The 67,649-nt window shown below is 32.8% G+C and overlaps 4 protein-coding genes across 6 annotated transcripts; 2 read left to right on the top strand and 2 right to left on the bottom strand.

Moving 5' to 3' along the window:
- The first annotated feature begins 16,344 nt into the window (after positions 1 to 16,344).
- LOC101218013 (calcium-dependent protein kinase 11) lies at positions 16,345 to 28,294 on the top strand. Of its 2 annotated transcripts, none has more exons than XM_004149364.3 (7): positions 16,345 to 17,238; positions 18,103 to 18,246; positions 18,344 to 18,496; positions 18,609 to 18,724; positions 26,257 to 26,424; positions 27,118 to 27,342; positions 27,846 to 28,294. In XM_004149364.3, exons 1-7 carry the CDS (start codon positions 16,683 to 16,685, stop codon positions 27,987 to 27,989), a joined length of 1,506 nt encoding a protein of 501 aa, XP_004149412.2. In that variant the 5' UTR covers positions 16,345 to 16,682; the 3' UTR covers positions 27,990 to 28,294. The 2 variants fall into 2 exon arrangements, with proteins under 2 accessions (XP_004149412.2, XP_031744697.1); XM_031888837.1 differs by lacking the exon at positions 16,345 to 17,238 and adding an exon at positions 17,268 to 18,029.
- Positions 28,295 to 35,786: 7,492 nt separating this feature from the next.
- Positions 35,787 to 40,191, top strand: LOC101218252 (50S ribosomal protein L21, chloroplastic). The gene is made up of 5 exons (XM_004149365.3): positions 35,787 to 36,157; positions 36,305 to 36,385; positions 39,360 to 39,461; positions 39,604 to 39,678; positions 39,890 to 40,191. Exons 1-5 carry the CDS (start codon positions 35,867 to 35,869, stop codon positions 39,959 to 39,961), a joined length of 621 nt encoding a protein of 206 aa, XP_004149413.1. The 5' UTR covers positions 35,787 to 35,866; the 3' UTR covers positions 39,962 to 40,191.
- Positions 40,192 to 41,375: 1,184 nt separating this feature from the next.
- LOC101218491 (uncharacterized membrane protein At4g09580) lies at positions 41,376 to 45,218 on the bottom strand. Of its 2 annotated transcripts, XR_004218380.1 has the most exons (5): positions 44,472 to 45,217; positions 43,462 to 43,732; positions 43,194 to 43,364; positions 42,347 to 42,542; positions 41,376 to 41,739 (listed from the first exon to the last, which is right to left on the bottom strand). XR_004218380.1 is itself a non-coding variant. In XM_031889149.1 (4 exons), the coding sequence occupies exons 1-4, from the start codon at positions 44,708 to 44,710 to the stop codon at positions 42,411 to 42,413; spliced, it is 813 nt and encodes a 270-aa protein (XP_031745009.1). In that variant the 5' UTR covers positions 44,711 to 45,218; the 3' UTR covers positions 42,090 to 42,410. The 2 variants fall into 2 exon arrangements, 1 of the variants encoding a protein (XP_031745009.1); XM_031889149.1 differs by lacking the exon at positions 41,376 to 41,739 and having other exon boundaries at positions 42,090 to 42,542; positions 44,472 to 45,218.
- An 8,257-nt stretch (positions 45,219 to 53,475) lies between these two features.
- On the bottom strand, positions 53,476 to 57,547 carry LOC101220623 (NAC domain-containing protein 30). The gene is made up of 4 exons (XM_004149375.3): positions 57,314 to 57,547; positions 56,014 to 56,203; positions 54,889 to 55,160; positions 53,476 to 54,240 (listed from the first exon to the last, which is right to left on the bottom strand). Exons 2-4 carry the CDS (start codon positions 56,174 to 56,176, stop codon positions 53,749 to 53,751), a joined length of 927 nt encoding a protein of 308 aa, XP_004149423.1. The 5' UTR covers positions 56,177 to 56,203; positions 57,314 to 57,547; the 3' UTR covers positions 53,476 to 53,748.
- Between the last annotated feature and the right edge of the window lie 10,102 nt (positions 57,548 to 67,649).

Here is a 67,649-nt window from a genome sequence, read left to right as displayed (position 1 = left end):
AGTTTTGTTGAATGATTTAGAGTGTATTTGGATTGTATTTTCAAGTCAATTAAAATAAGAAATAAGTTGTTTTGAAAAAGATTCATGTATTTGGCAACCACCTAAAATGAATTTTGAAAACACGAGTTTATAAAACAATTTGGCTTACAACAAACACTTGAAAGTAATTTATAGAAAAATAAATTTTGAGTGTTTAATGGTTAATGTCCCTAATTTGTATGACATTTTGATCACCATAACTTGACTATCCTTGCCAACTAACCTTCGACCAGTGTCTCCACCAACTATTATTGGCCAACACATATCCGACAAGCATCACGTGTAAACCTCTTACCACCCTTTTTCACATGATTGTCAACAACCAATTTTTTTCTACAGGTTTTCCTAGAACCACTTTTGGCCAATCTCCAATGATTTCTTTCTGACAATCGTCGTTGGCCAAACTTTGGGTGACCGCTTTCTAACAATCGTTGCAAAACAACTATCGACCACTGTTGACTATTGTCTAACATTGGTAACAATTTTTTGCTAATGTTTTTCGTCAACCACTGACAGTCAAATTTTATCTATTATTTTTTCGGCAACCATTGTCAGCCAACCTCTAACAATTTCTTTTCGACAACCACCACCAACCAACTTCCAATAAACTTTTTTCTTTTTTATGTTCGCTACATGGAAACTTTCGACAACCATTTTTCAATAACAATTGCCTACATCCTTTTGTTATCGTTTTTTTACAACCACTTTTTGACAACCACTGTCGACTAACTTTCTACTATATTTTTTTTATCGTTTTTTATAATTTTCACTGACACACCATTGATAGCTGGCGAACATCATCGTCAAACCTCTAATCATCGTTTTTGGGATTCTATTTTTTATCAACGGTTGATGGTCATTTTTCTTGTTTAGTTTTTTTTATAATCGCAACGGGTCAAACCTCCGACACCTACTATATTCAATCGTTATTAGGTGATTATTATTGGTCAACTTTCATTGAACACTATTCGATGATCGTTGTCGATCAACTTTCTCTGGTCTTTTTTGTGACTGTTACTGACCAACTTACCGCTTTTTTGTAATAGTTGATGGCCAACTATCGATGACCATTTTTTGGTGATCGTTATCAAGTAAATTTTGTCAACTATTGTTTGATGACCATTACTGACCAACTTCATTAACTATTTTTAGTGATTGGTGCTTGTCGACCTTCGTCGATCGTTTTCTTTAATGAACATTGTTAGCTTACTTTCATTGATCGTTGTCAGTCAACTTTAGTCTATCATTGTTTGGTGATCGTTCTTCAGTGACTATTTTCGACCAACTTTTATCGATTGTTTACGATGATGGTTGTTAGCCAATTTTTGTAGATCATTTTTTGTTAGCTGTTGTTGGTCAACTACCGAAGATCATGTTTTGGTGATCGCTGTCAAGCAAACTTTGTCGATTGTTATTCGGTGACTGATGTCGGCCAACTTTTGTCGACTATTTTTAATCACCGTTGTGGCCAACTTTTGTCAATCATTTTTTTATAACAGTTGAACTACAGAAGACCATTTTTTGGTGTCCGTTTTCGACCAACTTGTGTCAATTGTTGTTTGATGACCATTATCAGTTAACTTTTAGCACTCATTGTTTGTTGACTCTTTTCAATCATTTTTCGATGACCATTGGTGGTCAACTTTGTCAATAATCTTTTAGTGACCATTGTCAGTCAATTGCTAACAACTATTTTTTGGTGACTGTCGTGGATTGACTTCCGGAGACTACTGTCACCAACATTGAGTTATCGTTTTACATTGACCATTATTAACTATCTCTAACCACCATTCTCGATGATCGTTAGCCACACTACAAGAAACTAACTCTTTTCGGACGCACAGACACGGCGCCGAAAACAAAAACAACGTCGCAAAAAGCTATCGAGACACCGCAAACGACGTCGGCAGACACATCGGTAAAAGTCCGTCGGGGATACTTTCTGCGACGCCGCTCGCTGCCACGTCGTCAAGTATTTCCCCCGCACACGATCCCAATATGTAGCAGACGGATTTTGAGCCACCGACGTTGCGAAAGTTTGTGGCGATGCAGACGTCGCGAAAAGTTTTGACGGCGCAGACGTCGTGGAATATTTGGACGGCGCAGACGTTGTGAAAGGCTTCAGCGGCGCAAACATCGCGGAAGGCTTATGCTATGTCGACATCGCATAAGCCTTCCGCGACGTCTGCGTCGGAAAAGGTTTTTATTTTTTTATTTTTATATTATTATTGGTTTACTTGATATAAAATTTGTAGTAAAGTGACAGAAATAAAAGTATTATTCATTACGAAATCAAATGATAAGTTAAATATGTTCGATACAAGAAATTAATTACATAATTAAAAAAATTACATAAAATTAATAAAAACTTAATATCTAATGCTCTCGTGTAGTGGACGCCAAACCTACAAATAACATGAAAGTATTGTTAGAATATCACATATGGAAAGTTAAACAAATTAAATATTGAAAAGTGCGTACCCAAGTGATCACGGGCCTCTCTATGCACGACTCATCTCCTCGATCATCTTCTTCATCTCTTCCATTTGTCGTGCTTGGTCCGCAATTGGTCGATCTCGCTCCTTGTCCCTCAGGCATTATTCTTCGAGAATTCAGTTAGTGTTGTCAAATCTCACTTTAAGGTCGCTAACCTCTACTATGTGTGTCTGGTAGTGATAGATACTGGAGGAAGAAGATGAAGCTGCAATTCTAGACCTGGGTTTTGGGCCCCAATGAAGACCTTTTGAGTAGCCCGATCGTCTATCCAAAACTGTCTCGCATATCTCGTCCTGAGTTAGTGGTTTATAACCCTCTGGGATGGGCTGAGACTAAGATCCACCATCTGATTCAGCACAACAGAAGCTTGTAATAAGTTTGAGAGATTGTTAGAATTAAAAACATAGAATAATTAAAGTATAACCAAACATAAACTTTTCTAAAACTTACGAAAGCATCCTCTGCAGCTAGTGAAATGAACTTGCCACTACTATTGGCGTGAGTTTCTTTCAATAACTCAACACAATGTACAAGGCGACCTTGCAGTTCAGCGAGCTCTACTTGTCTCTGAACAAACGACTTTGTGCCGCTCCTACGGTTGTAAGTTTTTTGCGCCCTAACAACCTCACACATACTTGATTGCTCCTATACATTCCAAAAATGACAATGATGAAAACGTTATTATTGTAACATAAAGGTTTATAAATAATTACCTGAAACTGTCGAGTGATGTAGTGATCACATAGAAAGTGTCAATCTTCCACCCAATTGATCCATCTCGGAGGGTGGGTTTGCTCGTGCTTGTTCAGGGTCACTAAATTTCTTAAAATGGCAATGATTACTTGACCTGAATTCCTTCCACACAGTGAGCATTTGATGCTCAACAAATCGATTCAGTATTGGATCGTTAAGATCAAAGACAAAAAATTGCTACAAAAGAAATATATTTCAAGTCAGTAAAGCTTTAATAAGGAAATAGAAGCATACATAAATGTTTATGAATTTACAGACTTACCGTTAGGCCGCCCTTGACGACCTCAATGCACTTCGGTAGCACATCTACTCACTTTAGGACCTGAATAGGAAACGTGTCTCGTGTCAGTACACCGATCGTGCAATTGAAACGATGGGCGTGTGGTGAGACAGACCCATCCCCTCCAGGGGGGATGGAAATGGAAATTCTCCCATTTTGTTGTGCGTATTGTTCGACATATATGTTTCTAGAATGTCGTCGTACTCTCCTCGCAATGGGAGTCGAATGAGAGGGGTTTACTGTGAAAATGATATTATATACAACAAGCATAACTTAAAGACATGACAAACATGATATTATTACGAACCTAAAGTGTCGTCTACGGACGACGAACCACCCGCGTTATCCAATGCTAGACTTCATATCTACATACATAAAAATCAACAAAACATTAAACAAATAAACATGAGTATCACAACATAATTAATGTATAGAAAAATGATTAAATATGTGTATACGTCAAAGAAACATAGTTATTCATCATCGCACAACTCGCTTTGATGTGATAATTGTTTGTCATCTTCATCGTTTATGAAATTTTCCACGACATTACAAACATTTGGTCTTTCCACTATTGTAGGATCAACTCCAGTCCTACACAGAGTGTCATCCTCAATGATGTGTTCGTCCACTCGATGTTCAACGATGATTTTCATTACATTAAGTTGATCATTCTCGATATCTTCCATATCTGGCACGTCCTATACACGTTTATTTTTCACCACTTGAACAATTTTCCAATTGATACCATTTTTAGGATACTTAAGGTAGAACACCTGATGTGCTTGGGTTGCAAGAATCACGGGTTCCTCAACGAACCAAAAATAGGACTTGTTTATTGATTTGTAGTCTAGTTGTTCATGTGTTCTATGATTTTTATTTTTGTTTGTGTCAAACCATCGACACTTGAATAACCAAGCACGTGGTCCAAATGGATATTGAACGTTCAACACTTCGTCCAAACACCATAAAAATTATTGTTCGCACTGCCTCCACTCCCTTTCCCGATTACCATGACTCCACTGTTTTGTGTTGTGCGTCGGAAATCACGCTCCAACGTGTGAAATCGTACGCCACCAACAATGCATCCACTGTAACAGCAAACATCTAGTGATGGTCCCATTGTGAGTGAAAACAAATCTTCAGAAATGTTTGAATTGTTACGAATTTCTACCATAACTTGGTTTAGCATAAAAGTACTTATATATGTATAAAATATGTATAGGGTAGAAATGCTCAAAGTCATTCACTCGAAATACCTGAGCTTTGAACCAATCAACAAATGAACGTTGGTGTCGTTTAAACAGTTCAGAAAAGCTTTCACCTCGACAACATATCAGAAGCAAGTGTTTCCTAAAGTACACAATTGTGAGTTTGTGTGTCGGCGAAGTATAGAACCCTAAAATATGTATAGAAATTTGTATCTCCGGTTTTCAGCTATTTCATGTACATGGCTGAGGATGTACCAATGAAAGAGTCGTTTCTCGTCTTGCGATAAACTTCGTAAACATGACGCTCCTAATGGTCGTACTTTCCGAACGAATACTTCATACTCACCAATGACCTCATCTTCTTCAATGCTATTATCATTTCGATCATCTCTAGTGAATTGAGTCTCAATCCCCTTCAGATAGTGTGAACAAAAAGTACTTGATTCGTTCATAAGATATTCTTCTGCAATAGACCCCTCAGGACGTGCTTTGTTATGAACATATTGTTTTAGTATGCGGAGACTCCTTTCAACGGGATACATCCAACTTTAATAAACCGGACCAGTAACTTTCATCTCATATGGCAAGTGAACTGCAAGGTGTACCATGATGCTGAAAAAAGCAGGTGGAAATATTCTTTCCAATTTGCACAATATAATTATAATATCTGACTACAATCTATGCAAATCACTTATTTTTATCGTCATGGCGCACAAATCAAGAAAAAAACTGCACAGTTCAGTAATTGCAGTGTACACATTTTTTGGTAAGAATGTCCTAACACTGATTGGAAGAAGTACATGACAATCGTGCGTTTTGAGACAAACAATCGTTGTAATCTAGGCACCAACGGAAATAACGCAACACCTTTTGTGGAATTTTATTTCGTGATCTATTGGAATTAATCTTATATCGAGACTCACCACAAGTCGGACAATGTTGCAAGTCCTTGAACTCCTTTTAGAACAATACACAGTCATACTTACAAGCATGGATAGTCTCGTACCCTAAGCCCAAATCACGTAATTTTTGTTTGGCTTCATAGAACAAACTAGGGATGTTAGTACTACATATTGGAAATGCACGTTTTATTAACTCCAACATCATATCGAAGGACTTGTTGGTCCAACCATTAAGAATCTTGACATGCATCATTTTAGCCAAAAAATTTAGTGACGAAAATTTAGAACACCCGGGGTATAGGTCACAACTTGCTTGATTTAGTAACTCCTTAAATACGTTATTTGTTCTGTCTTCTTCTAACTCTAAACCTTCCTCCCTCTCTTCTACTTCTTCAATACCAACTTGTAAGTCATGCAACATATTTAACATTTAATTTTCTTCAATAATCGGGTTACTGCTAGTTCCTTCATCAACTATTGGGTTACTGCTAGTTCCTTCATCAACTATTGAGTTACTGCTAGTCCCTTCATCAACTATTTGGTAACTATTACCTGTTTCTTCATTAACTGTTTATATACCTTTATTCAAGGTTAAGGGTTGTCCATGATACACCCAGTTGATATAGGAGGAGGCTATTCTAGTGGTTAATAGATGTTGTTGTTGGGATTTATGTCCTAAAACTCGTAGATTGTAAATATAATCCATTGACCGTTATTAATAAAGTATTATTATTGTAATAATTGTTATTGATTAAATTATTAGTTTTTTCTTAATAACCCAAATTCATTAAACTAACATCCTAAGTTGTTTAATGAGTCTTGAACAGTATGTAAAGACATATAGGGATCAATATTCAAAATCAGCTTAAAGGGTTTATAGTATAGGGTTAAGGCTGGATACCTTATCTTGGTAACACTATTGATACGACTCACTTTGTATTTGATACAAACGCAATGATCCAACGCGTTCGTGTAGTTGACATGCGAGTGATTGTATCCTATGCAATGAGTTTGCATAAGACCAGATCGCGAATTAGTAACCACTAGATGTAACTCCATTAACTAGTTAGGTTTCTATTTCACTAGGATGACCTAGGTAACATAGTCTTAATCTTGAGTGTGTTATGAACTCCTGTTTGCGAGAGATTGTCATTTGATTTGTACGGGTGAGAGTTGCCAGATCACTGACCAATAAGCTTATCATTTTGGGGACCAGACCGAGTGGGGAGCTGGAAACATAATTACGCAAGATGGAATTCACTCCTTCCTTACTTTAGAGTAAGTAGATGAGTGTTCCCTTAAATGGTGTCTCCAGGTCTTGAACAAATGGCCCTACCCTCTCCATGGCATGATACGTGTTTCTGTTTATTGGTAGGACCATAAACATGTTGTTCATTGGAGGAGCACTAATATTTAAGGATTAGAGGTAATTCAGGGGTAAAACGGTAAATTGACCCAGCTAGTGTTACAAACACTCATGAAGGACTAACTTACTGTTATTGGTCTATATCCGTGGACATAGAAATATATCTACAGTGAGAAGAGTTCAGCTGTAAGTCTTTAGTGGAGTGTACACATAGTTAACGAATATTGATTAATGTGGTTAATAAGTTTAGCCAATTAATCTCAGATCGTTGTAGTTTCTGATTTGTAGGTCTATTAGATCCCCTTCCTAGCTCGTAAAGGGTAATGAGATTTATTTATATTAGTTGTAATTTGAAATGTTCAAATTTACTTAGAGAATTAGTTTAATGTATAGTGATACATTATAATATAAAGTTTGTGAAACTTTATTATAAATTTAATTTTGTATATGATTCAAAATTAATTTATGAGAGATAAAATATTTGAATAAGTTCAAATATTAATGTGAATTGGATTCATATTAAAATTTTTGGTTATGAGAGAAACTTATATTTGAATATGATTCAAAATTAATTTAAGTTAAATATTTTATATTTAACTTAGCTATTAACTATTAATTAATTGTAGAATTGATTAATAATTTAATTTGATTTAATTAAATTTATAAAATGATATTGCAGATATATTAATTAAATATGATTTAATTAATTATATTAATATAAATGTATAAAATATTGGAGAGATATTTATTCAAATAAGATTTGAATGAAATATAATTTAATTAATTAGTAGATTTGATATTAAGAATCTGATGATTCTCTCCTACTCCTTTTCCTACTCCAAGAAGGAAAGAGAGCTATAAATATCTAGAAGAAAACAGTTTTCTTAAGCCAAGTTCATTAAGAGAAAAGCCAAAACTTTTTCTCTCTACAAAAAGAGTTTCTCTCAAATATCTCTAAACTTCTTTTCTTATCCCAATTGGTTCCCACGAACCAATCTCATCCCAGAGGATAGGAAGGTGTCCGACGGGTGGTGTCTCAATTTGGAGATTGAGTTATAGATTCAGAGACATCATCGAAAGTAAGTTCTCATGTCTTATCTTTAAAAGCACATGTTTAGAATTTATTTAGATTTTTTATTCTAAAATTTTGCCAATGTATCGGTATTTTAAGATTTCCAAATTAAATTGAGTAATTGTTATTTAATTCTTCAGCTGCCATAGGGTTTTTATCCCTTCAATTGGTATCAGAGTCATCTCAACTTTTAATTGGGAATTTTAAAATTTGCATTGGTTTAGATGAAATTTATTTTTGCATTATAAATGTGGTTTGCAAAATAAATGTTTTCGATTTTGGCAGTTTAGATTACAGTTTTTGATTAATTTGATTAATGTAAGGGCCCGTTGTTTTGAGCATTTTAATTTTGTAATGGAGTTTGTAAGTTTGTGTTGTTCGATGAGATTCAATGACGAGTTGCTAGGACGTAACGAAAACCGGAACAAACGTATATAAAGTTTCACGTTCTTTAGGTGAGAGGGTGATGAAACTGGTGCAATGGCTAATGAACTACTATGTTTCATGGAGGTTGGTGGGTTCAACTCCATATTCACGCGAATTTCTCCGATTTTTTTCATTTTTTTTATTTTTATTTTATTAAATAAATATAATATAATTAATTCTTAAAGGTTCGGTCTATTTTGCTATTTAATCTATTATTATATTTGATTAAATTAATTATGTGCATAATATATGTCATATAATTTAAAATCCCATTATAGGATTATAATTATCATGCATCATTCTTAAATATAAAAGTTATATTTTAGTTGCATGATTTTTTAAGCATGTTCATGCATTTTTATATATTATAAATGTTATAATATTTAGTATTAATGCATGATTTTGAATTTCATTCGTTATTTAAAGTATTTTGATATTTTAAATGTATGAAATTGGATAAGGATGACGCATGACATTACTTAGTTAAATATAAATTTGTTATATTTAAATTAATGTCTTATGGATGCTTGGTTGATTTATTTTTTTAATATAAATATTATATTAACTAAGATAAAAATCAAATTTCCATTGAACATATTACATCCATAGATTAATATAAGTGCTATATTAATATAATATTTTGCATGTTGTATGGTTTATTTTTTAAAAAATTTGTTTTAATTAGTTAAACCATAGTATACATATTATAGGACTAATTAAGTAATTTTATAATAGTTATAAAATTTGATAATTAGAAACCGTCAATCTATAATAAAGAGTTGCATGCAAACATAGGATCTTATGATTAATTTGTTTTAATTTTAAATTATTTAAAATTAAATAGATTTAAGATCACCATTAATTCTAATAGTACTAGAATTATATTTTTAATTTAATGAAACTAAATAGGACAAATAGGATAAGGTTATAAGGGAACTCCACCGGTAACGTTCTGTCTAAGGTTAGAAGTACTTAAGTTGACGGTTTACGGAACACTTCTTACCTGGGAACTGATTCGGAGTCGGCGTTGAACTTATCTTATTCCTATTAGCATAAGATGCCACTAGGTAAATTAAATTGTTTAATATACCTAGAAACCCTAAGAATGGATAGGATTTAAGGTTATAAGGGAACTCCAACGATAAAGTTCTGTATAAGGCTGGGGGTACTTAAGTTGACGGTTTACAGAACACCTTCTACCTGGGAACTGACCCGAAACCGACGTTGAATTAGCCTTGTTCCTATTAAGAATGAGATGTCACTAGGTAAATTAAATATTTTAGTGCATCTAGAAACTTTATAGTAAAGTTTTATTATAAGAGTTATAATAAGAATAAACTTAGATAGATTCATTTTGCCGGAGTTTAGGTAAGTACAACAAACCCTAAATTAATAGAACATTTTAGTGGGAGAAAATTGTATATATGATATATCAAATTTTAGCTCTCACGTCTCTAAGAGTTCACACGTGAGATTCATACTCGGCTTTGTGTCGCCCTAGGAGCGGCCTCCCTTCGGAGTGTGTTTGTATGGGTCAATAACAAGGTGAATAGGGGAAATGTTCATAGTAAGTGGGAGAAGGACGCGTGTCAATGTATCCTACGGTCTCCTCCATTAGGTTGCACCGTGAGATTTATATGATCCGCCTGCGTATCGTTTTAGCGCGACCATCCTTCGGAGGGTCTGATTGTAGGAGTCGAAACAATGCAAACTCCAGAAATGGATAGGGTTTCTTAGGTTAATCTTTAATAGTTGTCTTTCCCTTCGGTAGCTTGTAGAAGCGTACCTCTGAGATCTGAAAATGGTAGGGTCACACTTACAAGATGAATTAAGTTAGTTAATGAATCCTTGACCGAACAACGGTAGCTAAGAACTATAGGAATATGAGTTATTCTGGTATTAGTTATTAACTGAGATTGTCTCAACTCAGGAGAGTAGCTGATCACCCTTCGGTGGCTATTGCTCTAAACTTTTGAAGTATCGTTGCAAAAACTAAATCATTTGTTTGATTAGGGTTCTTTAATTACTTTTTTTTGCTGAATTGATTGTATTATTTTAATGGGTTAAAACAAAGATAACTAATACGGCCAATTGATTGTTTCAACATGTCTTCTTCAATTATTCAGTTGCTTAAAAATGAAAATTGGTCAGTAAAAATTATGCGACGTGGAAGTAAAACCTAAATAAGATTCTGGTTAATAATGATCTATGCTTTGTCTTAATGGAGGAATGTCCTCCTTTCCCTACTCGAAATGCATCTTAGAATGTCAGAGATTCATATAACCATTGGATAAAGGCCAATTACAAGGCCTACGTCTATCTCTTGTTCAGTATGTTTGACATACTAAGCAAGAAACACGAGACCATGGTCATTGCACGTTAAATCATGGACTCCCTCCAAGAGATGTTTAAGAAGAATAAAAAAGAAAAGAAAAGAAGGTAAATATGATTTACTTGTCTTAGAAACATGTTTACTAGTCATGTTTGTTCTTCTTTAAAGGAAACTAGTTCCTTTGAGCAACTCGAGGAGGGTGAGACGACTCTCAAGGTTGGAACGGGAGATGTCATTTCAGCTCGTGCAGTGGGAGATGTTAAGTTGTCTTTCAGAAATAGATTCTTGTTTTCTGGAAAACTTGAACATAGTTCCTAAGATTAAGAGGAACTTAATTTTTATTTCTTTACTTACTGAACAAATGTACTCGGTTGTTTTTTTCTTCTTCTTTAAATGAAGCGTTCATTTTAAAGAATAATGTACATATTTGTTCGGTTAAGCTTAAAAACAACTTGTATGTATTAAGACCTAATGAAGCAAAAGCGTTTTTAAAACATGAGATGTTTAAAACTACTAATACTAAAAAAAAAAAAAGGCAAATAATTTCTCCAAATAACAATACATTTCTTTGGCATTTAAGATTAGGTGACATTAATCTCGATAAAATTGGAAGATTGGTAAAGAATGAACTTCTAAATGAGTTAGAAGATGATTCGTCACCATAATGTGAATCTTAATAAAAAAAAAAAGGACTAAAAGACCTTTTAATGGAAAATGTTATAAAGCCGAAGAGCCCCTAGAACCTATACATTTAGACCTTTGTGGTTCGATAAATGTAAAAGCTAGAGGAGGTTTTGAATACTTCATCTTTTTTATAGATGATTATTCAAGGTACTATTATTTATACTTAATGGGGTATAAGTCTGAAGCTCTTGAAAAGTTCAAGTAGTATAAGGCTGAAGTTAAAAACTTATTAAGTAAAAAGATTAAAATACTTCGATATGATCGATGTAGAAAGTGCATGGACTTGAGATTCTAGAACTATGGAATTTAATCTCAACTCTCAGCACATGACACACCTCAACAAAATGGTGTATCAAAAGGAGAAATAGAACCTTGTTAGACATGGTTCAGTGATGAGCTACGCTCAATTGCCTAACTCATTTTGGGGTATGCAGTAGAGACTGCAATTCATATTTGATTTGTTGATTACCCTAAAGAAACGAGATGTGGTATATTCTTTGATCCAAAATAAAATAGAGTGTTTGTATCGACAAATGTTACTTTCTTGGAGGAAGACCACACGAGAGATCATTAACCACAAAGCAAATTAGTATTAAGTGAAGCTACTAATGAATCAACAAGGGTTGTTGATGAAGTTGGTCCCTCATCAAGAGTTCACGAAACCAACACATCATGTCAGTCCCATCCTTCTCAATTGTTGAGAATGCCTCAACGCAGTGGGAGAGTTGTATTACAACCTAACCGTTACTTGGGTTTAACTGAAACTCAGGTTGTCATACCAGATGATAGCGTTGAGTGTCGTTGTATCCGTATAGCTAATACTTTTAGCGATGCAGAGCCATTCGTTGCTAGGAGTGTCGTTGTATCCGTATAGCTAAAAGTTTTAGCGATGCAACAATTACACGCTGCAAAAGATGTACTTTTAGTGACGTTTGCGTGCTTTTAGTAACATAACTGTCACTATTTATTTTTTATAGCGACGTATAGCACTCGCCACTAAAGGTGATGTTTTAGTGACAAATAATGTTGTTGCTAAAGGTAAATTTGTGACCATTACAAATATATTTTGCGACGTATTGAAATGTGCCACTAAAAATTCTTACAATTTTTATTTTTAATAAAATCAATGTCTTTAACGACATTATTGAAAACACCAATAAAAAAATAACATCAAATTTACGTTACAAAATGTCAAATATAATAATTGAGTTTCGACCATTATTATATTGAAGAAAAAGGAAGAACAAGCTATGCTCATACAAGAGAACCCACATGTGCACTGCTATTAATGAATTCAAAAACCAAAATTAATTCCAAATTTACAGTCTTGAACTGTATAAACCTATTATGTAAGGAGAAAGACCTCTTCGATCTCTATTGGAAGCTTCAACAATTGGAAGCTTCAACAACCATAGAAGGAAAATAAACGCTTGTAGTATTAATCATATATCAACTAAAACTATTAACGAGATAAGAATGTAGACGTTTGGCCAAAAAAAGAGTTGATAAGACTAACATATGGTTTATGAGTTACAAAGAACAAGACAAATTGTGATAAAAAAAAAGTGACAATCATATCTCATTATATGTTAAAAGTTCAGAATTCAACAATGAAATTTGATTCTCAAATATGGATGGAAGACAATACAGACTACGAAAACTACATCATCCAACAATGTAAATTGAAGCATTTCAAATCATTACCATAGATATATGCAAATGAGAAGCTTCTTCAGAAGCCAAAGTACTGAACTTTATTGTAAGACAATAAGTACCAAATCATATTCCAAAGTCAAAAACTACTCTAATCTTATGGAATATAAGATCCTGCCAGCCCCTCTTCGTGTTCTCTACCATAGTTGTGTTCTCATATCTAATTCAAACTGAGTGATGAATAATGGTTAGAAAACAACTCCACAGTGGTTAACAAATACCAATCATTAGCAAATTGATTTCTTGTAAATAAACTAAGGTTTTCAACTATTAGGCAATCAGATAGTAGATTTAGAATAATTTGCATACACACCAAAACTAATGGACGTCCACTTCTAATTTGAACTTTTATTTATCCTTAAACATTTATGTGTGGAGTAATAGTTACTATGTAAGAATATGATAGCTTAGTTCATGAGAGAAAAATGCGATCTAAATTTCTCTTCTAACTCCCAAGCATCTAAGGAAAAATTTAGCTAACTTGCATTCATCTCCATAAAACACTATGATATATATAACGTAATTCTACTTACACCTAATTTAATGAGTCATCTCATAAGGATAAAGAACACTAACATAAAAGAAAAAAAGAAATAAAAAACTAAAGTAATACATACTTCACGAGAGTGGTTGATCAGATGAGCAATGCTCCCGGCCCTTGTAGCATCAATTACTCTTTCATCATCAATTCTATACACATAAGTTCCAGCACCTTGAAATAACTAGAACACATTAACTTTTCTCGGTCCAATTCCATTACAGTGGAAGGGAAAATCTACTAGAGGATACATAGAGGGATGCTCCTAAATTTACCAAATTCAAAAAACCCACAATTCACTTATGTCTAGAAAACCATTTTATTTAAGCAACCAAACTTTTATTTAAAAAAAAAAAAGATCAAGAGGCAAACAAAACCATATACTCAAATCACCAAAGAAAAAGAAACAGAGTGAATGATAGACAGGTCGGTGTCACTTCTTTCATAAGCAATAGTTCTTTGACGTCACCCTCGTAATGGTTCAATTATTGTGCCATGTAATTATCAATAATTTACCAAAGATAAAAACAAGTTCAACACTTGAGTGAAATGCCCATACTTACCCATAGCAACTTGCTTAATTGAAAATGACATTATAAATTAGGGAGCTAATATAAGACAATCTAAACATTATAAATTTGTGGCTCGTCAACCATTGGACAGTTTCTTTAATACTTTGGTAGACAATGAACCACTTAAATGGACATTTAATGTATTGAATTTTGTCAAAAGATTCCAACACATAAGAAATCTATTATTCAAAAGAAACAACATAAAAATTCAAACTAAATTATAGTTAGAAACTAAAAACATAATGGTATTTAACTAAAAGAAAAGCAATATATTACTGGGACAAACACATAAACAACTAACAAACAATGAGATATATTACCAGAACTACTTGATCGGTTATCATGAACTAATAATCGTGTATCATTTCCTACATGATTGTGTATAATGATCATTTAAAAGAGAATAACACACACACATGTGATCGATGTTGATACTACCTACACGATCATATATCATTTCCTACACGATTGAGTATCATGATCGTTTAGAAAAAGAATTACACACGTGTGTGTGACCGGTGTTGATATTACCCACATGATTGTGTATCATTTTCTACACAATCGCGTATCATGATCGTTTAGAAGAAAAATTACATGTGTGGAGAAATTTTTGTATTACCCTTTGTGGGTCGGTGTGTTTTTTCGTTTCCAAAATTGTTCTATATAGTGTAAATATTTTGTCAGTTTGTTATATTTTTTAAAAAATCTCTAAAAGTTTCCATCCAAAACTAACTAGAAGAGTATTTTTTAAACTCTTTTTAAAAGTTCAAGAATAATTTTGAAACTTGAAAGACAATTTTGACACAAATGGTAAAATTAGGCGTATTTTAATTTAATAAAAATTGTCAAAAATAATAAAATGGACAAAATATTTACGTAGACCGGAAGTTTGTCTTTTTAGTAGTTTTTGAATCAAGTCTTCCATCATTTATTTATTTGTATAATTTAGCCCTTTAAAAATGAAAACTTTTTTTCTTAAATAATGTTATTTTAAAAAGTAAGGTAAAAAATAGGTACGACGAAAAGTAATAACAAAAATAGGGTAGTGAAGTCGTGGATGAGTTGGCCGTGTGGACTCCACACATTTTTCTTTTTCTTTTTATATATATTAAATATCCCAACCCAAACTTCAATCATAAAAATATATTTCTCTTCTTAAATTAACATCACCTTTTGGTTATTTCCTTATTAACAAATTTTTTATTCTTCTTTTATTTCTTTTATATATATATATATATATATATTTATATTAAATATCTCGATCTTTAAATTTCATTTATTTTATTAAATTCACTCTTCCTATTTTAATAATCCATTTAGTTAGTTTTACACCAATCGAGATTATGTATAAAAATAGAATTGAGTATGAATTTTTTTTGCAAAATACACGTGGATTGCAAACTCTTTAAAGAAAACAGGAAAACATGTATAATTTTGATTGATAAATAATCAAACTAACATATATATATATATATATATATATATAATCAAATTAAAATTGGAAAGTTAACAAGGAAAAATATTTTTAGAATTAAAATTTGGAAATTGAAATATGTAATATATAATGAAAAAATGTGGGGTTCAGGTCGCCAATTCATTTCATTGAATGAAATCGTGGACCCGTCCATAACTTCGATTGCCAACTCAGAAAGTCGTGGACGAACAACAATAGTAGAAGGAATTTAGGAATTGAGTGACCTATTTTTGTCCATACTTTTTCTACTGCCTTATTCCATTTTACATTTATTTTCAAAATAAGATTATTTAAAAAAAATCTTAAAAACGATATGAAAAGATTCCAAAATATTCCTATGGAAAATAAAATACATAGAAAAAAAAAAAAGAGAAGGAAAAGAGATAATGAAAGAAGATATAAAAAAAATGATGAAGAAAAGAAGGAAGGGGCAAAAGTGGGGTCCAAAATCCCAATTATTCTCAAACGTAGGCTGACAGTAGGAGATGGATTTCCCCTCCATGACCCACTTCAATGACTTAACTCATTTCTAATTCTACCCACCAAACTCAAACAAAAATCCCTTTCAATCCCATTTCTCCATTCCCCTTCCTCCATTGAAATTCCCCAGGGAAAGAAATATGCCTTCTCAATCCATCTAGTTTCGACGATTTAATGCTTTTAGGACAATCCTTGAAGTTACCAGCGACGATGGCGACCCAAATTTCCGACACCCAGAATCAATAAACCGGACCAACAACTACTGTAGCCAAGAAAAACCATTCTCTTCTCTTTTCTTTTCAATCATCAGAACCAAATTTGATTCCATTTCTCATCTGGGTTTGATGGAGAAGCCGATCAAAGCATCGCAATCCTCTTCCACGAAGGTCGCCTCTTCGGTTTTGCCGTACCAGACCCCTAGGCTCAGAGATCATTACCTTCTTGGGAAGAAACTTGGGCAGGGCCAATTTGGTACAACGTACCTTTGTACTCATCGAGCCACAGGGGACCTTTATGCTTGCAAATCAATCCCCAAACGGAAGCTCCTGTGTAAAGAGGATTATGAGGATGTTTGGAGGGAGATTCAGATCATGCACCATTTGTCCGAACATCCCAATGTTGTTCAAATCAAGGGGACGTATGAGGATTCTGTTTTTGTGCACTTGGTGATGGAGCTTTGTGCTGGTGGGGAGCTTTTTGATAGGATTTTGCTCAAGGGTCATTACAGCGAGAGAGAAGCGGCCAAGCTAATCAAGACCATTGTTGGAGTGGTGGAGACTTGCCACTCTCTTGGGGTTATGCATAGGGATCTCAAGCCTGAGAACTTTTTGTTTGACAACCCTGGTGAAGACGCTAAGCTGAAGGCCACAGATTTTGGGCTCTCTGTTTTTTATCAGCCAGGTCTGTATTTTGCTTTTGTTCCCTAATTTGTGTTCTCTGTCTTCTCATTGCCATGGCATTTGGCATTTGTGTTCTTTTTTCTTCTTCTTTTAGTCTCATGTCTAATTTGTCGTATTGGTGAACTGGACTCTGCTTAAATATCTTTGGAGATTTTTACTTGATGTGGGTCATTAAAGAAAAGGAGAAAAGAATATATGCCACAAACCCATTATTTGTACATGCTTTTTGGGTGTTACTTGCTGCAGAATATACCAGTCGTTTAGGTACCTTTATGGAAGCATAAGCGTGTAATCAAGAAGAGATGCGTATCAACTAAGGCAGCCTTTAAGCTTTAGCCTATGTTTTTGGCTTCCTTTCTTTTTCATTTTTGTCAGAATTTTTAGTGTCTAATATGTAGGCATCCCACAGCATATAAAAACCTTCCATGGAGGTTCATGTTTCTAAATATATTATTTTTGGCTATTAGGAAATGATGATGTAATAATGGCCGAGTCTCTTTTTTTTAACTCATGCATAAACACTTCAATCTTCGTTGCTATTGCTAGTTTGTTCATTCGTTTTTCTATTTGTATATCAATCTGGAATTAGTTTGATCCCATGAAATTCTTCAAATAGACAGCTTTCTACTGTTGGTTTTTCAATAACATTCTTTCAATTATTAACTGCTAACTGGTGGATAATGGTACTATTTTGGGTGCCTTTTCCTGACATAGGCTTTTGTGCAAGTTGATATTTTTAATTTGGACTGTTCTGTTCAAGCTATATGCCTCTCCTTCTTTCTTCGGTTAAAGGTATGCTTTCTTATAAAAATATATATATTTTTAACTGCTACTTAGCTTTCTGTTTATGTATTTTTCTTTCTAGGAAACTCTTTCTGTGATGTAGTTGGTAGCCCATATTATGTTGCTCCCGAAGTTCTCCGGAAGCACTATGGGCATGAGGTTGATGTATGGAGTGCAGGTGTTATCCTCTACATCTTATTAAGTGGTGTTCCACCTTTTTGGGCAGGTACTTGAGTACAAATTTGAACCTAAAATTGTTTGTTATGAATTTTTTCTTATATTATCTCTAAGCTCTTTATCTTTCCATCATGTTTCTCAAACAGAAACTGATTCAGGGATCTTCAGACAGATTTTATACGGGAAGCTAGATTTCAACTCTGAACCATGGCCCAGCATTTCAGATAGTGCTAAAGATTTAATTAGGAAAATGCTCACAAGGGATCCAAAGGAGAGAATCTCTGCTCATGAAGTTCTTTGTGAGTGATTTTAGACCCTTCTGTAGTAAAAATGCTGTTTCAACTCTAACAACGTTGCACTTTTGTGTAATTGCTTCTGACTAACATGGCTCAAATTTTTTTGGCTGTTAAGGTCACCCATGGATTGTAGATGACACAGTTGCCCCTGACAAGCCTATAGACTCTGCAGTTTTGTCTCGGCTAAAGCAGTTCTCAGCTATGAATAAGCTGAAGAAAATGGCTCTACGTGTAAGATTCAATCCTTGTAGGTTTTCTTTTTCCTATATTATCTGATAATCTATTTTTTACTGGTGTTGGTGTGGTATGAATTCATTTAGGGGTCTGTCTCAGACCCTCACTGCTTTTGGACGAATCATGCTAAGATAATGACATCAATCTTTAGGATTAGGATATAAACAATTGAGATAGATAATACCATCAAATAAGAATACATAGAGTAGGGTAGAAAGTTGAAGAGATGAAGAAATGAAATACTATGCATTACCAGTCTCTTCTATCTCCTCCCTTCTCATTCCAAACTGTTTGTTCCTACCTCATCTATCTCAATTAATCCGATCAGTTCTCTGAGATTTTGATCCGTCTTTCAGTTCTTATTGTTTCATCATTGATTTTACATTCTTCCATCTTGTTTATATTTCTTTTACGATAATTTTGATGACTTTTAGAAGAGATGTGGAAGAAGTTGTTGTGTCAGAAATATGTACTTCAACATTTGGTTGGAAGCAGATCAATTTTTTTGTCGAAAATATGAACAATCAGGCTATTCCTTTCTTTGTCCTCCATTTGTGATGGTTTGAGTGCTCTTTTGGCAAATTATTTCAGCTTCCAGTTAACAGGCATTTCTTCAAGTAAGATAGAGACAATGATAGCACAACTTGTCTGTCAACATGAATGTCCTCCTGTGGTTAAGTGTGTTGTTTGGCCCCCATTCGGAAGGACGAAGTTGGTTCAATTCTTTGTTGGTTTTGCAAAAATGGATGGCCCATCTTTTGGAAAGTGCTGAAAGATTTCCTCAAACGATATGAAGAAATGTACTAGTCTTCAATTCAATTACCGAAGCAATCTACGATAAAATCTTGTTCTCTAAGGTGTAGCATTCTCTGTATGGGGAGGTGGAGGAGCTTGACCATAGTCTTTGGCTAGGCATAAGGGAGTGATGATTGATGAGTTCCTTTTCTACCCCCTTTTTGTGCGAAGAGTCATTTTTTTTGTGGCAGGCCAAGATTTTTGTTTTGTGGACTCTTAGGGTTGAGAGGATCATAGAGTTTTTAGAACAATTTAGCGTTCTCCAAGCGATATTTGGTTCCTTATTTGATTTAGTGCTTCCTTGTATGTCTCAATAATGAAGATTTTTCTTTCTTAAATTACTTATTTGGTACTTTGGTCTTATTTTTCTTGATTGGAGACCCCCTTTTTATAGTTTGTTTCTCTTTTTGTGGGCATTTCTTTTTGTTCTCCTTACGTTCTTTCATTTGTCTCAATGAAATTTGATCATTCCTTGAAAAAAATTCCTCTTTGTTGACTGTGGGTAAGGGAAAGCCTCTTATAAGAAGTTGCACGTAGTGGTTGTGAAAAAAGAATCTGTGAGGTACCTGAACCTTCAGCTTCCAGGGATTTCTTCTGTAGAAAACTTAAATGGATCATTAGTTTAGGTAAGAAAGGATAAATAAGTGGTGAAATTGAGTTTCAGTATGTTTTTGGTTTTTATCCAGGTTATTTTCTCACAATAGTTGTAAATGGATCACTGGGACCGTAGCTCTAATCACTGGGACTCAATATCATGATTTACATTTTAGATATGTTTTGGTTTACAGAGAAGTGATTGGAATTCTGTGATTTCCTCATCTTTTAGCAAACGACGGGAAATAATTGACCATGATGCCAATGAAAAGTCCCAGTGATCAGCAACTGAGCCATTGGGGAATATGGCAATTTTAAAAAGTGAAGGGAAGGAGGAATTAAAAGGAATCTCACTCTCCCATGGATCTAGCTAAAAGGCTATCCATCTACCGTTTCCCAATCTAAAAGTTGCTAAAGCATCTATTTTCAGCCATGATCTGGAAATGCTGACCCAAGGGCTTCTCAAACATTTTCCTTCTTTGCCTGCAGTGTGCCATTTAAAAAAATCTTTGCCATGTATGCTTCTTACCACTTTACACCATAGAGAATCTTCTTCCTCCAAGTATCTCCAGCCCCATTTAGCTAATAGGGCCAAATTTCTTGCTTTGGAGCCTCCTAAACCGAGACCACCATCCACCAAATCTCTGGGGACTGTTTCCCATATAACAAGGTGATTAATTTTGCTGCCTTTGTGCTCCTCCCAAAAGAAATTCCTAAGAATTCTTTCAAGTTTTGAAACGAGTCCTTCAAGCATTAGACAAGTAGACATATAGTAGGCGGGAAGGTTGGAGAGAACCGACTTACATAAGGTAGCTCTTCCCCTTCTTGATAGATTGAATCATTTCCATTTATCTAGCTTTGTGTGGATTTTATTGATTGCCGGTTGCCAAAAAGAAATTTGTCTAGGGTATCCTCCCAATGGTAGACCAAGGTAGATAAACGGGAGATGATCTACCTTGCATTTTAAAATGGCAGCCATGGACAGCAACTCACTTTCAGCTACATTGATCCCACATAAAGCCAACTTGACCCAATTAACTTTTTGACTGGAACACAATTCAAAAAGCTCTAATGTCTGCCTCAGATTGTCCATCATACTGCTGTCATAATTGCAGAAAAGAAGAGTATCATCCGCGAATTGAAAACTGCACATGTATCTTGTCCTTGCCCACCACGAAATCTTCATATAGACCATTATGATGCAGAGTTCAACTAGGGCACCGAGTACTTCGCTTACCAGTAGAAAGAGGAAAGGTGATGGGGGGTTGCTTTGCCTGTTTCCCCTTGAAGCAAGCACTCTTCCTCTTGGCCCACCATTAATGAAAACCGAGTATCGCAGATTTTTAACACAGCCCATCATCCGCTCAATCCACTTGTGGTCAAGCTTTTTGCTTTTCAAAATTGTCTCCAGGAAGTCCCATTTGACCAGGTCAAAGGCTTCTTTTCATATCAAGTTTAAGGATCCAACTTTTTTCTTCTTAGCTCGATGATCCTCAACAGCTTCATTAGCAGCAACAAGGATGGGATCTAAAATTTGCCTACCTTCTATAAATGTGTTTTGCAAAGGAGCGAATGATGCAAGGCATTACCTTTTTGAGTCTTTCTGCCAGCACCTTGGCAACAACCTTGTAAGTCAAGGTTGTGAGGCTAATTGGTCTGAAGTCTTTTACAGTCCCACATGATTAGCATTCCTCCCAAAGTTCCAAAAGACTCGAAAAAATCCCATCCGTCTTTTGAACTCCACAGTGATTTTATGAAAAGTGCATCAAATTCTTCTTTCTTAGATTCTTGTATAAGGATCACATCCAGAATGTGTATTTTCAAGAATCTTTCAAGGCCCAATCTCTTGTTAACGTTTTTCGAGCCTCTCATGTTCCATGATATAATTTTCATTGTTCCACTGCCAAGATATTTAAACTAAAGCCTCTTCTCGAACTTAGGCCAATATCAAATTGCACTTGCCAACAATAAATTTCAAGTGTGCGGGAATTTCACAAAGCTGATTCTGTGGTGATGGTTTGGAACAGTGTGTTTTCATTGATCAAATCAAACAGAGCATTGAGATCAGTGTGAAGGGCTTCCTTCAAGTGCTGATTCTCTTTTTGATTTGACTTTAAAATTGCCACTTTTTCCATCCTTGCGACAACTGCATAGATTGACACTTGCTTAAAGAGGAAAGATAATTTCACTATTTTCTAAAATATTTTTCGTCTTTATTTTACTGCCATTGCCGCCTTAAACTTTGTTTCCTCACACTATTTCAATCAATATTGCTCCAAAATATATTATTCAAAATTTTAATTCTATGTTCTGTTTACCATGCTATACTAACTTCTAATTGAGAACATTTATGTTTTCTCCTTTATTTTTCAATTTCTTCCTTGGTTTTGTCTAAACAACTTCTTTTTTGGGTATTCTTTCTCAATGTTTCTAATTATTGAGGTTTTTTTTTGTTCTAATTTAAAGTGTAGATGTGATTTTACCACATGAATGCTCTGAAACTAGGAATATTAATTTGTTTAATACATATTTTCAATGATTTTTATTGTATTTAAAATGATGCTTACGTCTCAAACTACCTCAAGGTTTACATAAAGCCTCAAAGCTGCATTTAGGCTCTAGGAATATTAATTGTCCCTTCACAAGAAAAGCTTGGAACACGCTGTTTGGTATTTTCGACTTGGAGTTTTGCCTTCCTAGCAAGATTGATAGATGGATGATTGAAGGTCTTAATATTAGAGGTTACAGCCCTAAAGGAAACATCTTATGGAAATGTGCGTCGCGTTCCCTTTTGTGGAGCATTTGGAAAGAAAGGAATAGCAGAATTTTTGAAGATAGATTTAATTCTTTTGATTCTTTTTGGACTGTGGTTCAACACACAGCCTCTTGGTGGAGTACGAATTACACCAAACACTTTTGTAATTATAGCCTTTCTATGATTTTCAACAATTGGAAGGCCATTATGTCCTAGCTCTTTAGCTTCTTCCGGGGAGGGCCCTCTTGTCCCTCGCCCTTAGGATGTTCTGTTTTGTTATATGAATATACTTGTCTCTTATCAAAAAAAAAAAAGCTGCATTTAGGCTTCTTAAAACTTGGGTTTGAAGTTGTTTCTTTGAGAGACATGTCTTAGGTTTGTCAGTAAGTAAAGGTTATAGAAAGGCGATCAAGAAGTTTCTTCTCCGCTTGCCTTTAAGTGAGAGGTTCAATTTTTGTTGGAAATCGGAGTTTGTATTATTTTGTAGGATCTTTGAGGGGAGAGGAATAATAGAATCTTTAGAGGGAGGAGGGAGGAGGAAGGAGGGAGGGAGAAATTTTGAAGTTGTGTTAGACCTTATTAAATTCCATTTTTCTTTGGGCTTCTATAACAAAGTTATTTTGTAGTCTAAGGAGCTTCCATCTTTTGCCCCTTTGGTATGTTGTGTGGTGGGTGAGGGAAAGGAAACTTATTTTTGGGAAGAATAGTGAGTGGGAGATAGATCCCTCTGCCCTTTGTTTCCTCTTTTTTTATCATACAATTTCCCGTCTAAATTCCTTGTCTGGTCGGGGAGCTCTTGCTCTTTTTCATTTAGGTTTTGTTGTTTGTTATCTGATAGGGAAACAACGAATTTGGTCTACCTTGTCTTTACTTGGGGAGTTTAATTTTATGTATGGGAGGAGGGACTAGAGGGTGCAGAGTCCCAATCAGTCTTTTTGCTCTTTGGAGAACTAGGTCCCTAGGAAAGTTGAGTTTTTACCTGGCAAGTTTAACTTATTAGATTGACTTGTGAGGAGGTTGCCCTTGTTAGTTGAACAATTCATTTGTATTCTCTGCTGAAAGGCGGAGGAAAATTGGATCATATTTCTTTTCTTGAAGACGTGAGTTTGTGGAGTTTCGTTTGGAGTTACTTTTTTAAGACATGGATTTATGCTAGCTTGGCAGAGACGAGGACAAAGGTTAATTTGAACCTTCCTCAGAAATTTCTCTCTCAAGTCAAGGGAGCCTGATCTTGGAGAACCCATTTCCTCTCTTGGTTGAATCTTCTCAAGATATTCCAGATGACTTCCAAACGATTTTCCAGAATGACTTCAAACTGAATGAAAACGAAAACGACTATCAGATTGTCCTGATTGAATCTTCTCCTCCTGTCATTGAAAATAACGAAACTATGGAATTAGAAAGTGAAACGGAATTGGGACCACCTATTTCGTCTCAGAAGTCGTTCCCTCTTAATAAAGAGACGGTAGAGGCTTTGCTTGACTATAACCTCAGTATCCGGGCAATTTTGCGTAAAGGTGTAGGGAAGAAGGGAGGGGCCTCAAGTAAGAAGCTTATCAGAGAAGTGAAAGCCTTACACAATAGTTGGGAGAAAGAAGCGTTAATCAGGAGGAAATATAGGTAACAGGGCAATGATGCCTCCCCAAAAGAGCTCTGGTGAAAGATCTATTGGTGAATACAATCCAGACATTGTCATCCTGCAAGAATCGAAGCTCAGTGAAGTTGATAGGAAGATTGTGAAATCGATTCTTGAGGCCTGGTGGTGTATTATCAATCTGCCCTTTTTGGGCTCTGGACTAACCCTTACTCCTGCAAAACCTCCATTATTGGGATAAATTTGAACATCGAGGAAGTGGAAGTCCTAACCTCCAGATTTGGCTGTAAAGCAGAATCTCTCTCTTTTGTTTATCTCGCCTTTCCGGTTGGTGGGAAAGACATGGCTAAGGAAGCTTGGAAGAGAAATTCATAATGAAGATTGACAAGTGGAGAGGTTTATCACTTCAAAAGGAGGTAGATTGGCAATTACCCCGTCGGTGCTCAATAGTCTCCCTTTCTATTTTTCCCCCGTACTGAAAGCCACGATTAAAATCATCAACAGGCTGGAGAAAATTGTTAGATATTTTATTTGGAATGGTGGAAATTATAATCCGACTTTGCACCTCGTTAGTTGGAATCAAACTTCTCTCCATCTATGGTGGCCCAGGCATTGGCTCTTTTCACCAAAAAATGAGGCTCTTCTTTTGAAATGGCTCTAGAGATTCTGTCATGAGGAGAATGCCCCTTGGAGACAGTGAGGATAATCTTGTAAGCTAACTAAGAAAGGTAGGAATTCGAGACTGTGGGCTGGAATCCTAAAGTACAAAGACCAATTCCTTCAATTTACTGCTTTTGTGCTGGCGTGTGGCAATACTTCTAAATTTTGGGAGGATAGATGGTGTGACTCTGTCTCTTGCTCAAAAATTCCCGAAAATTTACTCCATCTCCCTCAAAAAGGAAGCTAAAATTGCTGATTGCTGGTGTAATATAAACCAATCTGGGACCTGGGGCTTGAAGAAATATCTTTGATAAAGAAATGGAAGACCTGGGCGAGCTTCATGAAATCCGGACACCCCAAAGGAATAGGAACAGACTTAAATGGAAGATTGATTCCTCCAGGGAACTTTTCTACCAAAACTGCTTTTTAATAATCACGAAACATCCCCCTATCTCTATTTTTCCTTTGGTCAATACTGTCTGGAAACAAAAAATTTCCAAAATAGCCAAATTCTACCTTCGGTCCTTTGCTTATAGGAGCTAAAATACCCAGGACATGCTTCAGATAAAGTAAACATAGCTCGTTATCCCCCTCCATTTGTTGCCTCTGCTCGTAAGTTGAAGAATCTCTAGACCACCTTTTTCTTCACTGTGAATTTGCTTATAAGGGTTGGTTGAACCTTTTCAACTCTTTTAGGTGGAATTGAACTGCTGCTTATCTTACAAAGTGGATGACTGGATTCTTCAAGGCCTCAACAGTAATGCTTTTAGGAAAAGAAAAAAAAGGAATTCTGTGGCAGTGTGCCTCCTGATCTCTTCTATGGTGTATTTGGAAGGAAAGAAACAGCAGAAATTTCAAGGATAAAATTGCCTCTTTCGACTCTTTTTGGGCTCTTGTTAAGAATAGAGCCTTATAGGGGGGGTTCTCTCAATTCCTTGCCTTTAGGCTGTATTTCTCTTTTTCTCTAATTGGAATATATTTCTCTGTTTCTCATAAAAAAAAAAAAGCAAGTTAACCATATAGTACCTAGGCCTCTTATTTTAATCTCTCATCAAATTTGTTGTCTAGTATGACATTTTTCTCTTGGCAATGTGCATTTGTCTCTAATTTTAGTCCATGTGGTTGGTGCAGGTCATAGCAGAAAGACTGTCTGAAGAAGAAATTGGTGGTTTGAAGGAATTATTTAAAATGATTGACACTGATAACAGTGGGTCCATAACATTTGAAGAGCTTAAAGCGGGGTTGAAAAAAGTGGGCTCTGAACTCATGGAATCTGATATCAAGTCTCTTATGGATGCGGTACATAACTTGTCCTAAACCTTTGTAGAAATATTAAACATCATGTTTGAGCAGTTTGGTTTTGATTTTATATGTTTTGGTTAAATTGCTTTACTTTTGAACTTTATGTTTATATTTGTTTAGGCCTGATTATGAGAATGTATGATTTCCTTATTTTAATTTTCATAAATCCCTGTTCTTATTATATATCTGATATGACATGCTGACTAGGCTAACAATTGATAACTTGGTACAATGTGGCATGAAGGAGTGGACAATCGGTTAGACTAAGAATGGGTGGGCGGGCAAAGGATGTTCAATGGAATAGATGTGCAAAATGCATATTAAACATTATCTCCCCCAACTTTTCCTTTTTTATTCCAGCTAGAATACTCATTTTTTTCAAGTTCATACCACATTATGCCAAATCATGGCATACTTGTCCATGTAAACATTTAAGTTGTGGCGTTTGAGGATGGAGACTATGTAAACATTTAAATTGTGGCGTTTGAGGAGGGAGACTGATCATAATCTAAATAAAAATATTTAGGGACAATCTGCAATATTTGAAATTCGGAGACTAGTTTTATAATGTGAGCATTACTTTTAATAATGATCTCTGCAGATTCTAATTGAGGCATTTTTTCCCTTTTCTTTCATTATCATTCCTAATTTAGATAACGTGCATTATCTTGCTGCCTCATCTTTGAATAGGCCGATATAGACAACAGTGGAACCATAGACTATGGTGAATTTCTTGCAGCTACGTTGCACCTAAATAAGATAGAGCGAGAGGATAATTTAGTTGCCGCCTTCTCCTATTTTGACAAAGATGGTAGTGGATATATCACTATTGATGAGCTTCAACAGGCTTGCAAAGATTTCGGTTTGGGTGATGTACATTTGGATGAGATAATCAAAGAAATTGATCAAGATAATGTAAGCCTTTCTTATTCACTGAATATCTTCATATTGGTGATATGCTTACAATTTTGATTCCCTAAGTTTTTCTTTATTCTTTAGTATACCTTTGTGCTATTTATTCAACCGTATTTTCTGCTTACCATAATGCATAATTGTCTTGTGAAAATAAAAGATAATGTACGTCTTTGTGTTAGCCAATTCAAATGCTCTCAAACAATTTAGGTTCATAATTGTCTTGGAGCTGGTTTTTTGTGCCTTCATAGGATTAGCGATGGTAGCCTAATGCAGGGGCTGGTTTATAATCTTATATATTTCTGTAAAAAGGATATCAATGTTGATATTATATCTTTTTCTGCATCCATACTCTAATCATATTTGCTTGCCCGATGGGGTAAAATCTATTTGTTTTCCTTTGTAGATAAATGACATCTGTTCTCCTAAAATTACTACAAAAGAAAAACGTTCTCCAAGCTCGAATGTTCACTTTTCTGTTCTATTCTATATCTTCTTCCTTGTAGGATGGTCGTATTGACTACGAGGAATTTGCTGCAATGATGAGGAAAGGGGATGGAGGAGTCGGGAGAAGTAGAACTATGAGAAGCAACTTGAACTTCAATTTGGCTGATGCTTTTGCAATAAAAGACAAACCTTTAGAAAACTAACAGGGGATGATGCTGTCTAGGTTTTGTAATTTGTATAGTTGGCTAACTGTTAAAAGTGCAGAAAAATATTCCACAGCTTCATGACTAAGAGGTTTTCGATTTTGATTTTTGCTTTTGAAATATGCCTTTTTCTATTCTTGAAATTCTTAAATGCTGAGGGCTTTGAATTTTTCCAGACATGGCATGTGAGTTTCAAGAATGTTTATTCATTTTTAAGTTAAAATGAGGTTCCAAGAAGTCATGCCATAAATCTCTGTAGAATAAAGAGATCTAGTTGTTTTTTTGAAAAAAAAATTCTTACATCATTATTTATTTGTTATTTTTTCTGGTTTGAAAAAAGAATGCAAGATGAATACTGTTGTTATAGGAAAGCAATGTGTAAGCTGGTTTCTTAGTGGACATTTGGGTTTGATTTGTATTCAAGATTTTTGTGGAAGGGGGAAAGTTGTGTTTTTGGTGTGCTGGTTGAGATTGTTTAGTTTTTAATGCTTTTATCCTACCAACTTGCAATATCTAATATAGTAGCTAAGTTACTTCTAAATTAGACTTTTGGTTTGTAACATCTACATAAACTATTATTTTTTAGATTTGACTTTGCAAAGCATTTGATGCCTTTTCTCACTAACTCTCTAAAAAAGTTACTATTTGATTCATATTTGATCACATTTACCTACTGCTTCTTTACTCTACACTGTGTAGCTCATTTTTCTAAAATCAAAATTCACAACAGTTGTTTTAAAAGCTGGATATCAAAAGAAGTTTAAGTTAGTTTGCTTTGGGAACGAGCTTCGATGCTTAGCAAATATCACTGACTTCAAACTTAACCTATTGGTTCTCTCTAATGCTTCAATGGTAAACTCTAGTTCCTGAATGATGACAAGTATGTTTTAATCCTCTTGTTCGTTGCAATTATATAATCATTTTATTTATTTTTAATGTTGACCTACAAAACCAAAATTATGTTGAATAACAAATTTACGCTTTTCATTTTTAAGTTTGTGTCAATTTAATACGTAACCTTTCACATTTTGTGTTTAGTGACATATGAAAAATGCTTACAAATTTATCGATCTATTTAAATTATAAGTCTAATGAAACTTTAAATTTTTTTAAATATGTAGTACATTTAAATTTTGGGTTCGTAAAATTTTAATTTATTTTACTATTTTTAAAGATGTTACTAATAATTAAGAAAGTTACAATCGATATAATAAATTAGGTTGTTAATAATTAAGAAAAAATTATTTAAGATTTTTTAAAATATTAAAAAATTATTTAAGATTTATAGATATAATTTATTTTTAAATAATTAAGTGAAGGTTAAAATTGTCCAAAAATACCATGATTTTCTAGTTTAAATAATAATTGAAAAACTAGAACATATGTGAAATATCATGAATAATTTGACCCGAATACTGGTTGGATCTAGGGGTCAGATCCATGGACCATAACCAAACCCAATCTCACAATAGCCCACTTGAGAATTCTATAAAGAAAAATTTAGAGAAATAAACTAATCTCCGCTACAAAATTTCATAAATGTCTTAAATTATCAATTATTTTATTAATAAGATTTAGCAAATTTTATGGATAAATTTGACCTTATCATTAATTTAAAATAAAAGATATATACGAATATTGATATATTTATTTATTTATTATGGATATTAAAACTTACATATTCATACTATTAATTATTTAATATTTTTCTTGTTATTTAATTTATTTGTTTGCATTTATTAGTGATTCTATCTGATCATGGTATATATGGCATACAATTAGAAAAATTGTATTTTGAATTTAATTAACAAATATATTATCTACAATATTTCAACTAAACTCTCTCTTCGTCTATTTTTTCTTCTTCCTGTCAAATCTTGTATTTTTTGTCGTTCATTTTTTCCAGTGAGTTCCTTCTATATTCTGCTCAGTTATCATTCTATATAATATATATATATATATATATATATATATATATATTTGTTATTGAAATGAGTCTTTCATATCAATGGTTATTTTTTGGTATTAAATACACACTAGAATGTATTTTTTAAATTATTATTACAATGGATTTTTAGGTATTTCAATTGATTTTTTCTTACATTAGTATAGATTAATTTTGTTCATTTTGAGAGGAATATAGTTTCAATTTATAACGATTATATTACATCTAATTTGTAATATTTTCATATATTTAAAGATCTCATTTCATAATTTTTTACCATAGACAAAGTTGGTTTCGATTTACATATGTTTGTTCATTATATATCAGAGCATATTGTATATAATACGTTATAGTGATATATATATATATATATATATATATATATATATATATATATATATATATATATATATATATATTTCATATATGACCAACATTGCAGTATATTTTAGTTCATGAACAAACGTCGTTTCAAAAAGTTATACAATAGTTCATAAAAATTATGTTTTCTAAATCAACTATGTATATTGTTCATAATTTTCGATGAATTATGGCTGAATATATTATATCCATGGAACAATATTATTCTTGTATTTAAAGTTTGTATCTAAATTAATGCATTATATTTTTCATATTATTTGTTAAAGTCAATCTGAAACTACACATTCAATATATGTTAGTGTAAGGTCCTAATCGCGTACCACCAACACTTGCGACAAAGACCCTGCGACGAGGGAGTATGCGTAGTACACGACCTAACCCTAAAAAAGGAAGTTTGATTAACAAGAATCATTGCGGAGAAATCACTCATGTAAGAGTGTATTGCGTGAGAAAGAGCGCAAAAGAAGGAAAAATGTGACGCGAAGAGAAGTACATGTATAAGTTATATCGCGCAGGTGTAAGCAATGTGATAAGAACAAGTAACGAGAAGAAGCCTATATTGGGTGTCAAGCGTTAGACGTTTGACACAGTGGTGCGAGAAGAAGCACTTATGCCTATGAAGCTTTAGATGTTTTTTTAACAAGACTCGACGACCCTAAGAAGAGAAAGAAAAAGGCTTGCACCTTCCCAAGGAGATAAAGAGGGTCGAACAGTTTAAAGAAGTTTGACTTCCTAAGAATATAAGGTGCGCATCTTAGTGAAAAGTCAAATCATCGACTGATGTTGGATCATGTGTCAGGTATGGATTGATTGCATGACGCGACAAAATGGCAATGAGACGCATGTAAAGCGTGGAAGTGACCTTTAGACAAGAAGACTATTATAAATAGAGCTTAAAATCAAGGAAAAAGGGGTCAGAGAAGAATGGAGGAAGAGAGTAAGAATTTATGAGGAAAAGGACAAAAAGAAGTTCAGATTGTGGAATGACAAGATGAGAGAACCGCTAGGGAGAAGAAAACTTCAAAAATAGAGAAGGAAGCGATTGAGATTAAGTGTATATATGTTGTTAGGTGTTGAGGTCATGCAAAGTATTATTCTAAGGATGTATAACCAAGCTAAGGAAGAAAGATTGAGTGTCTCTATAGTCTTACATGACGCGTTAACTATGGAAATTTCTATTATGCCTGAGAAGCCAGTTGGTAAATACATCGCTCCTTAGGGCGTATGACTCAGCTTAGAAAGGAAGCGAGTGCAATACCCAAGTAGACAAAGCTAAGCCAGAGAGCTAGAGAGCTGAGTTAGGGAACTGGTAACCCCAAGTGTGGTCCACTAAGAGAGGTGGTTAGACAATTAAGGCAAAGGGCTAAGGTGCACCTCTACACCTCTAGGCACCTGCCACAACGAGCAATGTTTAGTGGAGAGGAGAGAAAAGGGTTACGAGAACTGCCCTCAAGTTGGGATGTTGATGACTCGAGGAGAAGGGGTTAAAGAAAGGGATCTTAAACCCTTGAAAACCTAAACCGGAAGAGTTTCACCTCGATGGCAAAAGAGAACAAAACGCATTGCTACATGATGAGGTTGTTAGGTGTCGAGACCATGTGAAGACTAGTCTTGAGATTGCATAACCCATATAAGGTGGGGAGACAGTGATGTTTGATAATTTCATACGCATGAGAGTCGTGTCATCTTACCTTATGCCTAAGGAGCCGTTTGGAAGGCATATTGCTCTTGAATGCGGAATACTCAGTCCTGAGGAAAGGCGAGTATCACAATGCGATTGGCAAGACCCAGCCCAAGAGGTGAGAGAGTCAAAGGACTAAGTCTGAGAAAGGAAACCTTAAATGCTATCTTCAAGGTGGGTCGTTGGACGTTCGAGGTAATGAAAGAAGTGGAGTCTTCACGCCTTGAAGTACCCAGCCTCAAGAAGTAGTGCATGGGGAGATGGAAAGGAATAATGTGCATTGCTACATGATGAGGTCAGTAGAACATATGTCGAGGTCAGAGTAAAGGGGCAGTTGTTAAGCGGGGATAACCTTAATGCAATGCGCTAAGAAGGGTAAGTATTAAAAGTTAAAATTTTTCGTTGAGCTAAGAAAGTTTAAGTCTGAGGCAAAGATCTCGCAAAAGGAAAAGTTAAGTAGGATGTTTCGCTTGCTAGGTATTTAATGTGTTACCTCGTGAGAAGAACGCAATAAAGGCCTCGACAACATGCCTCTACTTAGTCATTGGAAGTGACTTTAGAGTGGGGTGTGACAGTTATCATATGAAAAACTTGATATATAGAGTATGTGAAACGAATATATTCAACTAACTTTATTACATGGTATATTATTGGATTAGAATAATTGGGTCTTCAAAATATAATAGGTTTTATATAGAACACATTATTACAATTGTTTATTATATATATAATATGAAATATATAAGCGAAATAATTAAATATACACGTGTATATATGAGAAAGTACGTAAAATATATATCTTTAACTTTACGTAACTTGCTAAAAATCTATAAATATTATAATTATATTTGATATAAATATTAAACATATTTTGAAATTAATAACTAAACAAAATAAGTGTATATATAGATATAACAATTTTACAATATATTATCTTATATATCAAATTATATATGAAATATATATTTTCACTTTTCAGTATGTTTAGCAACACAGAAAATAAATAATGGTATATTTTTTAAAAACTATAGGATTTGTAGAGTAAAAAAATAAAAATGAAAAAATGTACATATATTTGTACAAAACTCGAGCAACATAAGATAGGAATGAAAAAAAATATATATATGTAAAAGAACCATATAACAATGACCATACAAAAAATAAAAATTAATAAAATTTACATGGGTAAGAAAAAATAAACAAAATATTTATAATTTAAAAAATAAATATGTATTATTTTCATTTTTTAAATAAATTGAATCTCATTGTTCGCACGAAATTTTTGGAGAAATTTGATTGAGTTGAACTTGAGTTGGTGCTGTATTTTTGTTGATTTGATGCGATGTGATTCAATCTATAGAATTTGATCATCTAATTCTCTCTCGGTTGAACTTCTATGCTTGATTTGAAGGAAATGAAGCACGTGATGTTCTTGAAGTTGGTTGAACGCCTACGCTTGATTTAAAGAAGCGAAAAACATGATGTTCTTGAAGTTGTAGGCTTGAAAGAAAGTTTGTATCTTCAAAGAAGCTTCAATCTTCGAGGATAGTCGACTTCAGATGTTAAAAAATCTTCTAGCTCTGGGGAGAATTCTCTCACACCTTTCGGAGTAAAAAAATTTCAACCCTTACAAATGAGATAAACTCCTCTTTTTGTAGAGTTCTCTAGTGAGTTTTATGGGTTTGAGTCTAATTGTTTTATGACCAGACCCATGTGCTCAACCACATGGATTTAGGTCATATTTAGTCTTTGGGCTAAATTAAGTTTATTTCTTAGCTCAATTGAATTTAACTCTAAATAAATAATATTTAATTTGATCAAAATAATTAACTTGATCCAATGGTCATAATGAAAACATGTGACATAATTAGAATTAATCAATTTATATTTTTTATTTTAATTTGGAACACATGTCAATTTTTTTAATTAGTCCAAAATTTAATTATTTATATTTTTTATCATTAATTTAGTAAATGATGCGACAATTTGTGATTGGTCTCAAAATTTCCTATTCAACGCTTATGCCATTAAAAAAGACATGTATTATCTTACTCTAAATGCTCCAAACTAAGGGTTGGGCTAAATTATTTTTTTTAAAATTTTTACAAAGGAAAATTTAGGAGCCCAATTTTGATCCTAAACCACTCTTAACCCTTTCCAAAGATCCCAAGAGTCCAAATTGATAAAATAGAAAAATAGAAAAATATGAAGAAAAAAAAATTGGTGCCACAATGTTTTAAATGCCCATAATCTTGCGAAAAAACTACCATATCAAATAAAATTATCCCACAAACCACAAATACCCCACAATTGACTCAAACTCCCAAAAAACGATGATTACATCTATCTCCTAATTTTCCCTATCAATACAATCAAATTAGTTAAAACCTATCAAAATTCTAATTTTCTCTCAAAAGTCAAAATTCATCTCCATCAAACCTCCAAATTCAAAACAGAATTTGGGTAGTTGTTTCATATTTTCTTCAACTCATGCACAAAACAACATTATCATACTTTACAAACCCTTCAAATCTTTCACACCTTTCAAACCCTTCAAGCATTCAAACGTTCACCGAAAAATATTCTTCAAACCCTTAAAACTCTTCAAATCCAAAACAATTCTAGCTTCATCCCCTCCAAAAACGATTCCAACTTCGTCCTTTTTAAACTCTTCATACATTCGACACCAGGTAGGGAAGTATTCAGGTTTTTCTTCTCGAGGAGGAGCTTCTTCATCAAAATAATTTTAGTTTCGTCCTCTGCATAAAAAAAAAATGTTTGTTTTCCTTATTCTTCTTTCGTTCGCTTGAGTTCTTGATGCTTGATAACACCCCTAAAAAACAACAATTAGAATAATAAAAGCAAATAACATGAATAATGATATTTCAAAATATTATAAAAGAATACATATTTTTTAATGACAGATATAAATAACATACATTTTAAAATAATGAACGTATTTTACATATACATTTTCATATATATTATTTATTTATTTATTTTAAATAAATATAACTACCGTCAAAATATACATTCTAAAATAAAAAATATTAACGAACTTATTCTGCATACCAAGTATGCACCAAATTTTCGAAATCAAATGTAAAATAGATCTTATGTTTTTATTTAACAATATAATTCTAAATTATTATTAAAAAATATATTATGTATTATTTAATTATAAATTACCAAAATTGTTAATAAATGGTTTATGATATAATAAACAAAGAATGCGGAAGATATATTTGTCATTATAGGGAAAACTTGTGGCAATCTTACCTAGAAACAAAATCCCAGATTTAGTTAGGAAGGTCTTTCTCAAATGCACTATATGGATCCATTAAAACACACTGTACTTTAAATTGAGGAGCATATTCGAGATTAATATAATTAAACCATGTCCATCACACAAGAAAAGGAGAATCTTCGGACGCACAAAATCATTGGAAGATATACTCAAAATTGTCGGAAAAAGATCTCTTGATGCATAATGTGCGTAAGGACGAAAATTGAAAGTCAGACAAAATGAGTCGAGAGAGCACGAAACAAAGTGTCGGGAGGTTTTAAAAAGTTCTACCGTCTTTATAGATTTTTGATTTTGTTAGGGAAGTTAACCAAAAATTGTTTAGGATGCAACGGAGACAAAAAAAGAAGTTAAGGCAGCTTATATATATATATATATATATACACAAAGATTAAATTAAAGGCAGAAAAGTTAAGTCCTAATAATATTAAGTTTATGGAGGGTACAATAGTCTTTTTGAAAGTGGAAATGGATAGGATAGGCCTGAAGTTCAAAAACAGCAAAGGCATCGCTAAAACAGAAAACAACACACACAAACAACACAAGACCTTCAACAGGTCTCTCTAATGGCCTCTCTTACTCTTTCCCTCTGCGCCAATTTCTCCCTTCAATGCCGACTCTCCACCAACCATAATCTACCTCTATCCACCCCATTTCCCTCTTCTAATTCCAACCATCATTTCCCCCTTTCCACTTCACCATCTTCCCTCAAGCTCTCTTCTTCCCGCCCTTCGTTCTCCTTCCTCCTCAACTCCTCCGACTCTGAAACCGCCCTAATCGACTCTGACCCTGCGGATTCTCAAACCCTTGAAATCCCCTCACCACCCAACCGCGAGGAAATCTTTGCGGTTGTTATGGTTAGTCTTTAATTTCACTGCTTTCCTTCTGTATTTGGCTAAAATGCTGGACTTCCGCATTGCAGCCTCACCCTTTATAATATGCTTAATTTCATTGCTCCCTCTATGTGTGTGTGTGTGTGTATATGTGAATTTGTTTCCAAACAGATTGGATCCCGCCAATATATAGTCTTTCCAGGGCGTTATATCCATACCCAGAGGCTGAAAGGGGCTGACGTCAATGATAAGGTGGGTTTTCTTATTATTCCATTCGTTTTATATTTTGATTATTTGAGTTGCTTGCTGTATTATTTTGTACTTTTGGAGATCGGAGTATGCGTGCTTTGTTTGAATTTTAAGGTAGCACTAACATATTGTTCTCAACAGTGACTTGCATTGTTGTTTACTTTATGTACTTGGCAACTTCCTTCTGAGTAGTTACCTAAGAAGTTAGAAAGTGATAGAGTTTTAGAAATTTTGATTGGGATACTTTACAGTTTAGATATTATTTGAGTAAAACTGCCATCGTCTATTGTCATGTTTACTCTTGAGTTTCCATTTTTCATTTTGGTATTAATTCGGTTGGCGGTCTTCCTAAGTTAGAGACATTAGACAATATTAATATAATTTATTTTAGAAAACTGCGTTTGGAATTTAAAAGAGAATAATGATTAGAGTCTGAAAACAAGAGATGTAGAGCAACTCTGTTATGGTATCTTTCTACTTTCTACTAATTACTTGTTCCATTATGGACATGTCTCCATCACAAAGGTCACCCACTGTTGGATAAATTTTGGTCTTTTATGGTCCTAAGCTTGCTTTTGCTAGTGAAAATTGGGTTCAACACAAAATTTAATATGAAGCTTGCGTATTTAGCATGCTTAAATAGATTATAGATATTTTGGAACAATCTCCTCTCGTCCTTCAACTGGCTAATAGTTCTCCCTTAAGACCCAAGGCTTCTTCTCTCTCACGCCTTAGGAGGGCTATTCAAAGAGGGAAACATCTTTGGGTAAATCTTATTAGAGCCTTCTGCGGGATCATTGGGTGAAAGAAATACAAAAGTTTTCTAAGATAAGGAATCCTCTTACTGTAGATCTTTTTGTCCTATAGTTTATACTGTTCTGATTTGGTGTAAATGCTCCCTCCTTCATCACCATAGCTTTTCCATCCTCCTTTCTAATTGTAGGGGTCTTTTGTAGCTCTCCCTTTTGAGGTTTTCCTTTTTTGTAGTTTCATATACCATTGTGAAATTGTTTCCTATCCATACAAATAAAATAAAATAATAAAAAAGAGAATAAATTAGAGCTAGTGAATGTTGTTAGGTTTGGTGAAAATTTTGAGAATTGAGATAATTTGGACGTCATTCATGAGTAGTGGTGCTAGAGCTTGATCTTGGGGCAGTGTCTTAAGTCAAAACAATTTGACAGGAGTGTCGCTACAGCCTAATTTTCTTTTCCTTTATATTTCATCAAATAATAGTAACAGTAACCAATAATTTATTACTACAAAAAGAAAAAAAACTTTAGAAGAAGATAGGTTCCTTATCTATGATTCTGTTCTAGACTTCGTGAAATAAGCATGGGTGTTCTTCAGATGTCTTTCGATCAGTTCTTTATGATCAATTGACTATGAATCTCAAGACTTATCTCTTATTCTTTTCTGTTACAAAAAGTTTGTCTTTTCTCTAACTCCATTGATTTTTGCACGCTCTTTCATTGCCTCTCAAGTCATCCAACCTTCCATGTGATTTTCTTTTGCTCGTTTGTTGATCTTTTATTTATTTTTGCCAACATGAGTATAACTATTGGCTTGTACTGAACTAAGGTTCGATCCCCCCACCACAGATATTTGGTGATCTTTTTCTAATCTCCTCGTTTTCATTTCTTCATGGAGGCTAAAATCTCATAGAAACTTTGGTTTTATTCCTAGTGTCCAAAGATGTTAAACGTATGGTTTTGAGACACTACTTGTGTGTTAGGTGTCACTCCACGATAAATGGAATATATTTCTTGAGAGAATTTTGCGTTAGTTTGGTTTCTTTTAGACTTTGTTGCAATATAATAAAAGAAGGTGCTTGGTAATCCTCCTTCGCGTAGCATAAAAGTGGGTAGGTTTCTTTGATAGCAGGAGGAGGTCAGAACTATGGCTTCAATGTTTTTCTCTACAATTTTTCAGTTTTTTCCTTTCTTTTTTTTTTGGAGAGGGGGGTACTTGGCTTGTTTTTCTTTTTTTATTCTTAAAAGAGACAGATTCATTTAATAATAAGAATACAGATATTTTACAAGTTATTGTTCAAAGCACTTTAATGGGGAAAAATAATGTTTTCAGGGTAATTACTAAAAGAGTTGGAAAGAGTATTCCAATATGGTACTGAAGAAACTGCCCTATTCTAAAAAGTACCTGTAGAAAGTTCAATCTCCTGAAAAATTATTGTATTTCTACCCAACTACATCTCAAATAGTCTTCACCGCATTGTTATCAAATTCTGCTTTATCCCTTTTAGCAAAGTCTCTCAAAGAAGGTGTCCTATAGTTTCCTTGATGTTCTTTGGGAGGCACCAGTGGATGTTGAGGATTTATAAAAAAACATTGGACATGTTACCATTTGGAAGTAGATTTGCAACTAAGGAAGGGATGATCACAAATTCACAACAATTTGATATTTCTTTTTGCATAAAATGCATCAATTCAGAAATAATTAAATGCTATATGGGACCTTTGTACTTTGTTCGTTAATACTGGTTCCTTCCATTGTGATCAAAGGCAGAACATGTTCTTCTAATTCAGCTTCGAGGGAGATTTTCCTTCTTTTTTTTTTTTTCTTTATTTCATAGCAGAATTTACTGTCCATCCAGCTGCTAGAGAAAAGTCGTGAAGTTCTTTCTATTTTCCCATCTTCCATCCTTCCTTTCAAAATAGCATATTCTTGGTGGAAATCGGGAGTAATGAGATTATGGATCAAACAAAGAAATAAGCTTTAGAAATTTGACTAGATTATGGTAACTTAACTACTGACCAAAATTTATGTGAAATGCATTTACCTAAGTTGTGAATATTGGTTTAGGTTATAGTGCTTAGATTCAGCATTGATTAGCTTGATGACTAACGATCATCAGGCTTATTGTGTAATAAAAAACAGATCTTGTCTCATCTAATATATGTGCAATTCATTTTGTGATACGGTGATTGTCTTAAATTTTTCTAAATTTCTGATTCTGCAGATAACTCTGAACAAGGTTTTGCTTGTGGGAACAAAAACTCAGACATACATTGGGAAACCAGTAGTTACAAATGCTGCCGTTCATGCCGTTGTTGAGGAGCAGGTAATGCATCAAATTGGTTATCATCCCTTCATCAGAATAGAAAGGGGAAGAAGACTAAAGGAATAGAACAATGCTTTTTTTTTTCTTGGCTTGTCTTGTTTTCGTTTCTCTTTCTAATTGGTCATTTGTTTCTCTTAATCAGGGATTAGATGACAAGGTAATTGTCTTCAAGTACAAGAAAAAGAAAAACTACCGGCGAAACATTGGACACCGTCAGGTATTTTTTGGTCTTCACCTGTCTCTTCTCACTACCCTTGTTTTACCACACAGATTTGCAGTATGTTCTTGGGATCAGCCTTCACACCTCTCTCTCCCTGATGTGCATGTCTTTAGGAAAATTATTTGAATCAACGTTTGTCTATATAGATTCTGAATCTCTTTTTTTTTGGGAATATGTTTCTTCATCTGTTTTTACCCCAATGATGCAGCCAAATACACGAATTAGGATAACTGAAATCTCTGGATATCAAGACTACCCAGCAACCACTCTCGAGTCATAGGAACAAATTCCGATGCTTTGAAGATCTTATTCTTATTTCTTGCTCAAAATTCCTCCCTTTTTGTATGTAAGTTCTTGTGATTTAAAATGTTTCAATTGAGTTGTTTCTATCTGATAATGAATCTAAGATCTTCTAGTGACCATTATGTCAATTTTTGAAGTAAATTTATTGCTAATATGGAGTCCTAGGAATGCACTAATTTGAAGCTTAACGTTTAAAGGATATCCAAATTCAGTTGGCATATTTGAAATATGGTAACAATCGACTGTCTTTTATACGAGTGTCATAAAGGTCTTTTATAATGATTTTGTTTGTAGTTTTTATTTTTCTTTCAAAAGATGATTTGAATTCTCAGTCAAATTCTAATTAAATACAAAGAAAAAAAAATGATTTTCAAAAACTGCTTTTCTTTCCTTTTAGTTTTTGAAGCTGGTTTTGGAAAACATTATAAGAAAGTAAACAACAAACTAGATAAATTTGAAGCTAATGGTGGTATAAGTTGGATGGTTTAAAACCAAATGATTATCAAATTAGTGCAAAATATTTTAGCCATATGAATAATGCAGAAACTGAGTCTCATTTCTCCATTGCTCTACTCCTTACTCAAATATAAAGTTTCTTTTTCCAATTCAAGTTATTTGTGTCGTTCCTTAATTATTCAAAATGTGAACAATAAGAGATTAGTTTTAGTTATAATTTTACATTATTGAAGTAGCTTCTAACTTTCTATTTTCATTTGAAATTGATCCAATGTGTGCTTAAATAGTTTTATTTAGTTATTTATCAAGCAATCACCAAAACATTTACATTTATATGCTCGTTGAGTATTATCGTTTTTGCCTCAATTTTATGCCAGGATAATAATGGTGTAGGTAGTAAGTTACAAACGAAAAATTGTAGCAGATTAATAAAAAGATGATTGCATAATAGTTACCAATAAATTTCACTACTATCATTAATTTTTTAAGGTTTTCCATAATTTCATGGGACACAGCTCAATCACACCTCTCATTCATTTAATTGTTAAAAAGAAAATGTTTAACGAGTATTATTGATTAATCCTTTAAAACTCATTAAATTGTTAAAAAAAAATGTTTAATGAGCATTATCGATTAATCCCTTAAAACTAATTTCCATGATATAAAATTCTCAAAAGAATTTTAAGAATTTTTTAGGTGAATCAAAATATAAGCATACAAGTAGGTTTTGAAGAGGATAATGTTATCTTAATACATAGCATTTGTAGACACTGAACTAACCTTTATATGAAATTTTTATCTGACTCGCCAACTTGAGTTATACTCAACCAGGATTTGTAAAGAACGTAGTATTTTAAGTTTACTATTAGCTTCATACATGTAAAATACAATATCATTGAAGGAAACTAAGAGGTGTACTTGAAAGACAATACAGCTTAACCAAGAAGATCATTGGAATATGTATAGATCTAGAGAGCAAAAAAAAAAAAAAAGTTATTTTTTAATTTGTAACCTGTTTAGATCCTGTATGCGTTTTCAATACACGATGCAACAAAAAATTATGATAAAATGTAAATAACCTATATTGATTGTAATCAGTGAGCTCCTAATGTGAATTTAAAATATCTTCACCTATTTTTTCTTTTTAAAGCCTCCAAACAACTGCCTATTATCATCTTCTGAATGTATCATCCGAGCTATACAACAGCTTGATGGTACAGTTTGCGTCTGAATCGACGCGGTATTGCCACAGCTAGTATAGTATTATCATCAATCAGAGCATTTGAAACCAATATCAATCTGTACAAACCAAGAAAACAAAAGGTAGTTGGTATATAAGATGACTAAGCAACAGAGAACATTAGACAAAATGCGACTCAAAATGTCAAATCTGACCAAAAACGATGCTCTATGTGTTGTGCAATGCAAATGCAAACGCAAACGGATGACATATTTCAGCACTGAATTTTGTTATCATCATTGTGGTAAAATGGTATTTTCAGAATGAAGGTTAAGATTTACTTCGAAGGAGACGAACAAAATGCCATTTCTTCCAAGGTAGTACTTTCGTGACTACTGACTAGTAATAAATCTTAAGGGGTGGTTTGACCCACAGGATAGAGCTAATAAGCCTGGAATTAAGAAGTTCGTGCTTGAAGTAGTTTCTTTATAAAAGTGAAACGTAGAGAAAGAGAGTTAAAACTAAAGAAGTTGGTGGGCCAAAAGGCCCCTCCCCTACTATTGTAAAATGGTCGATGTTATACTATACTAAATAATCTGGAACAGACAACTAACTCCATGGTGGCACATAAGATGAAATAAGTACAAATAATGTGGGGAAAATTTTTCCTTCCAAAACTTCTAGAATTATACTTAGAGGAGACTGAAAAAATCATAATACAAAGACCTGTAATAGCAGCCATCCATAGACATGGCTCAGGCAGAAATGACGGAGCCCTGAAAATTTGCCGTCATTCGTATACTCGCTTCCTCTTTAGAAGTGTAGGTAGAATGGAGATAAAGCCAATAAAGAAAAGTACAGACAAAGTTTTGAAATCGTATAAATCCTTGACTGATTTCAGCTCTCCAAGTGCAAGTCCAGCCTGATAACAAAGATAACGAGTTAACAGTTAGCTAATTAGCCCATACATATTCTTAGATACATTTGACGTTGCATATGTTTCAACTCACTACTAGAAGAAAAACAAATCATAGCATATATTCTTCAACATGCTTTAGAAACAGAATACTGCAGAAAATGTAAGATCTTGCAAGTAGATAAGAAAAAAAGGCTACATGCATATGTAACCATGTCAGGAAAATTTCCACCAAATATGGTGCTTGTACAGGGAAGAAATTATATATAAATAAATGGATCAAATAAATTACAAAAAAAGACTGCGTCAACGAAAAGGTGAAGATTTATAGTCTTCAGTGAAGAACCACCATATACAGACAATCCAAGATGTGATAAGTGTCATGCCTTTCAATTACCAAGTTATATAAGGGATAAGGTCAACCAATACATCAGACACGACACAACCATCTTTCCACTGCATTCACAATATTAAAACTTCAAGTATTCCATCTTTCTCAAGGGTAAAAAAAACTCCTCAATTTCAAGTATTCTCCAACAATATTTACATGGAAAGCGGTCTAAAAAACACAAATAAAACTGAAAAACAAAAAACAACTGGGAAAACAAATCCTGAAACCAACAAGACATTTAAAAGTCTACAATGAGAGAAATTTACTCTGACTGTGATGTAGGATGCTGGAACAAGGCCAATTAAAGTTGCCAAGAAGAAAACATGAAATGGGATGTCAACAATAGGTGAAGCCAAGTTGATAAAAAGGTTTGGTAATGTTGGTGTTATCCTAAGAAAGAGCATATAATTGAGTAGCTTTTCTCGATGCTTTGCTATCTGGATACTCGAAGCCAAGAGTTAAAAGCAACATAAGATGTGGTTAGCGAGCTGCCATGCAATTGAATTTTAAACAAAAATTACAGTAAATAAGTACCTCTGCCTGGAACAATTTCAACTTTTCAGGCCACATCCAATAAACTAAAGGTCTTCCAATCAACTTAGAGAGAAAAAAGCAAGAGGATGCCCCAGCCGTTGCATTAAAGACAACTAATAGAAGGCCTCTGATAACACCAAATAGAGCTCCAGCAAGCAATGACATGAAAATTGTTCCAGGAATCATGAATGTTTGCATGAATATGTAGGTAGAGCAATAACCTAGAATGAATTGTGCTGGATGATCTTTGGCATAATTTGCAAAGAGATCCCTGGAACACAATTAAAAAGAGATATAAAGCACAATAACAATCAAGCATTAAAAATTAGATTGATCAGGAACAAAATGCCAACAGATAACAATAATCCGCTTGAACATTTTGATAAACTACAAAACCCAACAAGCATTTTTCAATATTAATTTGGGAAGAAAGATTGAGCGATTCAGACTTAGGACCCCTAACTCTATTACCACATTAAACTACTCCCAAAACCAAAAGCTTAAGATGATACGTTATGTAAATCCTTTAATCATATTTCACACAAATAACCTATAAGATGTTCCTCATCCATTCTGAGTAGGCAAGAAAGCCACATCTTCAGAAGTGCAAACATTAGGGGTGTTCAAAAGAACTCAGGAAACTAATCCAACCGACCAAAACCAACCGATATGTCAGTGGTAGGCATTGGTTTTAGTCCAAAACCAACTCCAACCAACAGGTGCTGAGCCTATTATACATAATTCCACCCTCAGGATCCCCATAACCGTTTGGATATCGACTTCCTTCAATACTCAAAAGTGACTTCAGCAAACCATGTCCATCCCCATTCTGTTCCACAGACAATAAAAGAAATGATGAAAAAAGCAACCCTCAATCAACGCTTGCCTTCCAAGTTCATAACAAATCAACACTGATTTAAAAAATACTAAACGGCACAAGGGGAGAAAAGACAATAAAATGTCGTAATATGTTTCCTAAACGAAAAGAGGCCGAAGAGAATAACACATACTTAAGCACACGAAGATCCGAAAGTGTTCGTGGGAGCTTAACGCTCTGGTATTCTGCAGAGGGCATCGTCAAGTACACACAAACAAGGCCAGTGGAGCAGAGAAGGAAGATGCCGAGAGCAGCCGCTAGCTCCCACTTTGTCAATGGAAACCTTTCAAATTTAGGCTTCTTGGCCGTCGGAGAGTCATCTTCCTTCAGTTTCTCCTCATCCCTCATCCCCACATTCCTCGAAGCCGCCATTAATCGATCAAACTAAAGATTTTCCCCCAAATTTGACAGGACGAGAAAGAGAATTCAAAAGGGTCACCCAAAAGAACAAAAGGGTTCCCAATAAAGTAGCCAATGGACACTGCTACGTAGTTTTGGGGTTAAATCAATCGTCAAATGTTGGTCAACAGGATTAACGAGTGAAACAAATGAAAAACCCAGATCTGGGTATTGGTTATTTGTAAAAAAAAAAAAAAAAAATTAAGATAATCGCTACTAAATAATGGGAGAATTTTTGTGTTCCGTAAGAAAAACAGAAATTGCGCCAATCTGAGAACACAGAAACAGGGAAATTGAGAAAAAATTGTGGGAAAATAATGAAAAGGGGTTTCAGTGGGGAAGAAGCTTTGAAATGTAATATCAATGGCTCAAAGGCAGCGTCTGATCTCGGAGTGTAATAGAGGAAGACGGTGAAGAAAAGAAAGAAAAAAAAGATTGACCCTCTTCTTCTTTTCTCTCCGTCTTTAGAGCATCTTCCTCTTCCACCGCTTTATATTTATTTATTTCTTGGGCGTTTTTTTATTATTATTATTATTATTTATTAATATCTATTCCTCCAAACAAGGAATTCAATTTCTTTTATTATGATTTTTCTAGGAAAATAAATAGCATGTTTGCAAATTTGTAGGATACAAACAGATTTTCTTTTTGAAACATGAACACAAAAATATTTCCCAAATGTGCTCACTTTCTTTTAATTCATTGGCTTCCCTTTTACAACATTGGATAATACAATTTTTGTTTTCTTTCTAGTTTTGTTATTAAACATTGATGTTAGATTTAATTATATAATTATAAGTAGGTTTTAAAATATTATATCTTTGTTATGAATATTTTAGAGTCGAATATTATTAGATGTTTACACTCTTCTTCTCTTACATATTCATCTATTAGCCTCTCATCAATAAATAAGAATAAAAATAAGTCCAAGATTAGATGCAAATATGGTAAGAAAGTGGGAGATGATCTAATCAAGGACTGCATAACAGTAAAGTGGAAAATGAACAAAACAACAAAATGAAGAAGCCTCGATTCACGCAGTCAAGTTTAAGCTTCAGTACAGGAGGACATTCTTTTTCTACTTAGATGCTTTGGCTACATTGAATCAAAGGGTTAAATACAACAAAAAAAAGAAGTCTTAATTGGGTGCTAGATTCAGTGTGTTCTTTTCATATGACACCCAACCAACAAGGACTGGTTTAACACTTATAAGGAAATGGATGGAGGTTCAATTTACATAGTTAATAATTACTCATGTCATATGGTTGGCATTAACTCTATTCCTCAAGAGATGGATCAATTAAACTTCTAACAATTGTTAGGCATGTGCTCAAATTAAAAAGAAATTTGATATATCTTTGGACATGTTTGATTCAATAGGTTGTGAACATAGAGAAAAGGAAGGCTACTGTGAGGTTTGGAAAGATTCCAAACTAATGTTCAAGGGAGTAGGAATAAATGGTGTATATGTGATTCAAGGTGTACAAAAGGGTCATCAGCATTACTTGTAACTCATAAAGAACCTACTCATGAATGTATTTGGTATAAAAGACTACTCACAAATTTTTTTTCATCATTTTGTGAGCATTGTGTAATAGAGAAGACTACAAGACAAAGCTTCATTAAAGCTTAATACACAACCAAATCAATCCTTAATTACATTCACCCAGCCACGTTTAGGTCCCTCACCGATTCCATTTTTAGGCGGTTTTAGGTATTTCCTATCTTTTATTGATGATTACTCTAACGAAACTTTAGTCTTTGATAAATTTAAAGAATAGAAAATGATGGTTGAAAAACAAACAAGCTATCATATTAAATGTTTGAGAACATATATAATGACTTGCGTTTTATGCAAAAGTATTTAATATTTTTTTGTAGACAACAAAAAACTGCCAAACATAAAATATTTAGATATGTTAGTGATATATAATTAAATTTGTCTTCAACCACTAACTTAAGCTTTCGGGTGAATTGGTTGTTTAATACGATAATAGAGTAGATAGTCTAAGGAGGTTCTATGTTCAAGCCTCTGTATCAATTTATTTCAAGCTCACAAGTGAGAGAGTGTTAGTGATATATCATTAAATTTTTCTTCAACCACTATCTTAAGCTTTTTGATGAATTGGTGGTTTAATAAGATATACATGCAAAAAAATAAGGTGACCGCGCAGAAATGCTGAATAGAACCATTCTTAAAAAGGTGAGAAGTCTCCTATCAAATTTCTGCTAGAGAAATTTTGGGCTAAAGAAGTCTCATATACAATCCATACACTCAATAGATGCCCCGATGCATCACTTGATCTACTTACTCATGAAAAGAAATGGACAAAGCATCCCTCTTTTTTAAGCAATCTAAGGGTTTTTTAAGCAATCTAAAGGTTTTTTAAGCGTGACCAAGGAAATGCATGACCGTGCTATAAATGATTTAATAAGGGTATTAATGTCATTTATTATTTCAACATGTTTATTGTTTGAGAAAGCAATTGAATTAGATAAGGTGACTTTGTCCATGCCTTATATTCAATTATAGATATTGCATGATAAAATGATTAAAACAATAACTATATTAGGTTATGTTGGATCGCCAACTTAATTTAGTATGGGTAGCCATAATTGTAAACCCCAATTCTTGATATTTCCTAAAAGTTCTTGATGGATCATTGATCATGGTCACTGCATACTATATACTCACTATGTACCTCTTTATCATGTAATTACTAAATCTTTGTTGAGTACAAGTTTTTCTATTGTTTGTCCTAGTGTAAGCGAAACAATAGGTTTTCTTGGTAATCTAGGGTTGAACATAGGGAATTGATATAAAAATCTTAGTTCTAGGATCTACTCTTCAGCTGGGCAGTGTAAAAGAATTATTTATACAGTGTAATGAAGTGTAAGCTTATACTATATCTCTACTTATCTATACAAGATAATCTGTAAAGGAAAATTAAAAATGAAGGCGAAATGGAGGTGCGAACTAACTTACATATAAGAAAGGCGTTTACGAAGATCTTTGCACTGTTAGGTGATTAAGCTTTGCAATAGCCTTGATGCGAAACAACACTGTTAACTAGTTTATGATTAAGGCAAGCACCTATCGGTGTCTTTAAATGCTACATTTGCTCGCCTCTCAAAATGCAAATGACTAAGCTTGGTTAAGCAAGGTATATCTAGAAGATTTCACCTACAAAACTTATAGAGCTTCTCTTTTAAGAGTGACAACCTCTCAGCGCCAACACTTGTTCTCCTTTTGAGACACAAATGATGGAAGTTATTTCATCAAGGTGGAGTTTGTCTCCAAACTTCTCCTTGTACATGTTAACCATATCCTTACTACTTGCCCTCTCGGGTAGTTGGCGTTAAACACTAGCCAAGTGATGAATATAACTCAGCTAACGTGATAAGTTCAATTATAACTTGTCACAAACCTAAACTACAACTAACACATTGTCAAATGAATAGTAAAGATGTGATGGATTGAAAAGGTATAAATATGCAATATATTAAAGAATGTAGACCTTCGACCACTGAACAATATGAACAAATACATTGCAAAAGAAATACAAAAATGACAAAAAATAGAGATGAATGTTACAAGTTAGGGGAAATGAGGGATGGACTCATCTTTACTCAAACCTCAAGCTCTCACTTACAAACTGACTGAAGAAGGGAAAGAAACACTGTTGCAGACGGTGGAAAGACAACTCCTTTACACCGCTCTCTAGGGTTTGGCCCATTTAGGCACTATTTGTGGCTGTCCATTCAGACTTCGTTTTTTGACTTGGTGAGGATGAAGTCCTTTTATAGGCAACTTTCGACGAGAAACTTCTATTCTTCTGAACATGTCGTCAAAAGAAACCATTGTCAAGTCACATCAACTCTATCTACCACTTTTATCTTCTAGTGAACCTCTTCTCACGTGTTGATGTGGATCTCGTTTAGAAGTTGTACTTTTCAGGCAAGATCTTTTTGCGTAGTCTTCGTGCGAGTTCCTCTGCGATTCACTAGCTTATTCTTTCGTTCATATCTTGTGTTAAGACACTGAAAACAAGGTGAAACAGGTATGAAGGCTTATATAAAATGTATTTTCTAGTATTTATGAATTTACAACATAATCTATGCGTTTTGACGTAGTCACTACGCATTTTGGTCTAGTTATTCTATCTAAAAGACTATAATAACTTGTATTTCTACAAGTTATCATCCCCCCACCACCCCAATTTAGAATAATGCTTGTCCTCAAGCATCACTCTGTATCATGTTTGTCCCCAAGCACAATTCCTTCTTAAAGACTTGCATTCCTCCTTGCATTTCTAAACTTCTCAAATACTAGCTAGTTTTATTCGTTATTTATAGTCTACTTTCATCACGTACTTCTCACTATAAAAACATTTCTAAGTTCAAAACGCGGCAAGCTTACTACTCAGAATATCCTTGTTCATTCTCTACAAGAATCTTATTTTCAAATTTAAAAAATGGCCAAAGTTTTCAAAGAGTTTTGAATTCTTTTATTTGGCAAAAAGAATGCTTTTTATTTCACTTATTTACTTGGCATTGAGTGGGAAATCTTAGGCACTCTATGAATTCATTCCTCTCCTCAACTATAACTCTTGTCGCCTCTTACTATTCAACTCTCTACTTTTTACTTCAGAAGATTTGCTTCTTATTTTTTACAAGAGGAAGCACCATTAGAGTTGTTATTTCAATTGAATACAAAAATAAAAGAAAATTTTGAAAATTTTAAACTTTTTGTCTTTACTTTAACTTTTGTTAAAACGCCTTATTTTTAAACGCTTTAACAGGATTTTCAAAAAAATTTAAAAACTTTAACTCAGACCTCGCACACCCTTAAATTTGGAGTGTAGCAATGTCCTTATTGTTAAAAATGAAGGATAAGATTATTTGCAGAAAAATCTTACAAAAGAGATTTGAGGTAGAACTTGTTCAGTTAATAAACTTTTGAAATATTTCCTAAGTAAAGTTCCTTAACAAGTTAAACGACTAAATATAAAAAAATGAAACTTTATTTTACATGGGTTATTTCACTAAATTTATAATTGAAACACGAATAAAAATTAAAGTTTTTAAACGCGGGGAGTCAAGTTTTCGACAAGAAAGATTAAACGCATAGCAATTACATAAAAAATTGTACTTGTATTGAAAAGAACATAAATACGAAGAATACAAATTACATAACTAAATTAAATTTACAAAAGAAGAAATATAAAATACAAAATTCATAACATATTGCCCTTTTTAAGGCTACGGTGGCGGTGGTGGTGGTTGTTGCAGTGACGGTGAAGGTTGTTAATTTCTTCTTGCTTGAACCACAATGTCAAATCATGTCAAGGGTCTCACCATGTTCTGTGGAATCTGAGGCACTGGGATGGTGCTACACACTAATAAATGTCGATATCTTAACAAAGCTATGAATTGTGTGTCACACCTGATATCTTGTAATACAAGTTATTATAGCCTATTTTATATAATAACGAAGTCAAAATGTAGAAGAGGTGTAGCAAAACACATATATTATGTTGAAAAGCGCATAAGTAGTTAGAAATATATTTTACATAAGCGCTCACATCTGTTTTACGCAATTTTTAGTGTTTGAATGCAGGTTGGTAAACAAAAAGAACAAATGTGTGAATCAGAAAGGAACTCGCACAAGGTTATGCGATAAGAACACCGTTTAGGGAATACAATTTCTAAGCGAGGAACCATGTCATCATACAAGGAAGATTCACTAGAAGATAAGAATGGTAATTGGAGTTGATGTGACATTACAATGCTGCAATTGATGTTGACATGCTCAAAAGAATAGAAGTTATCTATAAAAGTTCTCCTTATTTACCAAGGAACATACACTTGGATGAGCCATTTGTATGCCTGAATGAGCCATTTGTATGTCTGAATGGGCCAAAACCTAGAGAGTGGCAGAAAGGAACAATCTTTTCGATGTTTGTAAATAGTAGTTTTCTTCTTCTTCTTCGGTCATACTATAACTGAAAACTTAGAGTCTGAGTGGCGAAGGTTCCATTTTCCATGCATTTTCCCTAATTTGTACTCATTTCCTTTCTCTATATCTTCCATTTTTGTATTTCTTTGTAAGATATGTTGTTCATATCGTACAGTGACCTAAGACCGACATTTTTTAATATATATTACATGTTTATACCATTTTCAATCCATCATTTCTACACTTTCCATCTATTATTGTGTTAGTTGTGTTGTAGGTTTGTGATAAGTGTTGGGATTTATGTCCTAAAACTCGTAGATTGTAAATATAATCCATTGACCGTTATTAATAAAATGTTATTATTGTAATAATTGTTATTGATTAAATTATTAGTTTTTTCTTAATAACATAACCCAAATCCAGTAAACTAGCATCCTAAGCTGTTTAATGAAAGTAGAAATAACCTCTAAATGATGCTTAGCATTTTGTGTGTGGACTAGGCAAGAAGGAGGTCATTAGAGGTTAGTTTTGGATATTTAAGCTTAGCAAGAAAGACACCTTAGAGGTTAGCATGACATGACTATGCGTTTTGGAGCTTGTGGCCATACAAAGTGAGGTTAGCATGGTGTTTGAACACTTTGCCATCTTGGTTGGGTGTTTTGATTGAGGTTAGGCGAGACGAGGAAGAGGTGAAGTCGGTTAAGCGGATTTCAGGTGTCATGTGCATGCATAGGTTAAATTTCAGCTGTAAGAGGTGTCAATAAAGTTTCATGCAGCGGATCATTATAAATAGGTCACTTCAGATGAATATTTCTCCCAAACAAATCGTGTGTATTGGTTGAAATTATTCTAACCATTCATAAATTGAGTCTATTTTCTAAGCTGGGGCTGCCGAACAAATTAGAGAGAGAAAAGATTGAGTTGGAGTTGAAAGAAGAGGGAAAGGTCATTTTTGGGAGAAATTTGAGCAATCTTCACTCAAGAAGGCTACATAACTCATTACGAGAATTTTTTAGCTGAATGTTTGAGGTAAGAAAGTTGAGTTAATTTGCAACAAATTTGTAGAATAAAGTATTTTCATTTGAGTTCAGGTTTTTAGAAAATGAAGCTCTAAAGTAGAAGTAAGGTTATGACCGAAAGATGAGTCTGGGTAGTGGAGATTGTTGGTCGAACATCAAGAGTTGCTAGGCGAGATGAGTATATGTTTTGATGTTCAAAGCGGTTATTGTTGTGTTGAGGCTGGTGTTGGATGCACGGCATGCGCGCAATGGACGCACGGCCAAGTGAAGCGCATAGTGTGCTTGTGCGTGAGTTTAGCACGTGGGCATGCCCAACGCGTGCAGAAAACCTGTTATGAGGTTAGCACATAGGCAGCCAGCGTGCGTGCTAGCCTCTGTCGCCCATCCCTACGTGCTAGCCTTGCAAAATAGTGTTTTTGGGCTGGTTTTAATGTTTTTGGGGAATTTTAAAAGAAGTTATGATGTTTTTAAGATTAAAGAGAAATTTTCATGTTCTCGAAACAACTTCAACTGATCCTTGCTTGAAAACATGAAACATTCAACAACAGAAGTCTTTTAACTTTGAAATACTTTAAAATTGTAGTGTAACCCATTTGAAATTCCTTTTACGAAGACTATGTAAAATATATCAAACATGAAAGTATAAAACAATTGAGTAAGTACAATAATGTTTTAAGAAAAACAATTCCTTCTCTCGGCCGTGGAAGCAAAAAACTAGAGCTAGAAAAGGGAAAGAGAAAAAATGGAAACGTGTGTATAGAAAGTTAAAAAGTTTACACGTCAATTTCGCCATATCTATAAATATTTGGATTTTTCCTCCTATTTTTCTATCTATTGAAAGTAAAAAAATTACTTTAATAACAAATCTTTTAAAAATATTTACGATGGCAAAATATCACAATATACCTATAATAGATTTCCAAAATAGATAATTATTTGTGTCTATTATAATACATCGATAACAGTTTTTTATTGGTCAATCTCGTAGATTATGATATTTAATAATTTTATTAACATTTGTAAATATTTTGATTTATTTTGTTCTATTTAAAAATAATAATAAAATGTTAAGTATCCATTTTTTTCAATATTATTATTTCAATAAAGTTATTCCTCTCTTTTAAATTAATGTTCTTGGGTTGCCAACCTCAATTTTTTAGCAAGAAATTGATCATTAATTTTACACTCTCCTGCATGCACAACAAAACCCATTATGACAAATGAGAAATATAAATAATTTATTATTGGTTATTGTTTTATTATTTTAAAAAGAAAGCAACCTTTTCTTAGAATGTTAGATAAAAAAGAAAAGAGAAAAAAAAGAAAAAGAATACTTGCCTTAGGCTGGAAACAACTTTGGGTTAAGCAAGAAATATAATTTTGCAGTCCAGTCCGAGTTCATCCACCTTGGATTAGATTTTTTATTTCCATCTATAACTTAGTAATCAAATTGAAATAAAACTTAGATCTATGTAATAAGATTGTATTATTTTAAAAATTTTGTGCACTTTTTAAATCTATAAACCAAATGAAAACTAGACACAAAATCTTATTTGAAACAAATCTTTCAACCAAATTAAATTGAAATATATATAGTTGATTCATTCATGAGAATGATGATGGAGATTAGTTATAAACGCTGCACAGAAAATGTCATGAGTTTTTGAGATGAATAATAAAATTAATGCCCCTAATAATTAATCAAGTTTTTCACTGATCCCAAAAGAGCTTATTAAATTAGAAGTGATGAGAAAATAATATTAATAACTAAAAACACAAATAAACGTCTTATTCTTAAGAAAATCAACTTAATTGGATCACTACATGCATATACATATAAATTTATCTACATGCAGTGATACATTTACAATTTAAAACAACTTTCTCATAAACCCTAATCAATCAATCAGATATATATCTGTTTCAATGAAGAGAAGACCATTACTTTGTAGCTCTGATCTCTCTCTTTATACTTACAAAAAAAAAAAACACTCTAAAATCATATTCTGAACTAACTTTCAGCATATTTTCTTTCATATATCATTACAAAAGTCAACAAAAGTTTGAGGCAAATTAGGGTAAGAAGAAGGGGACATTTCAACAATCTGGGACGAGGAGAGAAAGTCATCCAAATCAACGTTCCATTCGAGGCATGGACCGTTGGGATTATTGTCGTTGTTATTATTTATCTTTGTTTCGTTGGTTCCGAAGCTTGTCGAGAGTGTCGGGCTCTCGAGATTCGGGAGCTGAACGAATTGGTAATTTTGTTGTTTGTGGTGGAGATCAGAGCCATAGGATTGGTGAAAATTTGAGAGGTGTTGGTCTGAAGAGTTGAGCATGTGAGTGTGAGGGGTCATGGCATCTGAAAATGAAGGGGACGACCTAGCAAATTGACTGTTATTATTGTTGTTGTTTTTGAGATCATAGTATAAAGCTTGATGTTGATAGCTATTCCAAGGTCCAATGACTTGGTTTTGATTAGGGCTTGGCTTTTTAAATGCTCGACAAACCACCCAACCTTCTTCCTGCATATATCAAAATAAAAATCTCGAGTTATATTATGTACTTTTAAAAATCGAACTACTGAGTCTCAAAACATTAAAAGTTTAATTACATCCACCTTAGTGAATTTACATGAATTAGTTAAAAATACAAAGAACAAATTAAATTCGTTGGAGCTTTCTTTGTAACTATTTTTTTCTTTAGTTTTTTAATATTCTTGTGCTTCTTTTCTTTCGATTTCTTTATCATTGTTTCCATTTTCCAAACTAAACAGTTATTCTTAGTACAATTTTAAGGGAAAAAACGATTTTTTAATAAGTGTTTGTTTTCTTTTTTGTTTTTGACCTTTTTGAAATATCTTTTTATTTATTGAGATCTTTTAAAATAAATTTTACGGTTTAAAAAATCACTTGAGAAGTTATAGTAATCAACAACATACATTTTGAATTATTAATGTTTTTAATTTTGAAAAAAGAAGTTGGTTGTTACAAAAATGATTTTATTTTAAAAATGTATCAAAAGAACTAGAAATTAAGTCGAATTGAATCTCCCTACCTCCTCTTGTATCGGTAACAATTAAAAAGAAGTGGATAATTTTCGTATACTATATGGTTCTTCATCATATATATATATATATTAATCAAGAAAAAAGTTTAATATGAGAAACTTGCCTGAATAGGTGCAAGTTCAGAGGTTTGGAGACGATATTCATGCATAATCCAATCAGTTTTTCTTCCGTTTGGAGCTCGACCTTTATAAAACACCAATGTCTTTCTCATCCCAATCACTCTATTCTTTGACAAAACTGCCTTATCCCTCCCTGTGGCCTTCCAAAACCCAGCACTTGTAGCTCGGTTCGTTCGACTTCCCGTCGGGTATTTTCGGTCTTTGTGACTAAAGAAGTACCACTCCTTTTGTTCATCGTAACCAAATTTACAATTTGCTGCACATATCATACGTTGTAAATTTAAAAGTGAGTTTGATGTGATTTTTGATAGAATAGAAACTACTTTTAACAATTTAGAACTACTTTCAGAATCACTTCAAAGAAAGCATGCGGCCGTTAGTTAATTAATCTCTGTCATCTTTCAAGAGTATTAGTAAAAAGAACAGTACTAAAAGGATATATACATGTTAGGGTTAGTTAGATTAGCAATTATAAAATACTTTTGAATTGGTTCAATTGTTCTAATTTTTTTTTTCAAATTTAAACAATCTTAATTAGGTAATTATAAAATCAATATAACTATAAGATTTTTTAGATTTTTTTTCTTCTGAAAATTAAGCTTTAAACATGGGTGTTCTGTCCATAGTTTTCCTACTGTATTATACACTTTGAGAAAACATTCTAAAAAATTAAATCAAAATTTGAAAATCAACTAAAAGAATAAGTTTTTAGAAACTTCAAGTTTAGCCTATTATTTATAACAAAAACAAAAAAATATGAAGAAATGAACTAACATAAGTTTCAATAATAATGATAATGATAATAAACAATACTTATGAAGAGTGGATTATTACTAAACAAAGTGGATTCCATTGATTTTGCACATAAGGAAAAGCAGTATGAAAACAAAGCAAAAGAACTCAGGCTTTCAAAAATGGTTGAAAGAGAAAAAGTGAAGCCTAGTTTTTATAGAGTGAATGAGAAAGTCCAAGTAGGGGGAAATGGATTATGTTTGGAAAATGAATATATATATATTTATGAGTCTGAAGCTAGCTAACCCTTCCACTAAAAACTTGACTATGAAAGAAATAATATTGTGAATGAATGTAATGAATATATAATAAATTACCTTGAATATCCCATGGCTCCATTTTGTAAAGATCAATATCAATAATAACATCTAAGTCAATCTTTTGTGAGTTGATCTTCCTTTTAAGATAATAACCTACAAGTTCTTCCTCAGTTGGATGAAACCTAAACCCTGGTGGCACACATGACTCTAAAATCTCCATTCTTATATCACCTACCGTCTTCTTCTTCTGTTACGAAATATATAAAACAATGTGAGCTGAATTTAATCATTAAAACCAAAACCATAAAGGCGAAGAATGTGAGAATTTAGTTAATACTTATGGTTTGATAAAACTCTTCTAAACTATCTCGAGTGTATGAGTTATTTATGTAAATTTTATTGAATTAAATAATAGTATAACTGAAATTTTTGGATATAATGGCAGACAATAATGAGTAGAAACGAAGAGAAAAGAAAGAGAATATTTAATTTTAGTAGTTGAAAAATTGAGATTGTTTTGAGACAAGAATCTTAATCTTGGGTGATTTCTTAGCTGCATGAAGTGAAACAATTATTTTTTAGGGTTTTGTTTCTTTTTCTAAAGAAAAAAATAGAAAATAAAAGTTGGCCGAAAAGCTTGACTTTTGCTGTCACAAAGCATGTTACCGATACATTTCTTTGAGTGCAGTTCACTCACTTTTTTCTTCTCTCTCTCTCTCTCCTCTTGTGGTTTACAGACATTTTCACACCAACAACTAAACTTTCTCTCTCCTCTCTCTCCTTTTGTAGGTCACACGTGTGGAGGTGGAGTTTCCATAAAAAAGAAGAAGAAGAAGAAGAAGAAGAAGAGAAGACATATACCTTCCAAAAAAGATGTTCCAAGAATTCTAAAGTGATATTTGAAAATTACTCTAATGTCCATCGAGAGAATAATATGACTAACAATTCTTTCTATACTATTAAAAGTGTGTAATTTTCAAACAAATTTTGAACAAAAAACAAAAAAGAACACCAAACTCTAATATAAGCCATAAAAAAGTACTTGGGTGTATTTCAATCTGCACTCATATTTGTACCATCTATCTAATAGGCCAACCGCTAGCTTTCAATGACAAACGAACTCGTTTTCTCAACTGAAATGGATTGACAATATATGGAGATGAGTGCACGTTAAACCGCATTCCATATTACTCTAAAACAATCATATTCGATAATATTCTCTTCCCTCAATATTGAAGTACATATAATAGAACCCCAGAGAAAAGAATATGGATGGAATAAAAGAAAACCCTAATGTAATAAGGAATGAGAGAAAGGAGAGATAGATATAGATACATATATAACTGTATGAACTCACATAGAAATGTTGTAGATGCTTTTGTGATGTGTTGATGTGAAAATAGAAGAAGAGAAGAAGTAAAGAAGATTGTTGTTAATTGGAATGGAAGAAGAATAAAAGAAGATAACATATATATATAAACTAAAGAGAGAACAAAAAGAAAGGAAATGGAAAAATGAAAAGAAAAAAAAAGAGGTAGTGATTGCGCGTGGGGTGGCAGATGAAATGGAAAGGTTTGTTTGGACGGCGTGAAACCATTGTTTTCACGCCACCCCCCACCCCCCACCCCCTCCCTCCTCTCTTACTCTTACTCTTACTTATTTCTTCCCACCGCAATTTTATCTCTCAATACTCTCTCTCTTTCTCGCTTTCTTATTTTCCCTTTTTCCCTTTATATTTTATGTTATGCAAACCCCTAGCTACCATATTAGGTCAACATTTTTTGAGGAATTTGTACTCTTCTTCCCAACTTGTTCTACAGTTTAAAATCTTTAACTTTCTTTTATTCTAATGAATATTAAAGTTGTCTATGATGTCTCAATTTTCTTGATTTTTTCAATATAGAATTCTCAACCGTTCTGAAGTTCTTGTGTTTAAACACCAAATGAGTCTATAAGTTTTTTATTTCTACTACATGTCATCATGTTGTTCTATCATATATATATAAACAAACTCACCGTTTTTGTCACGTTTAAATCAGTCTCTTTTTCCTATTTAAACTCAATTAACCCATTTGGAAGTAAGAAAAAGATTAAAAAAAATCACTTATCAAAATAAGTTTAGTAGTTCTAATATTTGTGGAACCTTTGCACAGTCAAATTTACTTTTCTTCATATTCGTGTGAAATTAACATGAACAAGTATTAAAAGTGTTTTAAGTATGTGGGTTTTGCAAAGATAATTTTAGAATTAAAGTTAAGAAGCAATAATATAAGACGAAGTTTGAGCATAAGGAATTGTCTATTTAAGAAAAGGTCGCTTTCTGACACTCACTCCCACAATTCAGCTTAGGTTCTCTCTCTCTCTCGCTCTCTCCCCTTTGCTCAAGCCGCCCTTTGCCATTTGGCACCAAACACTTCTTGCCATGTGTCCTTCCATGTCAGACTCTCCAGCTTGTCCATATGGAATTGCTAATCATTTGTGTTCCCCACATACATATTGTTTGATTTAACATCTCTCTCTCATCTTCTTCTTCTTTCTCTTTCATACATACATTTTTATTTTCTATGTGTAAGTACTTATTAAGTACTCTAATTATGCTCCAATCTCTTACTTATGACTCTTTTACCTTTTTTTTCTTGTTGTAATTTCACAAAATTGGAACTTGAGTTAGGTAATTAGAACATGGGTAAGTGTTGTTAGATCAAATTTTAGGGTTTGTACTTTGTGATGTGTCTGTCATCTTTTAAAGTTCTAACTTTTTGTCTCCCTAGGCTGGTGTTAAATCTCCAAAAGAGGGCAAAATGAAAATTATCATATTTAAAATATTAAAATAAAAACCATGTAAAGAATAAACTTTATTGAAGGAAGAAGCCAATACCTAAATTGGGACAACAAATAATAATGCTATCATAAAAAATCAAAATACTTTGTTAAAATCAAATATTTAGGATGCTCTTTAGATAAATTATATAAATTATTTTAAATGATAAAATTATTGAAAATATTTACAAATATAGTAAAATATCTTGCTATATTTGAAAACAACCTTAAATTTAATCGATACCTTTCCAATTAATTTTGGAGATAAAAAATTCTTAAGTAAGGTAGGATAAGAGAAATAAATTACAATATTTCTAAAATTTCAAGAACAAAATTCTAAATAAATCTGAAAAAGAAAACACACAATCTGAGAGAGAATGAATTGCAATTCTTTTTTAACTACAAATGGAGTAGGAGATTTAAATCAAAAGTCTTTTGATCCTGATAATCAAAAACCGGTTGAACTTAGCTCTTTTGACGAGAACACGGTGTAATCAAATCTTCTAAATATGAATTTAGGACTGGAATCATCTAAACGGGTGGTGCACTTTTTCTTTTTTTTAAACAAAAAAGACTGGTTTACTAATTTTCAAAATCAACTTCTAAAACCTCCCTAACCACTAAGGTAAAAAACGTAAATAGCGTAAATAGATACATATGCTAAAAAGGAAAGTTGAAGAACTTCTAAGGGCATTGCCCCCGAACCTCCACCACCTTGCACCGCCTCTAGACCCTGCCTCGCTGATCGGGCATAAAGAAACTCCTATATTTATGTTGTACGTAGAAACTCCTATATTTTTGTTGTACGTAGTGTTATATTAACGAATTCAAGGCATTTCAGCATTGACCCATTTTGCGTTCTTTGTTGATGACAATCTTATTTTTGCAGGGCTTTCAGAGGAGATTGCGATGCTATATCAAAAGCATGATTACAAACTACGAAACAACCTCTGAGCAAACTATCAACCCTAACAAGTCAAGCTTTAATTTATGGCTAACTAAGAATATAAAATATATAGATATGTTGGCATGAAGATCACTAAGTTGCTAAGCGAAGTTTCTGGTTTTAGTTCCGGTCGAGGAGGAATAAGCATAAATGTTTCATGAAATAAGAGAGTGTGAAAGGTGTTTCATAAGGTTGGAAGGATAAATTAATTTTTAAGACGAAATAAAAGGTTCTTATCAAATCTATCATCTATATCTCTCCTCATCTATACCATGAATTGCTTTAGACTCCCATATGGGACTTGCATTTAGATCAACAATTGGTGTTCTCACAATTTGATAAAATAATTTACTACTAAATCACACCCCAAAAGTTAGTCTTAGTGGCAAGTCTGAGACGAACATCCAGAGAGGGGAGAATTTCTTAAATAAATATAGTTTTTAACACGAACTAAGACAATAATGTGAGGTTTTGTAATTGTTCTATGTGAATAGAATTTAAACTAGGCGAAAATTAATATGATGGAATTCAATAATTAAGAGATCCTAGACTTGGGTTAATGGAGTTCACTCTATTCAAATTAAAGTATTTGCTGAATATTCTCATCATGAAATAAAATTTGTTTACCTACACCTAACCAATTTAATTAGAAATTTAACCAACTAGCTAAATCGTCCTACCTATACATCAAACTAATCTAATTCAAAAAGATGAAAAGCGTTCGAGTTCAATTCAAACCAAACCAAAAGCATTAAGATCTAGGCAACGTTAAGGTGAATACTAAGTTCAATGCGTCTAGCTAATTATTGAAGTAGTTCAATTCAATGTTGATTAAAACAAAGGGTTCGTAGCATAAATGACAAAAAAAAAAAAAAATCTAAAATAATAGCATATATAGCACATAATAAAATAATTGCATATATGGCGCAAAAAAATAGTAAAAGAGTAAAATACTCACGTCAAATCACCATTTTAATCGTTTCTGGTCAAATTTCTCAAATTAAAAACAATCATTGATAGCATCTATTAGTGATAGCTAAAAAAACTGTCGCTAATAGCATCTATTAGTGATAGCAGCTATCATCAATCGCATCTATCGCTAATAATTGTTATCAGTGTTATATGCTATCATTAATAGCTTTCAATTTGAGAAATGATTATTCTACACATTTTTTTTCGATATTTTTATATTGAAAACTATCACTAATAGCTACAATTAGTGAATATGAGTGATAATTGTTATCGGTTGTTATCAGTGATAACTTGTCACCATTACGAGTATTTTTTTTTCAATTTTCTTAAATTGAAAGATATCATTGATAGCAATTGATAGTTTTGTTGTATGTTGCTATCACTAATAGATGCTATCAATTATAGTTTTTTTTTTTAAAAAAATAAATACGATGGGTCAGTAGCTGCATCCGACATCTCCATTAGGTGGACACCCTCTTAGCACATCCATCATCCCCGCTTCATTAATATATGAAAAAAGTACATGACAAACAAGGATAAAGGACCAACAAAGTTATCAATGATAGCTTTTAATTTGAAAAATATGTTATCAGTTGATATAATTGATAACAACTATATTAGCGATAGCTTTTATCAAGAATATATATGGTCTAAAGGGTAAAGAGTAACTTCCAATTTGAAAAGTATGATATCAGTTGCTATAGTTAGCTGCTATCTCTGATAACTACTATCAGTAATAACATTCAATTTGAGAAATGTGGTATTAGTTGTTATCTCTGATACCTTATGTCCTTGATGTTGCTATCAATTGATATATCTGATAACTACTATATAAGTAATTTTTCTATATTGCTATCAACATAAAATGATATCAATAACATTGTCTATCAATGATTGTATTAGAAGAATATCGCTTATACTTGCTGTCATTGATATCATTAGAAGAATATATTTTCTATAAGTGATATTTTCTTGGTTAAACATATCAATTTTGCATTGATGAAGTTTAATTAGTCAATCAATTGATATTTTTTTAGATACTATCAATGATATTCTTCTATTGTGATCACTAATAATAATATCTATCAGTGATAGCAACAAAAGAATATCACTGATAGTATTTATAAGCGCAATATCTCCTAATAGGCTATTATATATCAATGTTATCAAAGTGATGCTACTATAAAGTGGTATTGTGATTGTTTCATTTTAACATGTATAAATGGACAAAGATCAAAAGAGATCAAATTAACATGCAATTAGTAACAACTTTGAATCACTAATAACATATCATCTATACGATAACTTTTATCCGTCAATAATATAAATAAAATTGATATAGTTGCAACTTTTGTTAAATTAAATTGTTGATTTCAGGTTTATGCTATCAACATTTATATCATATATTGAAATTAAAGTTCAAGTTCTCAGTAATAAATTCATGAAATTCACATTGACATGTTATGTATGCTGTTATTGATAGGAGTCATCACTGATAGCATGAGAGAAAAGAAACTAAAGAGCAGAATTGACATTTTTAAAAAATTTGCCATACATAATTGATAAAAAATTGTTATTTTTACAAATACTGATAAAAAATGTTATTTTTGGAAATATTATTCTCTTGTGCTATAGATTATATTTATATTGTGATATTTAGTGCAATTTTGCTTAATACATTGTAATCTAATTTGGTTAAGAAATTTAGAGTCCGTTTGAATTGAATTAAATTTAGGGCTTATAACTCTTTTTTTTTTTAAATTCGTTTAAAATACACTTAAAAATCTATTTTGTATGACTTTCAAACACTTTAATTTTTTCAAAATAAATTATTTTTTAAATTAAACACACCATTAATCTAACTTATTTCACTTAATACAAAAATTCACAATTAACTATTTGCACACAAATAGAAAGCAAACATCTGCTGTTCTCAAGCAGTATAGATCAAAATCTATTTGAATCAAAATTGAGATGGACGATACAATAATTTAGTTCAAATCCTTGCATAGTTCAAATCCTTACAAATGCAATGAAATAGAGAACAAAAACCGTAGAATTCCAAGCTTCTACTTAGAATTCCATAACATCTTCTTTCTCAATTCTTCAAGTCTCCTATATTTTCTATATAAACATATATATTTTTGTTCCTGTCCAGTATAAAAATGCAAAGACTAACGATGGTGCTTACGATGAAGAAAAATGGACAGATAGAATTTCGAAGAAGTGGGCAATGAAAACAAGTATGTGTGTGTTGAGTGTTGAAGTTAGAGAGTTTGGTTCACTTCAACAACCAACAGAGTTGCAAAAAAAAAAAAAAAAAAGAGAGGAGGAGATGGCGATCTAAACATGAAGAAAATTAGAGAACAAATTTTTGTGGCAAGTAGAGGGACGTGAATGAGAGGGTATAAATACAAAATTGCATAAATAGAAATAAATAGGAATAGTCGCGTATTTATAAAATAATTAAGTATATAACAACATTCTAAAAAAGTTATAAATATAGTAAAATTTGTCAAATTTTATCGATGATATAAGTCTATTATTAGTAGACCGTGTTACGAATTTATCAGTGATACATGTTATGTATCACTCGTAGTTTTGCTATAATTGTCATTTCTTTAAAATGTTGCTTTTTAATAATTATTTCTAAAATGACTATTAATTACCCTTTCTCTTTTATTTATTTATTTACTTTATTATTTGTTTAACCAGTGTTTTGAAATATTTGTTCACAACTCAATATTGTTTGTATTGGTAGATCCCTCCTGGGCTTATAACGCTAATCACTCGTGAATGTAAATTAAAAAATTGTGGTAAATTTTATTTTTTTATTTGAAGATTAAGCTGTGAATAAATTAAAATATACTATACATTATTAAATTAAAATTTTGATATTATTTACACAAGAATAAAATACATCAGATAATTACAAATGTATTTAATAACAAAGCTTAATTTTTTAAATAGCAATAGATAAAAATTGACTCAATTTATTAGTCCAACTTGAACTAACAATACATAGAAATTTACTCCATTTATTAATCAAGTTGAACTATAATAATAGGTTAAAGTGAACAATACATAAACATTTACTCCATTTATTAATCAACTTAAACTATAATAATATGCTAAAGTGTGTGTAGTTATGTAGACTATGAACTTACAGGCTAACAAGTTCAAATTTCTGGTCTAAGAAAAAACAATAATATACTTATTATTCATACAATATAGATTAAAAATATAAAAAATTAAAATGGAAATACTACATGTGTATATGTCTCAAATCTGGTTGATTAAAATAGACTAAATGTAGATAAGAACCCCATTAATTAATAACAACTAATTAAGTTCATTTGATTTTAAATGGAATCAAAATGAATCTTTTAAAAGCATATTGGAAAAATTGATTAAAAAAAGAAAAGAAAACTTAATAATTTTAATTTATGCTTTTGACACCTATATAACTTCTTCACAAAAAAACAAATATTACTTTTGTAAAAGTTTTTGTAGGGTATTAATTATTTTGAGTGTATCATCAATAAGCTTTTAATTCAAAAAAAAAAAAAAGAAGTATTTATTATTTAATCTTATCCAAATAATAATAATAACAATAACAGCAGAAGCAATACTAACAAATAGTTAATAATATATTTGTGAGTGATTTTTTTTGAAATCGTTAATTTCACCATTTTTTTTTATTTGCAACATATCTTTAATTCTTTAAAATAAGTACATCAAACATTAAATTAATTTAAATTATTAGAATCAGGTTTGGAAATAATTTTGGTTCATATATATACTTTAAATATTAATTCAGTCTTGTAATTTCTTTAAAAAAAATATATTGGTTTCTACTTAAAAAAGTGATAACTCAATGGAAACTCTGCTTTTAAACACATTTATAACTTTTTTTTTTTCTTGTAAGGAAATGAATAGTAGTAATGTTGAAATGTTGATGGAAACATAAAATGAAACTTTGGTTAAATTTAAGTTCATCAATTTTTAAGAGTACAAAGATGATGAAAATAGATATATTGATGGTACATGTAAAATTAGAATGAATAAAAAAAATTAAAAGTGATGTTTATATAAATTTAATTTTCAAAAACAAAATGAATACCAAATGGGATCTAATAAAATTGGTAAAGATAAGTTCATTTGAATTATACGAATTAACATGTTTAAATTTGTATCCAACTTGACTTGAATACTTATTATTGTTATAGATTGATTTAATGGTAATGCTAGAGCAAAAAAAAAAACATCTAGATTGAACCAAATGCCCAAACTAACTTGCTCAAGCTCGACAATTAATTAAGCATGAGATTGGAGCCGAGCTTGATTGATCTCCAATATTTCATGACTATGGGGTATGCCTTCTCCAATAAAGTTTGGGCCAAAAGCCTAAATGACCTCCTCGACCTTGATCTCAGTTGGGGATCAAGTCAAAACTGACCCTTCTGATTTGAGAAAATGGGACATCTAAATACATGTTCTAGCTAACTCGTTTGGCTCAATGGTTAACACAGTCCAATTTTTTAGAACTTTAATGAAGAGGAACGTCCTAGATTAAGATTTCATTATACACATGCATGATTATAACTTTTAAAAGAAGTGAGTTCAACATTTTGGTACGTACAAACAAAAGTTTCTTATTCTTATGAACTTAATTAGACATCAAAAGGGCATAGTGGCAAATATTAGGTGGATGCTTATTTTCTTCTTGTATTGTAGGTTGCATTTTTCCTAAAGTGTCCTTAATAAAAAGAAAAGACCAAACAATTAATTCCTTAAATTCAACCATTTTGTCCAAATAATCACAAACAATTAATTCCTTAATACACTTAATAAGATTATTTTGGAATTTAACATTAAATAAATTACCTTCTAATAATCAAGGTTAGATTTTAGTCATGTCATGATCTCTATAAAACTCACCAACTTTATAATATAGGACTCTAACTAAAGTAAATATTACTATACTTAATTGAAAGTCGAAGGTCCCATTTGAAATCTAAAATCATAGATAAAACCTCTTTTGAGGAGAAAGTACTCTTGAAAATCATTATAGACATTCATTACAATAGAAGATATTTTTGTGAGTTCACATGAACTAGAGGGAAAAGGGAAATCACATGGTTAGGAATACATAGAAGTTGTAATAATATTGTCGAGTCTTTCATTGAATTAGTGATATATTTAAACAAACGATCAAATTATGATTTTTGATTTTATTTTTTGAATATATATAATTTTGGATAGTTGAAGAAAAATTGTTTGACCAAACATTTTTTTTATTGAACTTCAATTTTAATAAATTAGAAGATTGTTACTAATATTTTTTTATTACCTTTTCAACATTTAGATATATATTATTAGCCAAATTGAGAAAAATGAATTCACAACATGAGTAACAACGAAAGTCTAAATAGAACACAAGTACATCTAGATTGTCTTTAGCTTGATTGAAAATACATAATTTATTAAGGTTTAAGAGAATCTCTAGTACATAACTTATGAAGAATCAATTATCTTGAATTACAAAACTTTTATAAGATAAATGTTTAGGCTCCCGCTAAATCACTCAATGTGTGAATAAGGAATTCGATCTAGGCTCCTTCTAAATCATATGGTGCATGCTTTACCCTCATGTCTCAGTGTCCAGACTCCTCTTATGAGAAACTTCTCAGAATAATATTCAATGTTAGGCTCCCTCTAACTTGCACAAGTTTTCTCAACCAAGTGACTCACAATGCCAGTAACAAGGTGTTCAACCCCACACACCACACAAACTGAGTATTTTATAAAAGACTTTTTCAGTACAAAATATGTTCAGAGTACACACCCACTTCTGTTTTCCACATAAATAAATATACCACACCAAAGCTCACAAGCTGTATTTTAGGCCAAGACCACGAAAACAACAAAATCCAACTTTTTATATATTTATAATAAATATTAACCAACTTTTGAGAATAGGTAAGAAACAACCCAATCCAATTTCATATCTTTATTAATAAATATTTTTTTTAGAAAAGGATACTCAGCATCCCCAAATTATATTCAAAATAGAACTCGGGGGAATTGATTAAGTTTACAGGAAGGCTAGAGATAAGCCAAGACTATAAACTATACAAAATACTAGCAAACAACTTTACTAGCAAAAAACACTAAGGTGTTGTGCAATTATAGAAGCTGAGTAATTCTTGAAAAGCTTGGTTTTGGTAGACCAATAGGCTGTGAGATTGCAGATATTTTCCGAAAGGTATGTATATGAGTGTGATAAGTTGTTGAACAGCCTATTGTTTCTTTCCAACCAAATGGACCAAATGATGGCAATCAGCAGATTGAAGATAATCACCCCTCTTTGTGTCTTTATGTTGTTTGAGCTCACCCCTCTTTGTGTCTTTATGTTGTTTGAGCATATCGTACTTACAAGTGCGGGGAGGTTATCATCATTGAGATCCCAATTTAATTGGTTTTTGGTCGTGTTCCAAATGTTTATGGTGTATGGACAGCGGAGGAATATGTGGTCGGTTGTTTCATTGCTTTTCTTACAAAGTACGCACCAATTTGGGTTGAGACAAAGATTTTCCAGTCTCCTTTGTATCTTTTCCATCGTGAACATGTCATTGTATGCGGCTGTCCATATGAAGAATTTTCATTTCTTTGGAACTTTAGATTTCCATAATTTCTTGAAATGGACTGCAAATTCTGAATTACTAGCATTTGGAGCATTTGTTTGTAAAACTGATTTAACAGAGAAGGAGTCATCTTTGCTTGGTATATATCCAAATCGGTTGATCTTTTTGGATGTTGTTTGTGAGAGGAGGTAGACTGCTCTGTATAGTTCTCCACTGTAAGGCTTCTCTAACTCTTGGAGGTCTTCTGCTGTGTATATCCCATGTTTTATTGTTGACGTTCTAGAATGATCTGCTTAGTACACCCTTTG

The sequence above is a fragment of the Cucumis sativus genome, chromosome 7 (genome assembly GCF_000004075.3).
Source record: "Cucumis sativus cultivar 9930 chromosome 7, Cucumber_9930_V3, whole genome shotgun sequence".
Taxonomy (NCBI): Eukaryota; Viridiplantae; Streptophyta; class Magnoliopsida; order Cucurbitales; family Cucurbitaceae; genus Cucumis; species Cucumis sativus.
The sequence above is the reverse complement of the archived record's forward strand: the minus strand, read 5'-3'. Positions and strand labels throughout refer to the sequence as shown.

Excerpts from the sequence above, each read along its gene's own strand:
- LOC101218252 (XM_004149365.3), top strand. The coding sequence starts at position 35,867 with ATGGCCTCTCTTACTCTTTCCCTCTGCGCCAATTTCTCCCTTCAATGC. Across the intron at positions 36,158-36,304 it reads AAATCTTTGCGGTTGTTATG|ATTGGATCCCGCCAATATAT; the intron begins GTTAGTCTTTAA and ends GTTTCCAAACAG. Across the intron at positions 39,679-39,889 it reads GAAACATTGGACACCGTCAG|CCAAATACACGAATTAGGAT; the intron begins GTATTTTTTGGT and ends CCAATGATGCAG.
- LOC101218013 (XM_004149364.3), top strand. The coding sequence starts at position 16,683 with ATGGAGAAGCCGATCAAAGCATCGCAATCCTCTTCCACGAAGGTCGCC. Across the intron at positions 18,725-26,256 it reads TGAAGAAAATGGCTCTACGT|GTCATAGCAGAAAGACTGTC; the intron begins GTAAGATTCAAT and ends TGGTTGGTGCAG. Across the intron at positions 26,425-27,117 it reads TCAAGTCTCTTATGGATGCG|GCCGATATAGACAACAGTGG; the intron begins GTACATAACTTG and ends ATCTTTGAATAG.
- LOC101220623 (XM_004149375.3), bottom strand. The coding sequence starts at position 56,176 with ATGGAGATTTTAGAGTCATGTGTGCCACCAGGGTTTAGGTTTCATCCA. Across the intron at positions 55,161-56,013 it reads GGAGCCATGGGATATTCAAG|CAAATTGTAAATTTGGTTAC; the intron begins GTAATTTATTAT and ends TGATATGTGCAG. Across the intron at positions 54,241-54,888 it reads CTGAACTTGCACCTATTCAG|GAAGAAGGTTGGGTGGTTTG; the intron begins GCAAGTTTCTCA and ends TGATATATGCAG.
- LOC101218491 (XM_031889149.1), bottom strand. The coding sequence starts at position 44,710 with ATGGCGGCTTCGAGGAATGTGGGGATGAGGGATGAGGAGAAACTGAAG. Across the intron at positions 43,733-44,471 it reads TCGGATCTTCGTGTGCTTAA|GGATCTCTTTGCAAATTATG; the intron begins GTATGTGTTATT and ends ATTGTGTTCCAG. Across the intron at positions 43,365-43,461 it reads TGAAATTGTTCCAGGCAGAG|ATAGCAAAGCATCGAGAAAA; the intron begins GTACTTATTTAC and ends TCGAGTATCCAG.